The sequence below is a fragment of the Boleophthalmus pectinirostris genome, unplaced genomic scaffold, assembly GCF_026225935.1.
Source record: "Boleophthalmus pectinirostris isolate CB_2022bp ecotype Guang Dong unplaced genomic scaffold, ASM2622593v1 HiC_scaffold_14, whole genome shotgun sequence".
Lineage (NCBI taxonomy): Eukaryota > Metazoa > Chordata > Actinopteri > Gobiiformes > Gobiidae > Boleophthalmus > Boleophthalmus pectinirostris.
In genome coordinates this window covers 28749201-28821289 of record NW_026571047.1, presented here as the reverse complement: position 1 = coordinate 28821289, position 72089 = coordinate 28749201, and the positions used below count along the sequence as shown (strand labels likewise).

General features: G+C 40.2%; 1 protein-coding gene and 1 non-coding gene across 2 annotated transcripts; both read left to right on the top strand.

Moving 5' to 3' along the window:
* Nucleotides 1–36685: 36685 nt before the first annotated feature.
* trnal-aag (transfer RNA leucine (anticodon AAG)) lies at nucleotides 36686–36767 on the top strand. The gene has a single exon. It is a non-coding gene; the product is annotated as a tRNA-Leu (tRNA).
* Nucleotides 36768–36924: 157 nt separating this feature from the next.
* Nucleotides 36925–67986, top strand: polr3e (polymerase (RNA) III (DNA directed) polypeptide E). The gene is made up of 21 exons (XM_020928165.2): nucleotides 36925–37082; nucleotides 37829–37943; nucleotides 40526–40576; nucleotides 41238–41315; nucleotides 42331–42446; nucleotides 43984–44066; nucleotides 44178–44285; nucleotides 44587–44636; nucleotides 44784–44903; nucleotides 45630–45715; nucleotides 45790–45834; nucleotides 46634–46725; nucleotides 49030–49150; nucleotides 50244–50325; nucleotides 52254–52313; nucleotides 52395–52552; nucleotides 54592–54653; nucleotides 54739–55142; nucleotides 65098–65175; nucleotides 65269–65391; nucleotides 66973–67986. The coding sequence occupies exons 2-21, from the start codon at nucleotides 37902–37904 to the stop codon at nucleotides 67027–67029; spliced, it is 2016 nt and encodes a 671-aa protein (XP_020783824.2). The 5' UTR covers nucleotides 36925–37082; nucleotides 37829–37901; the 3' UTR covers nucleotides 67030–67986.
* Nucleotides 67987–72089: the final 4103 nt, after the last annotated feature.

Below are 72089 nucleotides of genomic sequence, written 5' to 3'. Positions count from 1 at the left end.
CTTAACTTAACAAATAGCATAAAACACAATTGTAAATGTCCAATGAGGTTCGTTTGGTCTTCAGATATTTTATGTTATTAGATCTTTTTTCAGACCAAGAGTTTGTTTTCATACCTGACAGTTTCGACTGCTCCCTGCGCTCTTCCTCAGAGTCACGTGATGTTGCTGTGATTGTGATGAGCTGATTGAGGGTCTGTTTACACGAGAACGCTTGTGGGTAAAAACGACAAAATATTTTATCGGAAGTGTCTTTCGTTGAGACGGTGATGGTGTTTTTGGGGCTTAAAAACGCACCCTCCAGAGTGGAAAAGTTTAATACACTCTGTCGCAGCGTTTCCGTCTACACTGCCCAAGACGTAAAACTCTGGTCAGATCTGTTCACGTCGCGTACACGTTTGTCACATACATCACCACCGAGCCGCCTGGCATGCATACACACACTTTTGCATCACCGTATGCACGCAGATTTCCTCCCGAAAACTCTCATCTAAACACGGAATAAAAAGTGAAGACACAACACCATTTTTACATCTTCTATTTCAGACCGTCATCATATAAACGTAGGTTTTGGCACCGTCTTCTTACCGGTGGAGGCAGGACGACAGCTCCATCTGCATTTGTTACTAGGTTCTTTTTTCAGACCATAGGTTTGTTTTTATACCTGACAGTTTCGACTGCTCACTAGCGTCTTCCTCAGAGTCACGTGATGTTGCTGTGACGTGTCCATTCAGCTGATTTAAACAGGTTTTGGTGCTGTCTTCCTACCGGTGGAGGCAGGACGACAGCGCCATCTGCAGTCCGACTTCCTCGGGACAGTATCCCAGGTGTGTGAGAGTAAAAAAGCCCCCTCGTCCCAGTTTATAGTCCCATGGGCACGTTTCCGTATTTCTATTGCCTCTTTAATCCAGCGACGATGACCTGTTTACCAAAACCTATTTAAATCAGCTGACCGGACACATCACAGCAACATCACGTGACTCTGAGGAAGACGCTAGTGAGCAGTCGAAACTGTCAGATATGAAAACAAACCTATGGTCTGAAAAAAGAACCTAATAACATAAGTTATCGGAAGACCAAATGAACCTCATTGGACTAGCTCCATCTGCAGTCCGACTTCCTCAGGACAGTAAACATACATGAGCATTCACACAGACAGCGGCTCCCTCTTTTCTGCCCCGGGTGCTGCCATCCACCGCCAAAACCTCTTTAAATCAACGGGAACGTCACAGCAACATCACGTGACCACTCTGAGGAAGACGAAAACAAACTCTTGGTCTGAAAAAAAGAACGTAATAACATAAGCAACTGTAAATGTTTTTAAACTGGGCTCTGACATCGCTCACGTGTATCCGAGTGGTTTTTATTTGCCAAATTTCCCTTGATTTGTCATGTTCTGTGGTCAAGTCAATGCTAATTTTCCCATTAAAATCACATTAGGTTCCAGCTCACTTTTGCCTCCAGCTGCCTCCATTTCAGACTCCAGAATGTTTTTGTTTGCGATTTTTAAAAAAAGGTCTGTAGCTCGGACAGTTTCACGTTTTGATTAATCTCATCTCTCATCCCTCCATCTCATGTTCCAGTTCAATACAACTCCCATTTTCACCGCTTTCCCCACCGCCCCGCCCCGGATTTAAAACAACAGCGAGCATCCCCACGCTACATTGAGCTTATGTTGCATTGATTTCCGTTACAACTGTGTGAATCACGGAGGTCATTATACACCTTAAATTGAGCCATATCTCCTGCCGCAGTACAGTGTATCTCTATGGGGCAAAACCGCTTTAAAAAACCCAGTGAAGACATATGGGTTCATTTACGGCTCAAACGCCACGCATCGATTCACGGCGGGGAAAAGAGGTGACAACATATTTCAGCAAGAGAGGTTTAAATAATTCAGGAGACGTCTAAGGCCAATAAATACAACCATAAGTGGATCTGGAAGATTAATGACGAGAACAGGCTCTGAATAAATAAGAGGAAGTGAAATGTGCGGTTTGAAGGAAATAAAGTAATGCCACGAACTGCTTCCTTCTTCAGCGGGTTATACAGCGTTTTTATCAATATGACCTAAAGGGCCACTGTGGAACTTTTTGATTGGAGGTCCGACACCTGCTTGTTTCTATGGAGATGTCATTGCTCTGCCTGAATGACACTAAACACCTCTACCTTACATTCATTCACTTACAGGTGGTTTTACAGCTCAGAAATACCTAGAAAAACAGACATTCTGACTGTGAGCAGGGTCGCCTCTCCACAGATCTGACCTGTAACTTGGTCTTTTTTGGTCTCCATGGAGATAGAAAGGTTTAACATTCCAGAGAAGGCAGTAGCTGGTCCTAGAATGGGACCAAAGTATGAGAACAAAATCTATGTACCGTAATTTTCAGACTATATCCTCTGGAGTATAAGTCGCACCAGCCAAAAAATCAGTAATGAAGATGAAAAAAACATACAAGTTGCACTTTTTGGGGGAAATTTATTTTACAAAATCAGAGACCAGGAACCGACATTTCACCTTGAAAGGTAAGTTCTAGTAATAACAATAGAACAGAGAACAACAGACTGTTAACGTCACATATGAACAGTTCTTCAGATAAACTATAACATAAACAACAGAACAGAACAAGTTTAACAAACTCTCCATCTCACTCCAAATCACTAAATCCATTCAATTCTTCATCCTCGGTGTCACTTCTGAGCAACTCCACGACCTCCGGAGGTAAACAGAGCGCCGCTTCCTCTTCTGTGTCGCTGTCGTCAGACTCAGCATCAGTTCCAGTTAGAATTATTCTGGTCTTTCTGAATCCCGACAGGATGGTTTCGGTGTCACTGAAGTCCAGGCTTTGTCCATCCATCCACTTCAGGAAAGTTTCATGGTGCATCCTCCCAGTGTCACAAGTTTCTCGTTCACTCCAAACTTTCTTTCTGCTGCTCGATTACCGTTTTCAGCTGCAGATTTCGCTACTCGCAGCTTGTAATTTGCAAAATGTGATTTTCTTTTTGGGGGCATTTTTGTTCAGTTTTCTCAGTCGTCTTCATAAGTTTGTTTAAATTTAAAAAATTTCAGTGGTGCAGAAGTAATGTTGTGATCGACTGACATGATACAGACAGGACAGAGGCTCTTTCTGCAGGAGACATGCGCAGTAGAGCCAAGTGACAGTGGTACAGGAGGAACAGGAGCAGCAGATACTCACACACAAGACTAGAACCTCTCAACGCTTCAGTGTGAACATTTTAATACATAAGTCACACTGGACTATAAGTCACAGGAAACACCCAAACCATGGCAAAAAGTGTGTCTTATAGTCCGAAAATATGCTATATCTCATGAAGTCAAGCAGGTGTTGCCTTGCTTGTCCAGTTAGTCCCTTCATGAAACATCTGTCCAAACTTGAGACAGCTGAGGAGGAGAAGGGAGGAAGAAGACAAACTGAGTCAACGGCTGTTCTACCTCAGCACACTCCTGCATCCTGCTCACAAATCCAAAGAGCAGTGGATGAAAGTCCGAAGCGAGAACTGGTGGAGTCAGATCGTCCGTCACGTCAGAAGGGCGACACAACGAGCATGAACGACCGAGAAAGAAATTAATTCGGCTTTAAAATCAGAATAAACCACCCACTTACTTCAGAATTAAGTTTAATTCTGAATAATCAATTTCACTAGGATTTACATGATCTTTTTAAAGCGGACTACATTTTTATTCAGAGTAAAATTATATCTCCTAATCAAAAACATACCTAGACTTGTAGTTTGGATCATTTATTCTTGTTTAATTAGTCCTGTTTTTGAGTTTTTTTTGCTCTGAGCCTCAGAAATGTTTCATTTTTTCTGAATTGTGGTGTCACAGGTTAAAAAAAAAAACAACAAAAAAAACAACTGTAAATCTCCAGCATCATTTTCAGTCCATAAATCGCAAGAAATTTTGAGCATTCATCACAACTGTGCTTATTTTAGCAAGCTGGTCTCATTGATTGAATTGCTTTTTGGGTCATTTCTAGTGCTGAAAATGTAAAAATCAAGCAGAGAAGCGTAACTGAGGCAAAACAATTCAGCATTTTCGATATGTAAGCAATATTTAAAGTTCTCTAACATGAAATACCAAAGCAAAATGCACTCGGAGTATGTTTAAAAAGCCAATAACAATACAAAAATGCTTAATATATTACTTTAACCTCTTAAATCTTTGACTCCTTCTGTGTTGTGCTCGCGATTTGAACATAAACCTTCGTCGTGGGATCCTCTTTGTTGCTCACTGTTTTCCTCCGCCTCTGATTTAACACGCCCTCCCTCTCCTCTACTGCCCCCTGGAGACGACTTGATTTTCATGTTTGCCAATCTCTCCTTTTACCTGTCTGCCCGCCCCATAAATACACTTTTATGCCTCCCGCAGAAATGCTTAAAGGGGCGGTTTGTCCCAGTGCTGAGCCGACTCTGCGGTAATATTTGTGATTGATGACGGCTGCAGAGTTCAGAGTGGGCCCAAGAGACGGTTTCTTCTCATTTGTTTGTGACTTTTACATTTAAACATAACTCCACCAGGAAGTATTAATGTCAGCGCTTTAAAGGCCTTTGTCTCCAGGTCTATTGTTGGAGCAGTTCACTGTTCAAGAGCTCGTAGTTGAATAATAGAAGTATATACAAGAGTTACAGCTACTAGTGAATCAGGCGGATCTTAAGTCCTGGTTTAGACCTGATTAATCCGTTCATTTGTTTTTCCAAATAAAATCCCCCCCAAAAAAAAAAAAATCAGCTATTTTCTGAACCAAAATGAAAAAAAAGGATAACGGTCATTTCCCATTTCCGTAACTTAAACTGCAATGTCGGAGTTTAGGACTGAACCAGGACTAAAACAGGTCTAAAGCAGGACTAAACCATGACTAAACTGGTCTCAGTCCTGGTCTGGTCCCGGTCTCAGTCCCGTTCTGGTCCAGATCTCGGTCATGATCACCCGACAGTCTACGCGGGCGCACCTCCGGGCCCGTCCCGACACTCAGTCCTGGTTTAGTCCTGTTTTAGTACTGTTTTAGTCCTGGATCAGTCCTGGTTCAGTCCCGGTTTAGACCTGGTTCAGTCCTGGTTCAGTTCTGGTTTAGTCCTGGTTCAGTCCTGGTTTAGTCCTGTTTTAGGCCTGGGATGAGTCCTGGATCAGTCCTGGTTCAGACCTGGTTTAGTTCTGGTTTAGTCCTGGTTCAGTCCTGGTTTAGTCCTGTTTTAGTCCTGTTTTAGTCCTGGTTTAGACCTTGTGCAGTCCCGGTTTAGACCTGGTTCAGTCCTGGTTCAGTTCTGGTTTAGTCCTGGTTCAGTCCTGGTTTAGTCCTGTTTTAGTCCTGGTTTAGTCCTGGTGCAGTCCTGTTTTAGTCCTGGTTTAGTCCTGGTTCAGTCCTGGTTCAATCCATATGCGGCGCAAAAGTCCAGCATCACAGTTTAAGTCATGGAAACCGTTATCCGTTTTTTCCGTTATTCATTTAAACACAAAATCGAAAACTGATTTTTTCATTTTGGATTTGGAAACAAATAATGAATAAAATAGTTTTTCGTTTTCAACGCCTTGGACGGCTCATCTTGAGCGCTCTGGTGTCAACAGCAGATTCGCGCCGCACTGACACCCAAAGACGCACCACAAAAACTCAGGACGCCACAGATGCGCGTCCACATAGACTTTACATATAAACTGGGTGCTTTGACGCTCTGGTCTGAACGGGTCTAAGTCTGGACACTGTGCTGGACACGCCATGTTTTCAAGCTTTACCATCCTGTTCTTTTTTCCTGAGGTAGTTTTGGCAGAGCTTAGACTTGTGTTTTGTATCTTTTAACTTTTTTTTTTAACCTTTGTCTGTTCAGATCTTACTTTTGTACCATTTCAAGATCTTCATTGGACTTAAACGACTTGAATTGCATTAAATAACTGGAAAAATTAGGGTGTTGTAAAGCTTTTGACCGGTAGTGTATGATCGTGCACTCATCGAGCGTCAGACCTCGAGTTTGAGACAAGACCACAACCAAGCACCATCAAAACCGAGACAAGACTGTTCACTTCCCTCTGGTCAGAGGCTTTTAGTCCCAAGATCTAGAACGAATCATTTTTAAAGGAGCTTTGTTCCGGCTGCTATCATACTCATGAATAAATCTATTTATCTAAAAATTGTGTGTTTTAATATGTTTGATATTTGTTGTGATTTTAGCCAGGCGTGAAGGATGAATTTAACTGTTTGTGGAGCAGGTCATTCTGCACTGGAGAACTGTGGCACTTTATTATTTCATGGTTGTGTTTTTTGTACGTGTTTGTTGTGCATAGTGTGGATGGGTGTGGGACCTGTCCTCAAATCTGCAAAACAAATTTACCTACGGGTAGTGTTGGGGAGTAACAGATTACATGTATCGGAGTTATGTAATCAGAGTACAAATTATGAGTAACTGTATTCAGTTATACTTACTGTTTCAGTGAGTGGTAATTGGATTACAGTTACTTTGTTGAACTAAATGGATTACACAGCGGTATGTTCCTATTTTCACATTTTGGGCTAAACCAGATCTAAACCAGGACTAAACCAGGACTAAAATCAGGAATAAACCAGGACTAAACTAGGACTAAAACCAGGTTTAAACTAGGACTAAAACCAGGTCTAAACCAGGACTGAACCAGGACTAAACCAGGTCTAAACAACATGACACTAACAGTAGGTGGACATAATTTAAGGCAGCAGTGATCTCATATAGAAATAATTTTTGGGCTTTTTATTGTCTTTTAGCACATAAAACATCTGATGTTCAGATATTCTAGTCTGTGCTTCTCTACAGCAAACAAAAGTCGGTTCATGGAGACTTGGGCTCAACAGACAATTTGAGGAGAACAAACAAGAATTTTCAGGATGTGGTTGTTACATTCATGTAGTTTTAAAAAGCAATGACAATATCAAGTACTGCAAAGTATTCAGATTACGTTACAAACTACATTTTGGGGTGTGTAATCTGTAATCTATAGGGGAGTACATTTTAAAAGTAACCTTCCAAACACTGCCTACGAGTACGAATAAAGTGACCTATCCTAACCTAAAACCGAGTCTAAATACACTCGAGTCCGAAACGAGACCAAGACCGTTCCAAGTACTACGACGTTACTGTGACGTCATGAAGCAGTAGTTTTCAAGTTATCAGCTACGTTTTATCTTTAGTTCAGTGGAGATTGTCAATTCCAGAGCTGAAATGATCCAAATTATTCAAGTGAAGACGTCTGGAATTTTTTTCAGTTTTAGACAAGAACCTAAATATGCAGGATTTGTGCGTTAAACATGTGTGAATGAAACAAAACACAACTCCAGGAAACATTATAACAGATCAGAGTAGAGTAACATGATGTATGCTTGTCCTTTCGCTGAACTTTTCACCTCTGTATTACATATTTCTATCCAGCTCAATGCTTGAGTGTGTAAAAACTGCTTACAGGCTCCAACAGGGTCAGAATCGCAGAGTCAGGGAGAGGTCATCTGCCTTATGTTCAGTGTTTGTATATTTTCTAAGTGAACGGGCTGATCTCAATAGGAGTCATTGTTAGTTGTTTTAGAGACCATAACCCCATGACTAAAGCTACAGGAAGAGATCCATTTGTAACACTAATTGGTATTTATATAAACCCCAGCAGATAATGGGCCTTGTAGCTGTTACCAGTATTATTCTGGACTTATTTTTTCCTTTTCAATGAATAATTTTAAACAAAGCTGGGTTTGGTTACGCAGCTCATTGCCGGAGTTGTATATTTGTAATGACAGAATGGGAGAGTGCACGACCTCAAAAGCAAAGAAGAAAAACTACGCTTAAAGATGCACTGTGTGAGGGTCCGTCACCTGCTTGTTGCTATGGATATGTCATTTCTCGGCCCGGAATGTTCCGCAGTATGACTTTAAACAGCTCTACCTTACATTTATTCAATTACAGGTGGAAAAAAACAGGTGTTCTGACTGTGAGCGGGGTCGCCTCTCACAGATCTGACCTGTAACTTGGTCTGGTTTGGTCTCCGTGAAGATAGAAAGGTTTAATGCCGTACTGCGAAACATTCCAGACAAAACAATAGCATCTCCATGGAGAAACTTTTACACAATTTTATTTATTCGTGTCAAGGTAAATAGGAGAAAAACGCAATAATGTTACGTCCAGGGCAGCAGTCATTTTGGTAGGTAAAAAGCGTCCGTATCAACAGTCAACATCGACATCGTCAACAGTTATTGACGAGTTTTAACTTTTCAAAGTGACGTTTTTGATCCTCAACATTCAGTGACTTAGGCTACGTTCAGACTGCAGAGCTTAACACTCAATTCGGATTTTTTTGTGAAATCCGATGTTTTTGCAACGTCGTTCACATTTCCAATTAAATGCGACTTGTATGTGACTCCAGTGTGAACATTAAATGGCCCGAAAGTGTCCCACATGTGACACTGGAGACACGACGACGTCAACCGCAGCGAGCGTCTCTGTGTTTACAGAAGTTGTCCAAACATGAACGCGAGCATCGAGCACCTGGAGATTTTAAAGTTCCTCTCGTACCGGAGCCAGAACATGAACAACTTACTTGTTTTAAGGAGGAGATTGAGAAGGAGAAGGACGAGGTTTTTGGCCGTGGTGTTTTGTAGGACAGTGGCCGCGACGTCCGTTTAAAGGAACGTGTGGATGTGGAGATGGAGCCAAGAGTGGTGAGTGGTGATGTGCTTCGCTTCACTGACACGAGGTTCATTAACAATTTTCGCCTACTTCAGCGCAGAATAGTGACGTTTGTGTCTTGTTGATAACGTGTAGGTCGGATGAATGCGCTTTGGCCATTCAGATTGAAGTTGCATGTCAAAAGATCGGATATGTATCGGTTTTAGGACCACATATCGAAGTGTCCTGGTTGCATTTGAAAAAATCGGATCTGTGTCGTTCAGACTGTCATTAAAAGATCAGATACAGGTCACGTAGGGGCCAAAAAATTGGATTTGGGTCACTTCAGGCTGCAGTCTGAACGCAGCCTTAGAGTAAGATGATGAAGTCATGTCAAAACAATTAAATGCAAAACCTACTTCAAAATAAGACGAGTTATCTCATGACAGACATAAGCAACGCAATTGTCAACACAAACGAGCGACCTCAATGACTTTTTGCCTTCCAGCCACTGCGCTCATGCGGAAAAGCGGATGTAAACAAAAACACAATTTTCTCGTACGCTCTTTATATCATGCATCATATGATAAAAGCTGCTAAATAAGAAAAACATAAGGCTATACAATAAAATCTATTTGTTTTACATAGCATCTTCTCAGGTATTAACTAATGCAGACTCTTTCTCAACTCTATCCATCCAATTAGAGACTCTTAAAGCGTCGAGATGGATGTAGACGAAGCCAGACATTCTGTGTTGGCAACGATTCCCAAGATCAAGGATTTAAAGCTGAAACAAAGAGAATGTTTAGTGAATTTTACCAAGGGGAAAGACGTTATTGCCCTTCTGCCTACGGGATTTGGGAAAAGCTTAATATACATTATATACGCCACGACCAAATTACCCACCTACTGTCGAGCGAATGAATCCAAATGCTACGGCACAGGTGTCAAACATACGGCCCGGGGGCCAGATCCGGACCTCCAAGACCTTTAATCTGGCCCTCGGCTGATTTTCTACTAAAATATTTTAATTATATTTTCTATTAAAATATTGTTAATTTTCTGTGGTGTTTATCACAGCAGCGTCTCCAGCGTCTCTGTACGTGGCCCCTCCCACCAGAGCAGCACAAATGAAGACTTGTCTCTTTCCAAACGCTCTTAAAGGACGATCGTTTTGACTGTTGACCGTGACACCCTCATCAACAAAATGTAAAAAATGAGAAAAGTGGAGCCGAGTGCAGGATTTTACAACAAAAATTGACTTATTCCTATTTACATACAAGTTAATGTTAAAACATTGTGTTGAAATTGTATTTTTCTTAAAGTTTCAGGTTGTTCATAATATTATAATATTTTGTAAAAGGAAGAGTTCATCAATTAAAAAAGATTTCTGTAATAGATTTGTGTTTCTCTGCACAAATATTTGAACTTATTGATATTTTTGGGGTTTATATGTCATGAGTTTTCTGATCCGGCCCCTTTGGGATCAAAATAGGTTGGATACGGCCCCCGGACCAAAGTTTGACACCCCTGTGCTACGGGGTCAGACGGTTTCCACCAAGGCCGATGAATCAAGCTATGGAATGAAGTGCCTTTGTGCAGTAAACAGGTTTCTTCTGTACCTGTTTATTTTTTTTTTATTTTATTTTTTTTAATATAATTTGTCAAGTTTGAGGGATTGGATACCCAGCACAGCCACAACAAGACAGACTTAACTAAATATAAAACTAACACGCATACAAAAAAATAAATAAATTAAATAATAATAATAATAATAACAATAATAATAATAAATTCAATTCAATAAAAATAATATATATATTTTTAACTGTAGCTGTTTTTAAATCTCTTCTTAAAACACACTTGTTGACTTTGACTTTTGACACAATTTGAGATGTTGACATTTTATTACTTCTTGTTTTCTTGTTTTCTTGTTGTTATTAGATTCTGTTTTTATTCATATGTTGTTTTATTGCTTTTATTTAATTATGTTTTGTAACACTTTGGTCAACCTGTGTTGTTTTCAAAGTGCAGTACAAATAAAGTTGCAGTTGCAGTTACTAAGAATCATGGAAAACCAACTTCCAGACATTATCCCAAACACTTCTCTGTAATGGTGCATTTTCAAGAGTGACAACAGAGTAAATAAAAGGCAGAGAATGAAAACCTGTAAGGAAACATCTGCATGACACTATCCCCGACAGTTTATTCTGTCATAGGACAAAGTGGGCGAGGCGACAGTTCACGCAAAAATATGTTCCTGACTCATTGTTTGAAATCAGGTTCAGGCCTTTAAATATTTTACAGCTTCCTGTTTATAGGCGACATTTTGAGGACATTTCACCACTCAGAAGATATATTTTGTTTTGAATTGCAACTGCAGCCAACTCCATGTCCCCTAATGACTGTAACATGAGTCCTGAATGTAAAAGAGTCAATACTATAGTGGAAATATCCATCAGGAGACACACTGTAAGTAAAGACGCCCATACTACGATCATCGAGACAGGTCTGGGTTCATTTTGACCAAAAAAATGTAATATATTTCATTCTATTGTATAGAAAAGAAGACTAATGCAGTATTTCTCAAAAATGTCATACCTAGATCATTCGAAAAAGTACAAGGACCAGATCTAGAATTATACACGGACTTTATCTGGTCTAAATTAGGACAGTTCTAGGTCTAAAATGAGACTAAACTGGGTCTGAAATGAGACTGAAATACTCAAAATGCAGAGGGCCCCTTGTACCATCAGAGGCAGCCTTCATACCACTGTTTGAGAATCCTTGGACTATTTTTACCTGGACCAGTTGTTGTCCAAGGCCCAGAATTTGACCCTCTTCTTATTAATTTAAATGAGAGTGGGGCCCATGTGAGGTTTCCTGCCCCGAGTCCCCATATTTCCTTCGACGGGCCTGACTTGGACATTATGTTTGTGAATGGTACGGACGGGCCGCTTGATAATAGAATATTTAATTCACTAAAAACTTGGATCTTGTTCTCGCTCTTCGCTTTTGTTTCAGGAGTCATCAACTTTGACTTTTATGGACTTTGAATCATGTTCCAACAACTCCATTAGATGAATGAGAGTTGCATTTTTAAGTAATACTTCATTGTTTTGCTTGAGCGCTCACAAAACACCACCGCCTAGTGATTCTCTGGAAAGTTCATACTCCAAAATTTACAAGAATAAAGCAATAAAAAATATCATTAGCCTAATAGCATAATTGCCTACATAAATTTTTGCCAAATTATGATATCAACTAACTTAATGTGCTTGCTATAAAATGTGTTTTTTCTTGTTTCCCGAAAACATTAAACTATGACTTAGGCAACTAGGCTATTAGGCGACCGAGATGTAAATGTAATTCTGGTTGTTGCTACACATAAAATTACAGAAAAAACACATGTTCAATATATGAATAAATGAATCTATTTACTGTTATTTCACCAAAGACTATTTTACCATTTTATTGTTCTTTAATAATGGTTTTCTGTTGGTCAAATCAACAAGTTTCACGTAGCCCAGTGAGGTGATTACTGTTGTGATATTGGACTGAAGATCAGCTCCCCCAAATCTGAGGCCATGGTTCTTCGACTGGAAACAGTTTTTTCCGGTGGGTGGAGAGTCCCTGCCTCAAGTGGAGGAGTTCAAGTATCTCAGGGTCTTGTTTTCGAGTGAGGGGAGCGTGAGATTGACAGGTGGATCGGTGCAGCGTCGGCAGTGATGTGGTCACTGTATCGGACCTTTGTGGTGAAAAGGCTTTCGATTCCTCAGTCTACATTCCTTCCCTCACCTATGGTCATGAGCTCTGGGTAATGACCAAAAGGACGAAATTGCAGATACAAGACGAAATGAGTTTCCTCCGCAAGGTGGCAGGGCGCTCACTTAGGCTGCGTTCAGACTGCAGCCTGAAGTGACCCAAATCCGATTTTTTGGCTTCTATGTGACCTGTATCCGATCTTTTAATGACAGTCTGAACGGCACAGATCCGAATTTTTCAAATGCGACCCAGGCCACTTGGATATGTGGTCCTGAATCCGATACATATCCGATCTTTTGACATGCGACTTCAGTCTGAACGGCCAAAGCGCATCCATCCAACCTACACGTCATTAACAAGCGACAAACGTCACTATTCTGCGCTGAAGCAGGCGGAAACCGGAACTGTAAAATCGCCAGGTGCTCAATGCTCGCGACCATATTTGGACAACTTTTTCCATGGGGTTGACGTCATCATGTCCTCCAGTGCACATGCGGGACACTTTCGGGCCGTTTACCGTTCACACTGAAGTCACAGACAAGTCACATTTAATTGGAAATGTGAACAACCTCGCAAAAACATCGGATTTCACAAGAAAATCGGAATTGAGCATAAAGCCCTGCAGTCTGAACGTAGCCTTAGAGATAAGGGTGAGGAGTTCAGTCACACGGGAGGAGCTCGGAGTAGAGTCGCTGCCCCACGTATAGGAGCAGCTCAGGTGGCTCGGGCATCTGTTCCGGATGCCTCCTGGACGCCTTCCTCGGGAGGTGTTCTGGACATGTCCCACTGGAAGGAAGCCCCAGGGAAGACCCAGGACATGCTGCAGGGACTATGTCTCTTGGCTGGCCTGGGAACGCCTTAGAGGAAGTGCCCAGGGTGAGGGAAGTCTGGGAGTCCCTGCTTAGACTGTTGCCCCTATGACCTGGCCACGGATAAGCAGAAGAAAATGGATGGATGGATATTCGACATTAAAGGAGACATAATGCACTTGTATCTGTTTATATAATGACAAAGTATGACGCTTGTGGATCACTGTTATAATTTGAACATTTTAAATCGCAATATTGACCTAAAACTACTCAGTAAACGAAACAAGTCTGCTGACATCCATGTTAGAAAACTGTGGTGTCTAATGGGAGCTGACATTGACGTAAACATCATAGCAACAAAGAGCCGAGAAGTTGATGGTACCAACGATGGATAGTTGCACATAATGGATATTTTTACCTCCGCCAAGGAGGTTATGTTTTTGCCGGCGTTTGTCTGTTTGTTTTTTGTTTGTTTGTTTGTTTGTTTGTTTGTTTGTTTGTTTGTTTGTTTGTTTGTCTGTTAGCAACATAACTCAAAAAGTTATGGACTGATTTTGATGAAATTTTCAGGATTTGTTGGAAATGTGAAAAGGAAGAACTGATTTCATTTTGGGGGTGATCCGGAACAAAATCCTGGATTCTGGATCACTTTGAAATTTTAGTTAACATTGTGGTAAATGGGGCCAAAAATGTTGTTTCTCAATATCTCGGTTAATTATTGACCAAACCCCATGAAATTTGACTCAGAGATGGACAATCGGATCCTCTTTCATATTCCAAATTGAAAGAAACGAGACAAATATTTATGGAAAACACAATTAATATGAGGGGGACTGTAGTCCTTGGCGGAGGTCTGCGCTCTCTGAGTGCTTTTCTAGTTTTGTTTTGTTTTCATTTGTATCGAAAAGACTGGTGCTACCAAGAAAAAAGGACAATGAAGTAAGTACAGAGCAGTGGATGTGCGATGGTGAAGTTGAAAACAGGAACAGGTCTTGAAAATAAGAGATTACAGATTGCTCAAAAATGCACAAATCATTACAAACTAGAAAAGCACTCAGAGAGCGCAGACCTCCACCAAGGACTACCCCCATTTTTTATATAAATTGCGATAAAATCAGTCTTCTGGATCAGATCCGGATCAGCCTTTGGAATATGAAAGAGGATCCCATTGTCCATCCCTGAGTCAAATTTCATGAGGTTTGGTCAATAATTAACTGAGATATTGAGAAACAAATTTACCCCATTTACCATTTACCACAATGTTAACTAAAATTTCAAAGTGATACAGAATCCAGGATTTCTTCCGGATCACCCCCAAAATGAAATCAGTTCTTCCTTTTCATATTTCCAACAAATCCTGAAAATTTCATCAAAATCGGTCCATAACTTTTTGAGTTATGTTGCTAACAGACAAACAAACAAACAAACAAACAAACAAACAGACAAACGCCGGCAAAAACATAACCTCCTTGGCGGAGGTAATAAAACTTCAAGAGAGTAAATGAGAAATTTAAGCAACTGTAACATGGTTAAAAGCTCTGAAAAGTCGATTTTCCCTTATAATATGCCAGCTTTTAAAAATAAATGTAATCGGATACATATATATAAAACCCACAATAGCACATTCAAAAAGACGATTCTGCCTCCCAAAAATATTTCAGTCTTGTGCAAAACCTTAAATCAAAACTGTGAATAGCTCTTTGTGTGTGTTTTTGACTGTGGGTCTGATCACATGACAGCCATTTTCTCTGCTTCATTACTCATTCTAAGCTTTTGCCTTCAACTATAAATGAGACAGCTACTTATCTGACAAATTTATGACTCCCTGTCCCATAAACCACTATTTCCTCTCCAAAACAAATAACTATAAAACATGGCGCTGGCTTCCCGGGTTCACAAAATCAATAGGCACTCATAGCCACCGCTTTATCTGTACGTGATGTATGGCTCGGTTTCAGATTACAACACAACATTCTATAGGACAATGATATTTAAAGGAGCTGAACATGATTTTTACTTTTTAAAAACTAAAAAAAAAAACAGAATTAAATCGTTTTAAACCGTTTACAGTCGTCCAAAGTTATTCCCCACTTATCTTACGCACTCACAGTTTTCTAATGATTCACCGTGATGAATTTATAAGCACTTTTCAGAACTCCCAGAGCGGAGTATTGGCGTCGCGGTAAAGCAACTAGCATGCTAACACACACTTCCTGATTATCGGACAATAAAATGTTTTACAGTATAAGATACAAAAGGGAGACAAGCGGCTGACATATTTTGACCGCAAGAGCTGCTTATACAATATATATTTGAACTCTGAGTTTCTGTCACGGTAAAACTAACAACAACTAGCATGCTAACACGCACTTCCTGATTATCGGACAGTAAAAAAGCTTTAGAATTAAATGCAGAGAGTACATAGCAGAGTTCTTTTGACCTCAAGACTTGTTTATACAGTATATTTCTGATGGAGTTTCCATCAGGGTAAAACTAACAATAACTAGCATGCAAACACACACTTCCTGATTATATGACAATAAAACATTTTACAATTAGATGCCGACAGTACACAGAAGACTTCTTTTGACCTCAAGACGTGTTTACACAATATACAGAACTGGAGTTTCCGTTACAGTAAAACTAATAACAACTAGCATGCTAACACACATTTCCTGATTATTGGACAATAAAGCTCTTTATAATAAGACGCAAACAGCAGACAAGCAGCAAACTTATTTTGACCACAAGAGCTGGTTAAACAATACAATATATCTGTATCGGAGTTTCCGTCACGGTAAAACTAACAACTAGCAAGCTAACACACACTTCCTGATTATCAAACAATAAATCAAACAATAAAACTCTTTATAAATAGATGCCGACAGTACACAGGAGACTTCTTTTGACCTCAAGACCTGTTTACACAATAAATCTAAACTGTGATTTCTGTCACGGTAAGACTAACAACAACTAGCATGCTAACACACACTTCCTGATTATCAAAAAATAAAGTGCTTTATAATTACATGCGAACAGCTGACAAGCAGCAGACTTATATTGACCAGAAGAGCTGCTTAAACAAACTTGTATATCTGTAGTGGAGTTTCCGTCACAATAAAACTAACAACAACTAGCATGCTAACACACACTTCCTGGTTATCAAACAATAAAACGCTTTATGACTAGACGCAAACAGCAGACATGCAGCAGACTTATTTTGACCCCAAGAGCTGCTTATACAATATATCGGTGCTGGAGTTTGTGTCACGGTAAACACTAACAACAACTAGCATGCTAACACACACTTCCTGATTATCGGACAATAAAACGCTTTACAATTAGATGTAAACAGCTGACAAGCAGCAGACTTATTTTGACAACAAGAGGAGGTTATACAGTATATCTGGACTGGAGTTTCCGTCACAGTAAAACTAACAACAACTAGCATGCTAACACACACTTCCTGGTTCTCAAACAATAAAACGCTTTATGACTAGACACAAACAGCAGACATGCAGCAGACTTATTTTGACCTCAAGACCTGTTTATACAATATATCTGGACTGGAGTTTCCGTCACGGTAAAGCTAACAATAACTAGCATGCAAACACGCACTTCCTGATTATTGGACAATAAAAAAGCTTCAGAATTAGATGCAGACAGTACACAGCAGAGTTCTTTTGACCTCAAGACCTGTTCATACAATATACTGCATCTGTACTGGAGTTTCCATCACGGTAAAAGTAACAGCAACTAGCATGCTAACACACACTTCCTGATTATCTGACAATAAAACGCTTTACAATTAGATGTAAACAGCTGACAAGCAGCAGACTTACTTTGACCTCAAGACCTGTTTATACAATATATCTGTACTGGAGTTTCCGTCACGGTAAAACTAACAACAACAACTAGCATGCTAACACACGCAGACCTGTAACTCAGCCAGGTTTGGTCTCCATGAAGATAGAAATGTTTAATGCCATACTGTGAAACATTCCAGATAAAGCAACAACATCTCCACAGAGGAAAGCATCAGAAACGTCACACATTGCACCTTTAAATAAGTGTAAAATCTTAGCTGTGATTTTATTGGGTCTGTGGCACTTCCTGTAGCAGTTTTTTAAGACAGGAAGCACTTAGTTTTCGCCACAGAAAGATTCATAGTCGTATTATTGTTTGTTGAAAAGGGATGGGGCAATGTGTAATTGAACGGAGGCGATACAGAGGAGGAAATATGGAATTACGGGCAGAGTGGAGACCAGAGATTTATGGGTTTATGGGGCCATTTTGAAAGGGAGTTGGTGTGAAGACAAAGATTCAATTTTCTGATTCATCTGAAAAGAGACAAGGGGATTTAGTGAGATGATTTTGTCGGTGAAGTGCTGTCATATCTCGTGGTGTGGGGCGGTTCATCAAAAGACAAGATTTAAGTACAAATACCGAGGAGAAATTTCAACAAAAGGCGCATTGTGTACATTTTCTGGTGGAGATGTTATTGCTTTGTCTGGAATGTTCCACAGTACGGCATTAAACCTTTATATCTTCATGGAGACCAAACCAGACCAAGTTACAGGTCAGATCTATGGAGGGGTGACCCCACTCACAGTCAGAATGCTGTTTTTCTAGGTATTTTTGAGCTATAAAACCACCTGTAATTGACTTAATGTAAGGGAGAGCCGTCATATTGTGGAACATTTTAAGCAGAGCATTGACATCTCCATAGAAACAAGCAGGTGACGGAGCACCAATCGAAAAATTACACAGTGCACCTTTAAAGCTGCACGGTGTAACTTCTCTTGTGGAGAGTACGCCAACTGTTTGTCATCATGGAGCTGTTATTGTTTTGCCTGAAATTTTCCACAGTAAAGCATTAAACTGATTTTGTCTCCATGAAGATGAGTAGAAATGAAACTAGGACAAGACACAGGTCAGATCTATGGAGAGGCGTCTCAGGTGGTGTCCACATGACAACGTTTGTTAGTCGAAATGAAGTTTTTATAAGTTTTAGCCTTTCGTCATTGACGAAAACGGTTCCAGAATGGAGAAATCTGAGAACATGTTGTGTTGTTGTGTGGATGAGCAAACTGCAGCTTTTGGAAAACGATGGCGTCACAAACCCGTCATCGCCACATGACCAGAAGATGACCAGACTGGCTTGTCAAAGACTGATCCTGTCAGATCTCAGAAGCAAAGCAGGGCCAGGCCTGGGTAGTGCTTGGATGGGAGACCACTGGGTTTTCCAGGTGCCACAGGGGGGCGCCAGTGGCAAAAACTGTCATTGTGTCCTTAGGCAAGACACTTCACCCACATTGCCTTGTATGGAAGTGGCGTGTGTGAGTGATGGTGATAGTTGGCAGCCTCGCTTCTGTCAGTCTGCCCCAGGGCAGCTTTGGCTACAGTAGAAGCTCACCACCATTGAGTGAATGAATAATGAAATGTGAAGTGCTTTTACCTTGAAAGGTGCTGTATAAATACAATGATTAATTAAGAAAACTCTATAACCGGTAACAACCATAACAACCATGACGGACAATGGATGTGAGTTTGTGCTGCAGACGCTTCTAAGTTTATTTGTACTGTTCAAAACCTCTTAATTTTCTCTATAGTACAACACCAACAGAGACACATACACAATTACACACATCGGATTCTTTTAAACCCACCACCGTGTAGAACTAGAAGGGCAATCAGAAGAAGATTTTGTATCCTGTTTACAGCGCCACATACAGGTGTGACAGATGTATTCCATCGTTTTTCACTCATGGACGTGAATTTTTGATACACAGTGCTAAACCAAAAAATACAAGAACTTTGTCGTGTGGACGTAGCCACGGTGTAACTGTAACTGGTTTAAGAATGCCTGTTTGTCACAGTATTTGTAAGCAACAATAAACACCAATAACTGCAAAAGTAAAGTTTAATACCATATTGTGGAACATTGCAGGGAAACTTTCTCCTGTTGAAACAAGCATTTGGTGAACCCTTTACCAGAAAACAAAGTGAGAAACACATGCACATTGTAAACTGGATTGATAAAACAATTTCAGTTTCAACAAACAACTCCAGGCAGGTTTTTTACTTAAAAGCTGAAAGTCGGTTTTGCACACGTCTTTAAAGGTGCACTGTGTAGCTCTTGTTTTAATCTTGGTTTAGTCCTGGTCCAGTCTAGTTCTGTGTTTACTGTGTGTGCAACTAAAGCAGGAAGGTTCCACCATATGAAATTCAACATGATTATCACCATGGAGACAATCATGTGAGTTATTCAAGGTATTTTTCAAGATATATGTGTCATTTTTTTCTGTGTATATGATGTTTTAATAGCACTATCTACTGTCCTTAGTCCCTACTTATCAACTCAGGCCACTCAGACTCTTCAACATGACATCCCGGGGTATTTCTTTTTTTTCTCCCATCCCTTTTTATTAAGATCTCCATCACATATTTCCCATTGTCCCATATGTTTATTCCTTTCTTCCCCCTCTCCCTCCTCTCCCTCCCCTCCCCTCCTCCTCCTCATCCCTCCCTCTCCTCCTCCCTCCCTCCTCCCTCCCTCTCTTCCTCACCTCCCTCCTCTCTTCTCCTCTCCCATCCCTCCTCCTCCCTCCCTCTCCATCCCTCCCTCTCTTCCTCTCCCTCCCTCCTCTCTCCCATCCCTCCCTCTCCTCTTCTCCCATCCCTCCCTCCCTCCCCTCCTCCCTCTCTCCCTCCCTCTCCTCCTCTCCCATCCCTCCCTCTCCTCCTCCCATCCCTCCCTCTCCTCCTCTCCTCCCTCCTCTCTTCCTCTCATCCTCCCTCCCTTTCCTCCCCCCCTCCCTCTCCTCTCCTCCCTTCTCATCCCTCCCTCTCTTCCTCTCCCATCCCTCCCTCTCCTCTTCTCCCATCCCTCCCTCTCCTCCCTCATCCTCCTCTCTCCTCCCTCCTCCTCTCCTCCTCTCCCATCCCTCCCTCTCCTCTTCTCCCATCCCTCATCCCTCCTCTCCTCTCCCATCCCTCCCTCTCCTCTTCTCCTCCCTCTCCATCCCTCTCCTCTCCCATCCCTCCCTCTCTCTCCTCTCCCATCCTCTCCTCTCCCCTCTCCTCCCTCTCTTCCTCTCCCATCCCTCCTCTCTTCCTCTCCCGCCCTCCCTCTCCTCTCCTCCCTCCTCATCCTCCTCTCCCATCCCTCCCTCTCCTCTTCTCCCATCCCTCCCTCCTCCTCCTCTCCCATCCCTCCCCTCTCCCTTCCCTCTCTCTCTCTCCCTCTCCATCCCTCCCTCTCCTCTCTCCTCCCTCTCCCTCTCTCCCTCTCTCCCTCCTCTCTTCCTCCCTCCCTCCTCCTCCCATCCCTCCTCTCCTCTCCCATCCCTCCCTCTCCTCTTCTCCCATCCCTCCCTCTCTCCTCTCTCCCATCCCTCCTCTCCTCCTCTCCCATCCCTCCCTCTCCTCTTCCTCTCCCATCCCTCCCTCTCCTCTCCTCTCCCATCCTCTCCCTCATCCTCTTCTCCCTCCCTCCCATCCCTCCCTCCCTCCCTCCTCCCTCCCTCCCCTCCCTCCTCCCTCTCCTCCCTCCCTCCTCTCCTCCTCTCCCATCCCTCCTCCTCTCCTCTCCCGTCCTCCTTCTCCCTCCCTCCCTCTCTTCCTCTCCCGTCCCTCCCTCCTCCCTTCCTCTCCATACTCCCTCTCTTCCTCACCCATCCCTCCCTCTCTTCCTCTCCCATCCCTCCCTCTCCTCCTCTCCCATCCCTCCCTCTCCTCCCTCTCTCCCTCCCTCCCTCCTCTCCCTCATCCCTCCCCTCCTCCCTCTCCCTCCTCCTCCCTCCCTCCTCTCCCTCTCCTCCCATCTCCTCCTCTCCATCCCTCCCTCCTCTTCCTCTCCCATCCCTCCCTCTCCCTCTCCTCTCCCACTCCCTCCCTCTCCTCTCCTCTCTCCTCCTCTCCCTCCCTCCCTCTCCTCCTCCTCCTCTCCCTCCCTCTCTTCCTCTTCCCTCCCTCCCTCTCTCCTCCTCACCCATTCCTCCCTCTCTTCCTCCACCCATCCCTCCTCTTCTTCCTCCCCTCCCTCCCTCTCCCTCCCTCCCTCTCCTCCCTCTCCTCCTCTCCCATCCCTCCCTCTCCTCTCTCCCATTCCCTCCCTCTCCTCCCTCTCCCATCCCTCCCTCTCCTCCTCTCCCATCCCTCCCTCTCCTCTTCTCCCATCCCCTCCCTTCCCTCTCCTCTCTCCCATCCTCCTCTCCTCTTCTCCCATCCCATCCCCCCTCCCTCTCCTCTCCCATCCCTCCTCTCTCCTCTCCCATCCCTCCCTCTCCTCTCCTCTCCCATCCCTCCCTCTCCTCTCCTCTCCCATCTCCCTCCCTCTCTTCCCTCTCCCATCCCTCCCATCTCCTCCTCTCCCATCCTCTCCCTCTCCCTCCCTCTCCCTCCCTCTCCCTCTCCTCCTCCCTCTCCCTCCTCTCCCATCCCTCCCTCTCTCCTCTCCCATCCCTCCCTCTCCTCCTCTCCATCCCTCCCTCTCCTCCTCTCCCGCCCTCATCCCTCCCTCTCTCCTCTCCCATTCCCTCCCTCTCCTTTTCTCCATCCCTCCCTTTCCTCCTTCTCCCATCCCCCCTCTCTTCCTCTCCTCCCCCTCCCTCCCTCCCTCTCTTCCTCTCCCATCCCTCCCTCTCTTCCCTCCGCCCCTCCGAGTCCCTCCCTCTCCTCCCTCCTCCCTCATCCCTCCTCTCCTTCCTCTCCCACCCATCCCTCCCTCCTCTCCCTCCCTCCTCTCCTCCCCTCCCCTCCCTCTCCCCCCTCCCTCCCTCCCTCCTCCCCTCCTCCTCCCCTCCTTCCATCCTCCCCTCCCTCCCTCCCTCCCTCTCCTCCTCCCACTCCCCCCTCTCCCACTCCTCCCCTCCCTCCCCCTCCTCCTCCCTTCCCCTTCTTCAGCCGGGTGTTTCTGATACAAACACGGCGGAGTTTGCCGGGGCAGAGTTTAGTCGTCCAGGTACTGCCCAGTTTAGCAGCTCTGTTTAAATTTAAAAGTTTAGGTGTTTAGTCTCACTTTATTCTTAATTACATTTTTTTTTTTGCGTAAGCTCTTTTAAAGTCTTCAGAAACGGCCATAACATCACTTCGTACTGCAGCCCGTATCTTCCCTTTAAAAAGCATCTGTCCCATTTAAAGCACGGAGGTCACCAAAAGGACTGGAGTCATGAGTTTTCTGATTTAACTGTTTCTCTGTCTCACATTTTAGTCCCTTTCGACAAAGACCTCATTGTGTCCGCTGATAAGGCTTCACTGTGAGGGCCGATGGGAGCCGGGCGGGGGCATAAGTCATGGTTACCGCGGAGACGACAGCAGATCAGTGGACGCGCTTGGGGCCCGCGGCGGTGAAGTCAGAAGACCTCTTTGTTTGTCCATAGATGAAGACGAGATCCAAAACAGGGATTTAAGCTGGACAAATCCGTGGAAAGTTCATCGCTAACATGTGTCTGAGGGTCAACAAGAGGCTAAAGACGTTTAAAGTCTTTAAAGTCCTTCAGACGCTCAAGAGATCAAGTTTAAACGTAACCTGGTTTAGTCCTGGTTTAGTCCTGATTTAAACCTGGTTTAGACCTGGTTTAGTCTTGGTTTGGTCCTGATTTAGACCTGGTTTAGACCTGGTTTAGTCTTGGTTTGGTCCTGATTTAGACCTGGTTTAGACCTGGTTTAGTCTTGGTTTAGTCTTGGTTTAGACCTAGTTTAGTTCTGGTTTAGATCTGGTTTAGTCTTGGTTTAGTCCTGGTTTAGTCTTGGTTTGGTCCTGATTTAGACCTGGTTTAGACCTGGTTTAGTCTTGGTTTAGTCTTGGTTTAGACCTAGTTTAGTTCTGGTTTAGATCTGGTTTAGTCTTGGTTTAGTCCTGGTTTAGTCTTGGTTTAGTCCTGGTTTAGACCTGGTTTAGTTATAGTTTAGTTCTGGTTTAGATCTGGTTTAGTCTTGGTTTAGTCCTGGTTTAGTTTTGGTTTAGTCCTGGTTTAGTCTTGGTTTAGTCCTGGTTTTAGTCTGGTTTAGTCCTGGTTTAGTCTTGGTTTGGTCCTGATTTAGACCTGGTTTAGACCTGGTTTAGTCTTGGTTTAGTCCTGGTTTAGACCTGGTTTAGTTATGGTTTAGTTCTGGTTTAGACCTGGTTTAGTCTTGGTTTAGTCCTGGTTTAGAGCTGGTTTAGACCTGGTTTAGTCTTGGTTTAGACTTGGTTCAAGTGTGGTTCAGATCTGGTTTAATCCTAGTTTAATCTTGGTTTAGACCTAGTTTAGTCCTAGTTTAGTCCTGGTTTAGTCCTTGGTTCAGTCCTGGTTTAGACCTAGTTTAGTCCTGGTTTAGTCCTGGTTTATTCCTGGTTCAGTCCGGGTTCAGCTATGGTTCAGTTTTGGTTTAGTCTTGGTTTAGTCCTTGGTTAGTCCTTTAGTTTAGTCCTGGTTTAGTCCTGGTATATTCCTGGTTCAGTCCGGGTTCAGCTATGGTTCAGTCCTGGTTTAGTCTTGGTTTAGTCCTGGTTTAGTCCTGGTTTAGTCCTGGTTTATTCCTGGTTCAGTCCGGGTTCAGCTATGGTTCAGTTTTGGTTTAGTCTTGGTTTAGTCCTCGGTTCAGTCCTGGTTTAGACCTAGTTTAGTCCTGGTTTAGTCTAAAGACGTTTAAAGTCTTTAAAGTCCTTCAGATGCTCAAGAGATAAAGTTTAAAGGTAACAGGACAAACCTGGCTCAGACTGGACCAGGTTCAGTTTGGACTCCTGTGTCAGAGCGGTGATGTTGTGCTGTCAGGGGTTTATGTGATCACTATTTATTTTCAGTGTTGGGAGTAACGCATTATAAAAGTAACGAATTACTGTAATGCGTTGCTTTTTGCTGTAACGCAGTAATGTGGCGTTACAGGGGGGAAAATTTAATATTTTACTCGGTACAAATGTCAGTGACGATGCTTTTTAAACCTGGATTGAAGTGGTGGGTTTTTCGTTTTTCTTCATACAAATTCGCTAAAATCACAGCGATATCAGCAACTGGTTTAGAACTAGTTTAGACCTGGTTTAGTCCTGGTTTAGTCCTGATTTAAACCTGGTTTAGACCTGGTTTAGTCTTGTTTTGGTCCTGATTTAGACCTGGTTTAGACCTGGTTTAGACCTGGTTTAGATCTGGTTTAGTCTTGGTTTAGTCCTGGTTTAGACCTGGTTTAGTTATAGTTTAGTTCTGGTTTAGATCTGGTTTAGTCTTGGTTTCGTCCTGGTTTAGTCCTGGTTTAGTCTTGGTTTAGTCCTGGGTTAGTCTTGGTTTAGTCCTGGTTTAGACCTGGTTTAGTTATGGTTTAGTTCTGGTTTAGTCTTGGTTTAGTCCTGGTTTAGACCTGGTTTAGTCTTGGTTTGGTCCTGATTTAGACCTGGTTTAGACCTGGTTTAGTCTTGGTTTAGTCTTGGTTTAGACCTGGTTTAGTTCTGGTTTAGTTCTGGTTTAGACCTGGTTTAGTCCTGGTTTAGTCTTGGTTTAGTCCTGGTTTAGACCTGGTTTAGTTATGGTTTAGTTCTGGTTTAGACCTGGTTTAGTCATGGTTTAGTCCTGGTTTAGAGCTGGTTTAGACCTGGTTTAGTCTTGGTTTAGACTTGGTTCAAGTGTGGTTCAGATCTGGTTTAATCCTAGTTTAATCTTGGTTTAGACCTAGTTTAGTCCTAGTTTAGTCCTGGTTTAGTCCTTGGTTCAGTCCTGGTTTAGACCTAGTTTAGTCCTGGTTTAGTCCTGGTTTAGTCCTGGTTTAGTCCTGGTTTATTCCTGGTTCAGTCCGGGTTCAGCTATGGTTCAGTTTTGGTTTAGTCTTGGTTTAGTCCTCGGTTCAGTCCTGGTTTAGACCTAGTTTAGTCCTGGTTTAGTCCTTGGTTCAGTCCTGGTTTAGACCTGGTTTATCCTGGTTTAGTCCTTGGTTTAGTCCTGGTTTATTCCTGGTTAGTCCGGGTTTCATTATGGTTTCTGGTTTAGTCTTGGTTTAGTCTCGGTTCAGTCCTGGTTTAGCTAGTTTAGTCCTGGTTTAGTCCTTGGTTTAGTCCTGGTTTAGACCTAGTTTAGTCCTGTTTAGTCTTGGAGTTTCCTGGTTTAGTCTTGGTTTAGACTTGGTTCAAGTGTGGTTCAGATCTGGTTTAATTCCTAGTTTAATCTGGTTTAGACCTAGTTTAGTCCTAGTTTAGTCCTGGTTTAGTCCTTGGTTCAGTCCTGGTTTAGACCTAGTTTAGTCCTGGTTTAGTCCTGGTTTATTCCTGGTTCAGTCCGGGTTCAGCTATGGTTCAGTTTTGGTTTAGTCTTGGTTTAGTCCTCGGTTCAGTCCTGGTTTAGACCTAGTTTAGTCCTGGTTTAGTCTAAAGACGTTTAAAGTCTTTAAAGTCCTTCAGATGCTCAAGAGATAAAGTTTAAAGGTAACAGGACAAACCTGGCTCAGACTGGACCAGGTTCAGTTTGGACTCCTGTGTCAGAGCGGTGATGTTGTGCTGTCAGGGGTTTATGTGATCACTATTTATTTTCAGTGTTGGGAGTAACGCATTATAAAAGTAACGAATTACTGTAATGCGTTGCTTTTTGCTGTAACGCAGTAATGTGGCGTTACAGGGGGAAAATTTAATATTTTACTCGGTACAAATGTCAGTGACGATGCTTTTTAAACCTGGATTGAAGTGGTGGGTTTTTCGTTTTTCTTCATACAAATTCGCTAAAATCACAGCGATATCAGCAACTGGTTTAGAACTAGTTTAGACCTGGTTTAGTCCTGGTTTAGTCCTGATTTAAACCTGGTTTAGACCTGGTTTAGTCTTGGTTTGGTCCTGATTTAGACCTGGTTTAGTCCTGGTTTAGATCTGGTGTAGTCTTGGTTTAGTCCTGGTTTAGTCTTGGTTTAGTCCTGGTTTAGTCCTGGTTTAAACCTGGTTTAGACCTGGTTTAGTTTGGTTTGGTCCTGATTTAGACCTGGTTTAGACCTGGTTTAGTCTTGGTTTAGTCTTGGTTTAGACCTGGTTTAGTTCTGGTTTAGATCTGGTTGTAGTCTTGGTTTAGTCCTGGTTTAGACCTGGTTTAGTTATAGTTTAGTTCTGGTTTAGATCTGGTTTAGTCTTGGTTTAGTCCTGGTTTAGATCTGGTTTAGTCCTGGTTTAGTCTTGGTTTAGTCCTGGTTTAGTCTTGGTTTGGTCCTGATTTAGACCTGGTTTAGACCTGGTTTAGTCTTGGTTTAGTCCTGGTTTAGACCTGGTTTAGTTATGGTTTAGTCTTGGTTTAGTCCTGGTTTAGACCTGGTTTAGTTATGGTTTAGTTCTGGTTTAGACCTGGTTTAGTCTTGGTTTAGTCCTGGTTTAGATATGGTTTAGACCTGGTTTAGTCTTGGTTTAGTCCTGGTTCAATTGTGGTTCAGATCTGGTTTAATCCTAGTTTAATCTTGGTTTAGACCTAGTTTAGTCCTGGTTTAGTCCTCGGTTTAGTCCTGGTTTATTCCTGGTTCAGTCCGGATTCATCTATGGTTCAGTCCTAGTTTAGTCCTGGTTTAGTCCTCGGTTCAGTCCTGGTTTAGACCTAGTTTAGTCCTGGTTTAGTCCTGGTTTATTCCTGGTTCAGTCCGGGTTCAGCTATGGTTCAGTTTTGGTTTAGTCTTGGTTTAGTCCTCGGTTCAGTCCTGGTTTAGACCTAGTTTAGTCCTGGTTTAGTCCTGGTTTATTCCTGGTTCAGTCCGGGTTCAGCTATGGTTCAGTCCTGGTTTAGTCTTGGTTTAGTCCTGGTTCAGTCCATATACAGCACAAAAGTTCGGCATCTTCGAACTTATTTTGGTGAGAGTCTCTTAAAGTGCTGCAATAGTCGTGTCATGTTTTACATTTTAAACACAGTAATATTGTAATGTAACTAATTACTACATAAATAACACATTACAGTTTTGAAGTTACTTGCCCAACAGTGTTTATTATTTAGGGAAAAGGCTGTGGTGGCTCCAGGTTCTGAGCTACTCTCACTACGAATACCGGCTCGAATGTCCCCCCGGCTTGAAAGTCCCAGCTCGAGCATCCCATTCTCTCAGTGGGAAAGTCCCCCTCCCACTTCTGTTGGGCGGCACACGGGTCACTGCTGTGCCTGCGAGAGAGGGGATGTTCTCGTCGGCCTTTAGTCTGTGATTTATTGAGTTAGAAAATCAGCTTCTTTATCAAAATAAAATGAAATGTGAATGCAACGAGGCCAAATGTCGGCCCTTGTTTATGTCATTTTACTGATCTTCACAAGTGGCACACATTTTTTTCAGTTTGTCATATCAATATAATCCTCATTTGCTTGCTGAAATTTCCTTTTTTTTTTCTTTATTGTATCATTTTCAGTATTACAAAACAAAAACAAAACATAGACCACAACTACATGGATCATGACAGAAAGAAAGGGTCCAAGCTGAAGCAACAAGTTTGCATTTACAGCTTCACTCACTGTACATATGACAAAATATAAATTAAAACAAGCAAAATTCTATTAATTCCAGAGCTGCATATCTTTCAAAACACAATACTTTATACTTTATAAAGGCTTCTACAGTGTTGGACTTTTTAAAATCATCACTCGTTCCACAAACTAACCCCTCTACCAGAAACACAATCACTTTCTTCCTAGTTCTTATCTTCATTTTTTTAGTTTAGATTTGTTTGTTTTTTTGTTTGTTTGTTTTTTTCATTTGTAGTCGTACAAACTAATAATAATGTTAACAAAGGCACAACAGTTCATCATTTATGATTGTACAAAATACAAGGTAATGTTAAAGAAAATGTTAGAGAAAAGCATGTGTTTAGTACTGAATAGTTTTGCAGAAGTTTCCAATGAAAATGTATTTTATTTTTTATTTTTTTCTTGTTCCCCATGTCCTAGAGCACAGGTGTCAAACATAAGGCCCGGGGGCCAGATCCGGCCCCCCAAGACCTTTAATGTGGCCCTTGGGTGATTTTCTACTAAAATATTTTATTTATATTTTCTATTAAAATATTGTTAATTTTCTGCGGTGTTTATCATAGCAGCGTCTCCAGCGTCTCTGTACGTGGCCCCTCCCACCAGAGCAGCACAAATGAAGACTTGTCTCTTTCCAAACGCTCTTAAAGGACGATCGTTTTGACTGTTGACCGTGACACCCTCATCAGAAAAATGTCCAACATGAGAAAAGTGGAGCCGAGTGCAGGATTTTCCAAGAAAAAATTGACTTATTCCTATTTGCAGACAAGTTAATGTTAAAACATTGTGTTGAAATTGAATTTTTCTTAAAGTTTCAGGTTGTTCATAATATTATAATATTTTAATAAGAAAGAGTTCATCAATTAAAAAAGATTTCTGTAATAGATTTGCGTTTCTCTGCACAAATATTTGAACTTATTGTTATTTTTGGGGTTTATATGACATGAGTTTTCTGATCCGGCCCCTTTGGGATCAAAGTAGGTTGGATACGGCCCCCGGACCAAAATGAGTTTGACACCCCATGTCCTAGAGCATCTGTAACTGTTGATTATTTCCTTACCTGCTGCCCTGAACAGAATTTGTAAGAAGCACAACACAAGAAACACAAGAAGCTACAGAATTTGTTCAAAAATCATTCAGAATCACTTTTAGGAAACTAAACTACTTACTTACTTAACTATGTTTTTTTTTTTTTTTTTTTTTATTAATTAATGTATGTGTATATATATTAACTAACTCAACAACTAACATAAATGGTACAATTCAGGGGGACTTTCCAGCTTGGGGACCTTCTAACTAGGGGGACTTTCCAGCTGATTCCCCTAACTACTGTGAATTATACAGAACACTACCGGCCACTTCACTGTATTTACACGGACTGCAGAGTGGATCCGGCGTGAACTTTGAGCAGGTTATTTTCAGATTGTTTGTTACGGTCTGACTCCACATCACGCAGCACAGAGTACAGACCTCATCATGTGGAATCAGTACGTTACACCTCGATATCACGTGATACACAAATATAATAACATGAAAACATCTCCAGACCGCTTGTGTTTAGTTTTAGTTGGTCCTCAAGTATTTAAACACCCTGTTCCTTTGTCTGGTTGGGTTAGTTTTGTTTTGTTCAGTTTGATTTAACTCTTTCCCCCCTGGACGCCGACTAGGAACAACCCATACATATGTCACTAGGGCTACACCCATAGAGCATAATTGCATAAAAGAAAACAGACTTCCACGAGTGATTATAAATGATTTTTACACTCATGAACTTAATTGTAACACAGACATATTTGTATCTCTGGAAACCTTAGACTCTGAACTCTTCATTTATGGATGTTTAAATGTGATTTCAACTCATTTATAGGTTGTATAACAGCTCACTGAAAATGAGAGTTTACCTGGTCAGGTGCAAACTCGAAAACAAAAAACTGCATTCAGCATCTGATATCTGCATGTTCTGAGTACTATATTCATAAAAAAATAAAAAATATACTTTGTCAAAGTATTTAAACAGATTTCATATCACCAGATACAGTACAGCCAAGTGTGCACCTGTTTTTACCTGTTGTACACCTGTGTGCACCCAATAATTTTTTTTCCATTTAATTTATTCAACTCATTTAGCTTATTCAACTAATTTAGCTTATTATAATATAATAATATAATAATAAAACTCTTCCCCGTCAGTGTGTGTCCAGTATTTGTCATCTTGGTTATTTTCTCGTGTGCAGAGCTCCACATAAGCGTTTTTTCTGTAGCGATTCTGTTATACATCGCATCTTGGAAAAAAAGACTGAAATATTTTAAAGGACTCGCCTGGGCAACATCCAGATTTCAGGGCAATTTTGGTTCATAATCGAGTATAAAGCTCAGATAGTTTGTTGGGACATCGCAGGACTCCACACAGACACATCAGCGGCATTCTCACCTTCTCCCCGAAAGTCCGTCGCTATCGCTGTTTTCCACTTTATAATCAACTTCAACATCATCACTTTGAAATCTATAAAAGTCACTTTCTCTAAACTTATCCATAAAATACGTCCGCTCCTCATTATTTTTAAACCTGTGCGCCGCAGCGCCGCGATCTTTCCATTGCACGTGTTTCGTGTTGTGTTTTTTCCAGAAGCTACCATCGTCACTATTTCGATTAACTTCGGAAAAAATTGGCGAAAACATATCCTTGAATCCTATTGGTCAGTCTAGTGTGGGTTGTAGTGGCCCCGACCTATCGCAGTCTCTGTTTAAATGTGAAAAACCGAGCCATTTCTAAAGGTCGTCAAATCACGTCTTTAGTGATACAGCGGAGGAGTCAAAAGTCGTCATTAAGGGTTCAGGGGGGTCGTCAAATGTCGTCTTCATGGGGGAAAGAGTTAAGTTACCCCAGTTGCGCCTGGCTTTTTTTTTTGTTAATAATTTACCTAATTTGAGCCTTTGTTAAATTATATCTTTTTTTTTTTTTGGCTTTATTAAATTTAAACTTATTTTTATACCTTGTCTGTGCCTTTTGGAAACTCGTTTATGCGACACATTTGACATTTTCACTGTTTTTGACGATTAAAATGTTTGCGTTTTAATATGAACTGTGCACAAGAAGTGGTTTAACAAAGACTTTTAGTGTCACAGCCATGATTTAGCCTTTATTTTTTACTGAACCGTATCGAATCAATTTAAAATATATCGTATAACAAATCGAAAGTGTGCTGTATCGAGGTTTGTATCGTATCGGCAACTTCTTAAACATTTCCTTAGTTGTACAGGTTGGCTGAGGCTAGTGGTGTTTTCATGTTTGTAAAAGTTTGTTATCTAAAAATCCCTCTCGTTTATTGGGTATAAATAAATAAATATGAACACATTTAACTTCATTGGCTGTTAAAAATCATAGTAATTTCCCACGTACAGCAGTACCTCATACTTGCCCTTACACTTTTGCATTGCGTTAAAGTGTCTCCCATCTCACAAATCAGGTCTGAAGGCTTTGGACCACGTTTGTTTAATTTATAACACACAACGTTGTTCCATACAGTTAATGTACACTTTAAATGTCCGAACCTCTGGGTAAACTCAGCCGCTAATCGCCATTAAACTCCATGCTACGTTCAATTATTCACAAGCACAAGAGGAGGCACCACCATTAGAAACGTCGTATGGCGTTACGGAGCGTGAACGGACAAAGACAGGTATTTAGCACTCGCGCCTCACAGCAAGAAGGTCCTGGGTTCAGTTCCTGGGACTGTTGTAACTCAAGTTTATACGATTTCTGCTGCTTCTATTAATATAACAAATCATAAGTAGAAGTAATGTAAAGAAAGGTATGTAAAGTTTATATTGTCACACTATTCCACAAAAGAATATATAACAACTGTTCATAAACTTTGTTACTTCCCACCACTGGTCATGGTGAATAATGTACAAAAGTAAAAGCATGTACTTAAGTATAATTTTGAAGTATTTATTAGGGGTGTAATGGTTCATTTATTCATGCAAAACCGTTTCATTAGGGCAGTGCTTCTCAATTATTTTCTGTCATGCCCCCCCTAGGACGAATAAAACATCTCGCGCCCCCCCGCGTGACTATAGATATAACAATTTTATAGACAAATGATACGAAGTACACCTGTGCGTAACACTGCCACCTTATATGACGCCAACAACGCTCGCTGGTTTACTGAAGTAGCAGTCACAAAGCGGGATGATTGTCGGCAATATTCGGCACGTTTTTCGCTGAAAAATCTCAAGCGGCTTATCAGAGTGATTGGGGTGTAATGTATTTAAGTGACGCCTTAATTTATTGGGCTTCATGCTGTCGGCTGCTGTCGGCTGCACTTTCTATGTAAAGTCTATGTGGACGCGCGACTAGAGCGTCCTGCGTTTTTGCGGCGCGTTTTCGGCGTCAGCGCGGCGCGAATCTGGCGTCAGCGCGGCGCGTCTTCAGCGTTTTGGCGTCAGCGGCCAAGACGCGCGTCCAAGGCGTCAGCGTCAAGAAGTTGAAAATGCTGAACTTTTCGCGTCAGACGCGCCGCGTCAACCAATCAGGGAGGAGTATCCAGAGAAGCGACGTTATTATCAGGAAGAAAGACCCGAGAACCAGAACGAGAACCACAAACATGAGCGGAGAATAAATATATACGCCATAATCACCGAGCCGATCGCGAGGAATACACCAGGCCGGACCAGGACCAAACCAGGACTAGACCGAGACTAGACCGAGACTAAACAAGGACTAGACGGGACTAGACCGTGATTAGACCAGGACTAGACCGGGACTAGACCGTGATAGACCAGGACCAGACCGGTATTAGACCAGGACTAGACCGGGACTGTCCAGTGTCATTAGCGGAGTAGAAATATATATACGCCCCATCGTCGACCCGATCTCCTCCTTTGATTTTTATGTCATAAAAAACTCTCTCAGTCTGGTCTGACATTGTTTTCGGGAAAAGAGCGGAACCGGGCTCTTGTTTCCAGGGCAACGGACGCGCGTCAAGTATTTTTGTCCCGTTCGTCCACGGCGTCAAAGATGCGCGTCGGGGGCGTCTAAACTCAAATGCAAAGGCGTCCAAATAGAGGCGTCAAGGCGTTTTTTTGACGCTTTTTTTATTCAAAAAGCAAAACGCGCCCCCCAAACGCGTTTCATTAGGGGATGTTTGGTTCGGTGCAGGGCTGCGCACGAGTGAGTTCGCTCAATTTGTGTGCGTTTACATTCCACCACTACATGTGCAGCTACACAGAGGCTCGGCTCTTTAATGTTCACAAAGGAACTCGTCTGTAATTGGGATGTCAGTGTTTCCAGCAGCGCTTTATAGTTAGGGCAGCCGCCTTGACAACAATTGCCCCTCGCCTTGACTATGTCCCTCCGAACCACGTGAATCTTCACAAAACTACGGTCGTCGCGCTTTTCCGATTTTCAGTCACTGGGGGCATTGTACCTGCAGCAGATCTGCACTTACTACAGACAGTGTGGACAAGATGTTTTTTCTGGTCAAAAACATGAAGACTGAGTAAAACTTCATGCTGGAACTGTTAGTGCTGCACTTTACTTTTTGAAAAGTTTTGTTTACTGTTTAAAAGGGATTTATTTTTTTTATAATATTTCATACATTTGTGGCTTATTTGAAAAAAAAATATGTATTTAACTCATTAGTATTACCAAGCAGCACTTAGCATTTATTTTATTTTCCCATTTGTTTAATGTTAAAACTAATTGTTGGTTTAATAAACACATAAATAAGAACAGTTGACAGGTAAGGTCAATTAAATACAATCAATCAATGAACCTGTCCAGGGACAACAGGTGGAAATCAGCACTGGTGCTACAACCTGGTACAATGCAGCTCTCCTGTTGAGGTTAATGTAAATGGTGCACTGTCCCTGTCTCATTAAAAAATAAATAAATAAATAAACAACAAATAGTTCTGCATTTTGTTCCCATACTTTATCAAAAATTGAACCAAACTGTGACCTCAAAACCGATGTAAATACTGAACCGTGATTTTTGTGTGCCGTTACTCCCCTAGTATTTATACATTGCTTAAAGCTACCATTCATAAGTTTATTAATTTTTTTCTTCCAGTAGATGGCGTCTCTCCTGGCATTGTTCAGTCTCACTTTTACTCTCTGTTCTTCTTCCGTCAGGCCAAAGCCGACACACCATCAAACTGCAGTAACGTCAACAAGATCTAGTGGTGGTGTGTGAGAATACAACAGGGACGGGTCAGCCATTCTTATTACAGATGGTAGCTTTAAGTATTTGTTTAGGTGATACTTTTACTTGAATATTTTTTTGCTCCTGTGTCTGTACTTTTACTTATTAAAAACAAGGACAGTGCACAGAAAAGACAAAAGCTGCTCTGCTCCGGATTTAGCTCCAAGATACTTTCCATCTGCATGACAAAGATTCATAGAGGAACTTTTATTTTTTTTAATTTGAGAACAATTCCCTCGTTTTATTTGACTTGTATTAATGTCATGTCAATAGCTTTCAGAATGTCAATGTAATTAAATAAAACATGGTTGATAAAACACATCTCGTATCTATTTTTAAGAATTCAAATAACACAGAATATAACTTTATAACATGGTTTCTTTGCCAGTCCAATAGTTACAGTGGGTCTTTTGTGCCGAGCCTGTAAACTGTGATAGAAAAGACCCACAGAATTCAAAACCATTTATCAAATTACATGTGACGTTATGAAGCTCTCAGACATTTGACTCTCGGGGCTACAAAAACGTCATCTCAACACTGGCCTGCATTGTTGCGAAAATAAAGAGCCAAATTTGCCCAGTTAATAAATTATGTCACTTTTAAAATATTTTATTATGCTTTTTTATTTCTGTTCTTACGAGTGGAATATAGTCTGCATGTTGTGTATAGAGACAGATTTGTACTCGCTGATGAACAATACAGACATTTGAAACTGTGGTTGAAATGAGGGCAGAGCTGGTGTTGCAGTCGAGACCGCAGATCTACTTTTATTATTCTGTTTATAGTTTTTAATTGTTTATTCATTTATCACAAGAATAGACCATATATATGATTTTTAATACATATTTTTTATTTTTTTATATACAGTTTATGGCAGAGGTTGGGATTGAAAGTCGTGATTTGGACTCGAGTCAAACTTGAGTCACTATTTTTAGGACTTGAGACTTGACTTGATAAAATGGACATAGACTTGGGACTCAACTTGGACTTGAAGGTCAGTGACTTGGGACTTGACTCCGACTTGAGGCTTGTGACTTGAGAAGACTTAAGAGGCACTTTTAAATCTGAATTCTTTCTATTCTGACCGTAATGATTCACACTAAGATCTTATTAAGACATTTATAAAGGAAACATGAACTACCGTAAATTAAATTCTACAACTCTTACATACTCTAAAAATACTCATATACAAATATACTATGATATTTTAAGTGCAATTTAATTTAAAATTCATATAAATTGCAAAAATCTAAGCTTTGGTTTAAAGACTTGAAATGACTTGAAATGACTTGAAGCTCAAAGCAGACGACTTGGACTTGACATGGACTTATGGGCTACTGACTCGAGCCTCGACTTGGACTTGCCTGTATTTGACTTGGGACTTGACTCGAACTTGAGGTTAAAGACTTGAGACTTACTTTGCAAAACAAAGACTTGTTCCCATCTCTGGTCTATGGTCACGAGGCCTCACCACAGACCAGAGTTGGGCATTGTCCAGCTCCTGGTCACATACGGCCCTTTGGTTGACTCTGACCGGCCCGTTTAAGCGCTTTTGGAATTACAAAATAAACATATTTTATCATTTTACCTCGTGCATGGACTAAAGCTGTATTGCTTTTATTTTAGAAGTGTTTTTTAATCACATTTTTTCTAAGGCAACCTCACTTTTTCATTGCTTAGTCACAACATAAACTCATTACCAGCGTTACAAGCTCGTCAAAACAATGACATTTACTGCTTTTTTTATAAAGAAATGCAATTATTATTATGCAGAAATTAGTTAAGCATTTTGGCCCGGCCCTTCACAATATTTTCTGTTTCTCATGTGGCCCCATGGAAAAAATAATTGCCCAATAATTGCCTATCACAGACGGTCTATGGCACAGGTGTCAAACATAAGGCCCGGGGCTGGATCCGGCCCTCCAAGACCTTTAATCTGGCCCTCGGCTGATTTTCTACTAAAATATTTTCATTATATTTTCTATTAAAATATTGGTAATTTTCTGCGTTGCTTAGCACAGCAGTGTCTCCAGTGCCTCTGTGCGTGGCCCCTCCCACCAAGAGCAGCACAAATGAATACTTGTCTCTTTCCAAATGCTCTTAAAGGACGATCATTTTGACCTCATCAGCAAAATGTCAAAAATGAGAAAAGTGGACGCCAAGTGCAGGATTTTCCAAGTAAAATGGACTTATTCCTATTTGCATACAAGTTAATGTTAAAACATTGTGTTGAAATTGCATTTTTCTTAAAGTTTCAGGTTGTTCATAAAATTCTAATATTTTGTAAAAAAAAAAAAAAAAAAAAAAAAAAACGTCATCAATTAAAAAAGATTTCTGCAATAGATTTGCGTTTCTCTGCACAAATATTTGAACTTATTGCTATTTTGGGGGTTTATATGCCATGAGTTTTCTGATCCGGCCCCTTTGAGATCAAAGTAGGCCGGATACGGCCCCGGGACCAAAATGAGTTTGACCCCCTGGTCTATGGGCTTCACACAGAGTCAATCCCACTTGTGTCCAGCAGAGGGCAGAGACGCCGCACACGCAAACGAATCTGACTCATTTGTGTGACAACTACGCCATCTGGTGGTTCAACTGCAAAACTACACTTCTAATTATCTCACTGCTTCTTTGTACCATCATTGTAACTTTTGTACTATTTTATTCACATCAAAATTTTCTGTAAAACTGCAGCTTGTTGCCAGGTTTGATCAAATTCCGCATGTGAGTTTTTAGTTGTTGCGCGCATTTGCTGCTAGTTTGCACCCAAGAACGTAAACAACATATTTTAAAGCTCGTATTTTTTTGCGTAAACAAATTTGCATATTTTAATTAGAACGTAAGGTAGCGTGGCCGAGCGGTCTAAGGCGCTGGATTAAGGCTCCAGTCATTTCGATGGCGTGGGTTCGAATCCCACCGCTGCCAGGAAAACATTTTGGGGCTGAAAACACAAAATAACAAAGCCAATACTGGGATACTGACTCTCCCAGCGGGTTGTGGCTTGTTCTTGAAAAAACTGACTCACAAAAATGTAAAGTTGACCCCTAAAAAAAAAAAAAAAAAATCTGTTCAGCGCTTTGAATTGTGGGCACGAGCTCCTCCCCACGTGTTTTGAAGCAGTCAACACTTCACAGAAACTCAGATGTGCTAGTCCCCGCGGGCACAGACACCGACCAGAAGCCGCCGTGACACCGACCCGACGCGGATGAGATAGCCACCGGTGTCCCGCGAAGTGTGCAGGTGCAAAAACAACCCAAAAACCTCCTTTATTTCACGCTATTGTGTCTTTCTTGCTCATTTAGCCTGGCATGTGTTTCTTAGCATCCGGAGCTAATGCTAACGCTAGGTGCTGACTATTCCCATCTTTTTCGCTTGACAGTCACGTTTTTGCTTAATCGTAGCACGCATTTAGTTGTAGATCTAATAGCAGCGCGATTAAACACTTTATATTTGCCTTTTAAATGAGTCAAAAACCGTACATTGACTAAAGAAGGCCTAGTCAATGTGAACCGGTGTGATGCTAGTGGCCAAAGTAACACACTTTCACATAAAATCAGCTGTTTCCGCGCTTAAATCGTGCTCTAATGTTAGTCCAAATTGTTAATCTATTGTTTTGGGTGTGTTATAACGTGTTACATTAAGTTTAACACGTGAGCAGTCCTTTAAATTGCATCATGCCTTTTACCTGGTTAATTAGCTCCACCACTTTAGCATCAGCTGATAGATTTGCATTATCTTATCAGAAACTCACTAGTTTGCAAGTCCAGGGTACAGATCACATCAAAAAGCATTTATTTTTTTGCCTTTAAACCCTCAGCTTTCTTCAGAGTAGGCCTGGAGTATCTGCTGAATCACTACAATGCAAATGGTGATGTCATGGTGCAGGTTTTTTTTTTTTTTTTTTATCTATCCAAACTTGCTCAGAAACATGGGAATTATCCAAAAGTTTGTCACTAATTCTGTGTTTTTTCCTTCCGTGTTTCCAGGTTAGGTCCCTGAGATCTGCTGCCGGCCACTTCTCCTCCTTCCCGTGGTTTGGTTTGTGAGTCCACGGTTGTCATGATGGCCAGTGGAGATGATGACGACCCCATTATAGAAGAGGTGTGTAATTTAATGTAATTATAAATACAATTACCTGTGTGAAGTCACGTGTAAATGTCGACAGTGTTGTAGTGTGTGTAGTAATTTTTAAAGGTAAAAGGTTAATGCCAGAGTGTTGAATAGGGTTGGGCAAATAATTGATTAATTCAGGGTTTCAGTCATTCATGAAAAAGTATTATTAAAGGTGCACTGTGTAACTTTTCTAGTGGATGGTCTGTCACCTGCTTTTTTTCTTTGGATATGTCATTGCTCTGCCTGTAGTGTTCAACATGATGAATTGATGATTAAACAGCTCTTACATGTATTTAAATATCGCTCAAAAATACCAAGAAAAACTGGTATTCTGACTGTGAGTGGGGTCACCTCTCCACAGAATTGACCTGTAACTTGGCCTGGTTTGGTCTCCATGAAGATAGAAAGGTTTAATATCAGACTGTGAAACATTCCAGACAAAGCAATAACATCTTGGAGTTAGAGTTAAACAAACTTTCTTGATCCACAAGGGAAATTACTTGGACACAGTAACTCAGGCTTCACAATATAATATAATAACAAAGAGTAAAAAGTATAAATGGTAATAATAAATTCTAAATAAGTAGCAAGAAATTGGTGTCAATAAGGCATAATTATATAAATGTTTATGTACAAGTCAAAGCTTTTGAAGTACCGTTCACCAGAAAAGTTACACAATGCACCTTTTAAACAAGTTTACTCCTGATTTTCTTACTTGCACTGCAGAGTTATTGTGCAGTTACAATTAGATATCTATACAAAATGTAAGGTTTAAGTTTACAACGTCTTAAATAATAGGATGTGATTAGAATGAAAAAAGGAAATGTGGAGAGCTTCTTCCATTTGAAAGTACAGTCTCTGCTCTGACTTCAGTTAAAATCGTAATTGTCCAGTGTGTGCAAAAAAAGAGATTTTATTTTTTGTCCATATTGCCGAGCTCTAATTCAAAATGATGAAATTATGAAGAGGGGTATTTTATTTTTTATTTTTTTAGAAAACTGTTTTGGTTAAGGTTAGGGTTAGGGTTACACTGCAAAAAGCTATATCTAGGTAAGTTACAAAGACCTAAATTAAAAGCATTTTACTTTATTTGGGCAGATTCAACTTGAAATAGTAAAATCATCTACCAATGGAATAAGTGTGTTTTTCTTAATTCAAGCAACATTTGATTGCGATTATTATTTTAAGCGCAAAGAGTTGTATATTTCAGTTGTGTGTTTTGTGTTGCATTTTTAAATGAAGAGCACTCTATAAATATAATTTGATTTGATGTATTTTCATATTTTTAGTACAAAAAGTCGTATTCTATTCGCAGATCATTTTTCTTGCTTACTCAAATCATGACAAAACTTTCTTAATTCAAGTCATCTTAACTTGGCTAGATTTTAGTTTTGGCAGTGTATGTTCAGGTGAGGGAAATGGTTAAGGTTAGGGTTAGTGCAAAAGAAGAAAGAAATCCACACTGCAGTTCTTAGAAGCTCCCAAATTTTTTATTTTAATGTAATTTCTGTCTTTGGACCCAGCATACAATCACAACGTTTATTGGATGTGCATGTCTCTATCTACCAGTAAGGTTAGGGTTTGTAAAATGTTATGGTTTAGTTTACATGTTAGGAGAAGTATCTTTTAAAAAAAAAAGTACTTATCACCCACTAGCCTTATATCGACCATAAAATAAAACTCATAATTTAGGCTTGTCCATAGCAACAGAAGCAAACACAACAAGAACTACACGGTCACTTCCGTCTCTCCGGACCAGACAGTCGAGCTCTAACCAAATTAACCTCGTAATCGCAGTTCGTGGTCGGACAAAGAGATACCATGAAAATTACTGTTACTTTTGTCTTTGTTTGTGAACAAAATACAGCGTAACAAAGTAAGTCTAGGCCGTTTATCTGTCTCAGCAAGCAGTTATGTAGAAACGGGTTTTGTTAAATATTTCAGTAGGTTAGGATTACGAAAACTTTTGGACACAGTAAAAGACAAACTAGGAAGGAATGCATTTTGTTTTGTAATTTGTTAGTTTTACAATTTTACCATTATTACAAGGGTTGGTATCATTAAGTAATAAGTTGCTGATACGATACATACCTCAATACAGTGAACTTTCGATTCAACACGATTATTATATATTTCAAAATATATAGTTTAAAAAAAAAATAAATTGCTAATCATGGCTGTGATACTGAAAGTCTTTGTTAACCACTTCTTCTGCAAAGTTCATAAGAAACACAAACAGTATAATCATCAAAACTGTCAAATGTGTCACACAAATGAGTTTTCTTCCTCTAAACAAGCAACAAAACTGTAGCTGTAACAAAATAATTTAGTAAAATATACCCAAAAATCCTCTTGGTGATATATTGATACAGCAGCTCGCGATATCGATACTGTATCATCACATTAAACGATACGATATACCGATATTTTGATATTTTTGCACACCCCTAATTGTTGTGCATTTACTTATCCAGCTTTCACAGTTACTCCATTACCTTAAATAGATGTTGTAGCCTTTCACTAGAATATTACAAGTCATTTTTAAACTTTTTTTGTTTTTATTTATTTAGATCGATGTTTATCTCGCCAAAAGTCTGGCCGAAAACCTCTATCTTCTTCAGGTACGTATTTATTTTATTCAATCTCTATGACATTATCTTGCTTGTGTAGTAGACTAATGGCCCCTTTATTGTCCAATATTCTCCCCCACACTCAAATTAGGCAGAAAATTTGTATGAAAAACAACACTTTTTGCTTTTTAATTGTGTATTTTTGTATTGTGCTTTTAAAAACTATAAAGACTGAGGAGAAAATTGAATAATTAAGACTAATAATTGTTGAAATATATGACCAGATAATGTAATAATTGACTAGTATTTTTATTTGGATTATACAGGCTCAACTGCAGTGGCATTATAAAATCAAAATGTCAAAAAAAAGAATAAACGATTTCAGATTTTCAATCAATAATGCTCTTTAATCATAAATATTCTCTATCTAGAAGCCTTCAGTCACCATATTTTAATCCTGATTTGGTTAAAACTGTATTTTTAAAATGTCAGTGTAGAAAAAATATTGCAAACTTTTGACTTCTAAAATAATTACTAGTCCTACTTTACAGTTACATTTGGTCTTTAGCTGACATTTCTGCTCTCAGATGCTTTTAATATGAATTACCGGTGCCCTCAGTGCCACCTTAGTCACAGAAAAAACGTCAGTCCTTCTGTGTCTTTGGCTTTTGTCCTGAGATTAAACCAGATCCGTTGTGTTTGTTTCACACAGTACCCGGTCAGGCCCTCCTCCATGAACTATGATGACGTCAATCACCTTGGTGCCAAAATCAAACCGAAACAGCAACGGGTAAGAAGTCACGAAGAAGAAACATACAGTACATACATTCATGCATTCATATACTTTTTCAGTTTTGTTCTTTCTTTATTTTCTTCACTATTTACACTGTAGATTTACACTGAAGGCGTCACAGCTATGAATGAACTCATATGGAATGTAGTAAACAAAAATAAGCTAAAAATAACTCGGGAGGTTTTTTTTTTAATTGTGTTTAAATCCACCCTTTGCTTTGATCACTGCTTTGCACTTTTGGTATTTCTCATTCCTGACAAGGCACAGCTGTGAAGTCAAAACCATTTCATGTGAATTCATCATGAAGCTCATTGAGAGAAGACCAAAGGTTTGCAGCACTGTAGACAAAGCAAAGGGTAGCTACCATATTTTTTGGAGTATAAGTCGCACCAACCAAAAAATGCACAATGAAGAAGAAAAAAAACATATATAAGTCACACTTTTCGGGCAAAATATATTTAATAAAATCAGAGACCAGGAACCGACATTTTATTTTGAAAGTCAAGTTCTAGTAAAAACAACAGAACAGAGAACAACAGACTGTTAACGTCACATATGAACAGTTCTTCAGATAAACTATAACATAAACAACAGAACAGAACAAGTTTAACAAACTCTCCATCTCTCTCCAAATCACTAAATCCATTAATTCTTCATCCTCGGTGTCACTTCTGAGCAACTCCATGACTCCACGACTAGAGCCTCTCGAGGCTTCAGTGTGAAAATTTTAATATATAAGTCGCAGGAAACACCCAAACCATGAAAAAAAGAGCGGCTTATAGTCCAAAAAATATGGTACTTTATTTTATTGAGTTACTTCATTTTTTTTATTGACTACAAACCACATTCTTTCCACGTATTTAACGTCATGTAGTCATGAAATGTAGAAAAGTAGTAAATATAAAGAGGAAAAAAACATTGAATTAGAGGGTGTGTCCAAACTTTTGGTAGTTTTGGTAGTGCATATACACTACAGGTAAGCATGAAATTAAAAGTTGTAATTTGTTTTCAGTTGGAGCTGGAGATGGCCATGGACACGATGAGCCCAAACTACTGCCGCAGTAAAGGAGAACAGATCGCTCTGAATGTGGACGGAACCTCATACGACGAAAGCAACACATACTCGGTGTACGTTTAATATTTCACATTTATTTGAAATTAAATGAGTTTATAAGTTGTTGCAGAAAACTGAGGCCTTTATTCACTGGTTGGTTTACATTAATCTTTTTATCTTAAAATGGTACAAGCAAAAAGGCAATTAATATATCATGTGTCTTTGGGTGTGACACTCATGAACACCTTTTAATTATTCATTAATTTAGTGTGGTTGTACCTGGGGTGTTTTGTTTTTTTTTACATTATTCAAGAAAACCTCTTTTAACATTTTGGTTGCAGTAACAGGTAAAAGTTATGAGATTACCCCTACATACGTCTTATCTGCTGCCCGTGTCCAACCAGGAAGGCAAATTATAAAGTTAACACCAAAATTAACTAGGGGAAGCTAGTAAAATTATGTTCGACTACACATTTCACTAAAATGTAGTTAACTCGTTATATGAACATGGTTCCCACGGTCATAGAATTGTGGAAAAGTCGTGGAAATTGAAAATATAATTTTCCAGGACCTGGTTTAGACCTGGTTTGGTATTGAGTTCTGATTTATTCCTAATTTAGACCCTGGTTCAGTCCTGGTTCCTGGAAAAGTCATGGAATTTTAGTATCTCTTTCAAGCAACTACAGCGTTCTGTTAAGTTCTCATGAGGCTTTTCTGATTATTTCTGAACGTCTGTGCCTTTTGTTTAAAAGGGACGACAATAAATGCACTGACAGTATTTTAAATGTTAAAAAACTATAATACCAAACCATAAGGAGAGTGGAAAAGTTAACATTTCATGTTTAGCCCTAAAAGTCTGATCAATTCTACACATGTAGGTGCCGTAAAGTCATGGAAAATTCACTTTAGGTCATGAAAAAGTCATGAAAAAGTTTTGAAATTTTAAAGCGTGGGAATGCTTTATGAACTTTAATGTATTTGTGTTTTTGGTTGTGGGGCAGAAGTCATTTCAGGCAGGGTTTTTAAAGTCTTAAAAAGTCTTTAAATTATGTTGGCCAAGTCTTATTTTTTCACAAATTTTCTTAAATTTCATTATCCTGTTTTTTGGTAAACTTAACTGGGCTGCAGTGCAATGTTAAGGAGAGGGAGGAAAAAAAAAACAATAACGTGAATGAACGTCTAATTTGGAGTCTGCGCAAACAATACTTTGGTTTCTGGCGGCGGCGGCAATGAGTAAACGATCAGCAGAGTGGAGGGAGACGTTGGATGGATCATGGGGAAGTGTAGGTTTAATCCACAGTGGGTCTTAGATTCTAGACATAGTATTTGATTGGTCATTATTAGAATTGGATCTGGTGTTTTTTGCCCGCATAATGGGTGTGATGTTGGTCTTAATTTTCATTTAAGTGATCTTAAAAAGGTCTTAAATTTGAGGTATTCAAACCTGGGGACACCCTGTATTTGTTCAGAATGGCAGCCACATCTAAATTAGTTTGTCCCCGTGCATCTGATTTGCTAGATTAGGCCATAAATCAATACACACATTTGTAAATATAACAACTCTGCATACAGTTGTGGCCATTTGCATTTATTTGTTGTTTGTTTTTTCAGGAAAATGATGGACAAACAGACCTTTTCCTCCATCCAGGCCACCACCAACACGTCTCGATACGCAGCAGCCGTGTTTAGAAAAGGTTCATTCATTTCAAACACTTTATTTTCCTACAAATTTAATATTACACAAGTCACGTTTTCACCTTTTTGTTGCCTCTATAAATCTGAATATTTTTTTGTATCTTTCCCAGGTGAACTTCACGTCACTCCTTTAACTGGAATCCTTCAGATGAGGCCCAGTTTTTCTTACCTGGACAAAGCCGACAACAAAACCAGGGAGAGGGAGGCGGAGAAGGAGGGTGGGTTCTGTTCAAAATGGTTTTAATGTAGATCGGTGATTCTCAGTCGTGTCCCTCTACTCCCAACGTATTTGCAGAAAACATCAGTGAACGCTATACACATACAAAAATGGATAGTAGATTTATATATTATGGATTATATTTTCATGCACATAACTTAAAACAATTTTTGATTACTGTGGGACATTTAAATAACAAAAAATCTTACAAAATATACACAAAACACTCCATAGGTGTTTCTACATACACCTGAGGAGATCTGTACCACAGTTAATAGTTTTATAAATATGTTGTTTTGTAGGTGGAGATTCTTCCCAAGACGAGGCAGAGGAAGAGGCCAAGGCCATAACGGTAAAACACAAAGATTTATTATAAATAAAATGAAAGCATAAATATTTCTCTGTATATGCACTATTGTAAAAAGGGAACAAATTAACCTTTCTCTGGGCGTCCACCACCTGTTTCTGTTTCATTTATTGAGTCCGTTTTATTTTGCAGGTGAGGTTTGCTCGCCCTGAGTCGGAGCAGGCGCGTCAGAGGAGGATCCAGTCGTACGAGTTTCTCCAAAAGAAACATGCTGAGGAGCCCTGGGTCCACCTGCGGTACCACGGCATCAAGGTCAGACCTCAGAGCAACGCAGCGATCACTGATGAGTAGTCCTGGAGTAGTCCTGGAGTAGTCCTGGAGTAGACCTGGTTTAGACCTGGTTTAGATCCTGGTTTAGACCTGGTTTAGACCTGGTTTAGACCTGGTTTGTTTGGTATTGAGTTCTAGTTTAATCCTAATTTAGACCCTGGTTCAGTCCTGGTTCTCTTTTGGTTTAGACCTGATGTAGACCTGGTTTAGATCTGGATTAAATCTGGTTTGGACCTGGTTTATCCCTAATTTAGACCCTGGTTCAGTCCTGGTTCTATTTTGGTTTGGAACTGGTTTGGACCTGGTTTGTTTGGTACTGAGTTCTGGTTTATCACTAATTTAGACCCTGGTTCAGTCCTGGTTCTCTTTTGGTTTAGTCCTTGTTTAGTCCTTGTTTAGTCCTGGTTTAGACCTGGTTTGGACCCAATTTAGACCCGGTTTAGACCTGGTTTAGACCAAAGTTAGACCTGGTTGAGACCAAATTTACACCTAGTTTAGACCTGGTTTGGAGTGATACTTGGTGTGAAATGTCACTGACCCAGTGTAAACAAAAGGGAGAATGGTTTGAATGTGAATAGTGTTAAATAATTAGACAAAGACTCCATTGATCATTGATTTTAATCATTTTAGTTAGTGGTGTTTAAAGCTTGTGAAAATATATTATAATGTGATTTATCTAATAACTACTGATTTTAATCTTCATTTCAGGATTCTCGTTCAGAGCATGAAAGGCAGTATCTGTATTGTCAGTCTGTGGACTCTTCTCAAAACTCAGAACTGGTCAAAACTCCAAAGTAAGTCCAGTGCAATCTTTGTTAAATTATTACTTCAACTGTCCATGTATGTAAAAATATGTGTTGCTTTTTAGAGAGTACTTGGCCATGCTGATGCCTCCACAAGCAGAGGAGAAAGTGTAAGAATTGTTTGTTTAAATATATCATGTCATCAGTTTTGATGTCTTAAGACAGGGGTGTCAAACTCATTTTGGTCCGGGGGCCGTATCCAACCTACTTTGATCCCAAAGGGGCCGGATCAGAAAACTCATGTCATATAAACCCCAAAAATAACAATAAGTTCAAATATTTGTGCAGAGAAACACAAATCTATTACAGAAATCTTTTTTAATTGATGAACTCTTTCTTTTACAAAATATTATAATATTATGAACAACCTGAAACTTTAAGAAAAATTCAATTTCAACATAGTGTTTTAACATTAAATTGTATGTAAATAGGAATAAGTCAATTTTTGGGGGGGGGGAAAATCCTGCACTCGGCTCCACTTTTCTCATTTTTGACATTTTTCTGATGAGGGTGTCACGGTCAACAGTCAAAACGATCGTCCTTTAAGAGCGTTTGGAAAGAGACAAGTCTTCATTTGTGCTGCTCTGGTGGGAGGGGCCACGTACAGAGACGCTGGAGACACTGCTATGATAAGCACCGCAGAAAATTACAATATTTTAAAGAAAATATAATTAAAAAATATTTTAGTAGAAAATCAGCCGAGGGCCACATTAAAGGTCTTGGAGGGCCGGATCCGGCCCCTGGGCCTTATGTTTGACACCTGTGTCTTAAGATGAAGAATTTTCATTACATCCATTCAAAGTCTGTGTTTTATCATAAGGGAATAAATATTAAAAGGCAATTTCAGTAGTTTATATATATTTTTTTGCTTTTTACTAGACTGTGTAACTTAATATTTTGTTTTTGCAGTGTGCAGCCGACTGGTCCCAGTAACGTCCTCTCGATGGCTCAGCTCCGGACTCTGCCTCTCGCCGAACAGGTCAAGACCCTCATGAAGAATGGTACGACTGATTTATTAAAGCATTTTCTTACAACTAAAACATGATAATAATTGGTCAACAAAAACCCTGGTATAAATGTGTGTGAGGAGCAGTGATCAGCTTTATACATTAAAGAAAAAATGGCAGTGTTTACAAAATTCAGAAAACTGTCCTAATTCCAGATTTATTACTGATAAGGGACGACGAAGACTTAAACTATTAATTGGCTTAATTGTGACTAGTCGAGAGTTGAATTATTTGTACAGGCCAGATAATGACTGTGATTAAAATACAATTACAGAAAAAATATCTTTTAACAAATATGGCCACATTTTTAAACCAAAAAGGAATAAACCATTTCTGATTTTCATTCTTAACACTCTTTATCTGTAAATATTCTCTTTGCATGAAGTCCCGTCACTATTTCAAACTTTTATTTAGTTAAAAATGTTCTGTATTTATAGAAAATGTCAGTATACAATAGAAGTAATCATTTTCTAATATAAGTCGACTAAGAAAATAGAAAAGGTTATACTTAGGGTTGGGCCAGTATCTGATGTTTTCCTACTGCTCTGACTGAAAATCAATATTTGCAGAATATTCTATTACTTTTAAAATCAGTATTGAGTATCGATATTGACTGATATCGAAGACCCAGATGGACACTGACTGATACTGGAACTGATATATTGCCCATCTCTAATAATGCTGCTACTAAAATTATCAATACTGACTAGGGGTATAATGATACCATCACGGTATGAACCTCACAGTACGATATTTATTGCGATATCGTGGTAAAGCTCACGATATGGTGGGGAGGCTCATGATTAGGGATGTAACAATATCCAAATCTTTCGGTACGATAGTTTCATATTTATTGTGATATTTTGTGGAGGCTAAAACTGAATATGCTGCTTTTTTACACTTAAAATGCCTTGACAAGACTTAAAGGTTGTATAGAGGATTTTCCAAGGAACGAGAAATCCAGCGACTGTTTGTCCTTTTTCAAATGTTGCGCATGTGTGAAACCACCCCCCTCCCCTACAGCTCCTACGTAGAAACGCCTCCTCCTCCTTACGCCAGAAACAGGTTTGTTTACAGCCGGTGAGCTGCACATGACTTGTAAACAACTAACTACAGTGTTGGTTAGGCAAGACGGAGAAGTGAGGAGCAGGTGTGCGGACATTTCGTGCGCGGACGAGAAGTGAGGAGGAGGGAGAAGAGCGGAGCAGGGAGAGAGGAGAGGAGAGAGGAGAGGGGAGCGGTGCGCGGAGATTCCGTGCCCAGAGAAGTGAGGAGCAGGGGGAAGAGCGGATCGGGCAGCGGGGACAGGAGCAGGAAAGGGGTGCAGAGAAGGTTGCGCGGAGATTCAGTGCGAATGAACTAGCTACAACACGCAGCAGCAAGCGGACTCTTTCTTTGCCTTGAAAATGACGTTTTCAGACATAGGATATCGCTTTCGTGTCCTGAAAAATGTTTGTCTAGCTCTTGGAAATAAGGTACGTTTTCATAATAAGCAGAAGTTTCCTGTCCAGGAGTAATTTGTGGACCAGTGCGTCAGTCTTTAGACCCTGCGTCTGCTTCAGTTGCGCCATCGCTGGAATGAATCTTCAAGAATCACCTTAGTTTGGCTTCGCTGCTTTTCCCCTTGTCTTCTTCTTTCAGTGACCTCAAAAACGGACTTTCTTTTGCGGCGAACTGCTCCTGGATTCTTGTCGCCATTGCAGCAAACTTTATGCGAACTGCGAGGAAGATATAGGTCAAAAAAAGCCGCTAAGAACTGCTGCGTTGGTGGAGTAAACAGCGTCTGTGCGTCTTGCGTCTGTGGACTGCGTGACAGTCGTACGTAAACCACGTACCGGCGGCGCGCAGGCAAGTCAGTTACACTAGAAACGTAGGGAGATTGATTGACAGCCTGTCAGCTCACAGATAACGAGGCAGTGTCGTTATCTATTGGCAAATGTTTAGCCCCACCACGTCCAGAGTTGATTAATTTTTATTCTCTTTTTTTTTGGTCATCATAATTACAAGGCTACTGCACCTCTATAATCTATCATTGACAATTTGAAACAAAAAAAAATCCTCCATACAACCTTTAATCGAAAGAACTAAGACTTAAAAATGCTTAGAACTGTTATTTCTTCATGTAGTTTACACTGAAACGGAGCAAAGGATCATGGTCTATGTATTTCTCTGTCTTTTGCTGCACCATAACTCTTAATCTAATCAAAGAGACTTGTAATTCAATATATTTTTATTATACGGTTATTGTCACGTCCCTAACTTGCTTTATAATCCCTGTCACTTCTTTTCTCTCTAAAGTGAAGTTGATGCCTTTTGCAAACCTGATGGGGCTCCTGGCCTCGGGCACAGACTCCACTGCAGTGCTGCGGTGCATCCAGCAGGTGGCGCTGCTGGTTCAGGGAAACTGGGTCGTCAAGAGGTGAGCCAAATGGCCAAATGCCGGAGACATGCAAAACCTCTCAGCAATATAATTTGCCTGAAACATTATTCGAACACACCTGTTTTTGCTCTGCGTTTTACTCTAAATGAATTCACCAACAAAGACCACAACCTAGAAAACTGACTGTTGTGAGCTTTGTTAAAACAAAAACAGACCAGGTGTTGTGTTTTGTTTCATTCACACATGTTTGATAATTTTTTGTTATTAGTCTGCTTACCTCCAAAGCTCAAAATGCTCTGTTCCACCTTGTGATGTCATGTAGTCAAGTCTGTGCAGTTAATTGAATTTTGATCGCGATTTCGATTTCCAAACTCACATAATCAAGTTGAAACTATTTATCTTAACTTTTTATATAAATTAGTGTATTTATTATATTTTTTTTAAATATAGAGATCGTAGAACAGCTGGATATATAGTTTATTTTATATACATTTATGTTTTTCTTTGCCTTATTTCATGTTCAAAGTATATTTTATTCATTTTATGTTTTATATATCGCAAAACAGCTCTAAGGTTCATATTTGTAGCCTATATTTATTTTCAATATGAAAGTTTTGTGTAAATTATCAATAATAAAGTGTTTTTATCTGAGAGACAGAGAAATGCTGAATAAATGCATCGTGTAACTAAAAAATAATAGTTTAAATAGTCGGTATTTCAATATTGACCAAAACAATCGTGATAATGATTTTTTTCCATAATCGAGCAGCTCTACCGCAACATTTTACCTTTAGGTCAGTAGAGATTTTCAATTCCAGGGCTGAATCTTCCAAATGATTCTAGTGAAGGTGTGTGGAGTTTAAAAACACAGTGGAGTTTAACTTGTATTACCACATGACATCACAAGGTGTAATAGTGTTTTCAGTTTTCAGTTTGTGTGTGAATGAAACAAAACACAACTCCAGATATGTTTATGATGAGGAAACAACATTATAACATGGAGTAAATCAGAAAATAACGTGATATGGGCCCTTTTAATGAAACAAAGTGAATGTAAAGTAAACGCAAACAGTGGTGGCTGTTTTTGAGCTTCTTATCGTCTTTTAATGTCATTCTCGTTTTGTCTTTTCAGTGACGTGTTGTATCCCAAAAACACCTTCAGCGCTCACAGCGGAGTCCCGGCTGAAGTGCTCTGTCGAGGGAGAGACTTTGTGGTAACCTGCCTTTTCTTTAGTAACACTAGAAAAATGTAAAGAATGATGAAGATGAGTAAAAAAATTGTAATCTTTATTCCTCACAATTCCCTGAGTGCAATATAAACGTTCAGCTTTATTATTATTATTGTCAATCGGGAACATCGGGAACTACATATCCCATGATTCATTTCAGCGCAGACAACATGAAGAAATATGTTTTTTACTTGTATTCTTGGGATTTTGACGGAAATAATTCACACCAAAATCTTGTCAAGGTATTTTAAAAGCGTCTCCAAAATATCGTGAGCTGTATATCGTGATAATATCGTTACGTCCCTAATTTAATAGTGGTAATAATCAGATTTTAGCGCAGTACATATAATTCAGAAAATCTTTGGCGAGCTACTTGGAAGGTGGTGGAGAGCTACCGGCAGCTCCATGCTTTAAAAATGGGCAAAGTAATAAATATTAGGGATGGGCATTCGATGAAATTTTCTTAATCGATCGTTGGAAGAATTATCGATCGATTATCGATTAATCATGAACGTTTTTATATTAAAATGATCATCATTATTATTACTATCTGCACTACTAATCTGCATAAATAAATTCAACTTTACGACATATAAACTGTAACGACTCTAGAGCCACATCAGCCCGTTTGACATTATAATGTGTTTAATTCAGTTTTGTGCAACTCTCACAGAAACGAAACTTAAAACCGCATCGCTAATTTACATAAACTAAGAGAAAATAAAACTACAGCTCTTGTGTCCCTGATACGGTCAATTTCTGTTGGATTAAAAGACATGATTCAGGTGAATACAGGTTAGTGTGAACATATTTGCGTTTGTCAAAACCAGGACAGCGTACGGGGGGAGGGAGGTGGGGACTCGTCATCGACATTGCGCGACTCTCACCTGGTAAAACTTTTTCCCACTGGACACCGAAACGTGCTACTTTGTTCACTGTGCACATGGACTCACACTTGTCCTGAACCCAACAGAAAGCGTGGAATTTCTTGTACAAATCATCGTTAAATACACATTTGTGCTTCGGTACGTCGCAGACTGACCCACTGTTTGTGTTTGTATCTCGCTCCTTCTGAGTGCAGAGAGACACATGTACTGTTTGGTCAGGCTACGCACAGCAACCTACATTCCGTTTGTCGATTAAAATTAACGTAATCGATGAAATTCTTAATGATCAATTATCGATTAATCATTCCCATCCCTAATAAATATCATAACATATTTTGCTTTAAAGGTGCATCATGTAACATTTTTGTTGGGAGTCCATCACCTGCTTGTTTCTATTGATATGTCATTGCTCTGCCTGGAATGTTTTACAGTATGCTCCAGGTCCAAACCAGGTCCAAAGCTCAAAAATACCTAGAAAAACAGGCATTCTGACTGTGAGCGGGGTCGCCTCTCCACAGATCTGACCTGTAGCTTGGTCTGCTTTGGTCTCCATAAAGATAGAAAGAGAAACATTCCAGATAAAGCAATAACATCTCCATTAAGAAAAGCACTTGACAGACTCTCCACCAGAAAAGTTACACAGTTCACCTTGAGCATTCGAGAGAAGACTGAAATACTGACTTCTAAAGTGACACAAAATAAAATCTGTTTTGTCTAAACAGTAGTAAGCAGACTCTCCACAAGCAAAGAGATGAAACAGTTTTAATACAGAGGATTGCTTTCATAATTACAGATTTTTTTTTAATTTGCCAGTTGTTTACATGTCATTGGTGTTTAAAAATCCATTTAAAAATAATTCCATTAGTGAAAACAAAATCGGTAATTAAGTCATGATAACTTTCTAATTGGAAAATAATCACGCACAAATTAACTACTAAAATAATCATTACTTGCAGCTTCACTGACTGTATTATATTGTCATTTTAACAAGTACTCTAATTACTACATTTTAATTTGTTTTTAAAGATGTGGAGATTCACAATGGAGCGCTCCGTCATGAGGAAGGAAGTGACCTCCGTTATAAAAGTGAGTATAAAAGTGAGCCTCACACTACAGCTGCTTCTCAGTCCGTTAGAGTCTGTGTTAAACTCGTCTCCTGCTCTATAGCTCCCCCCGGAGGACGTGAAGGAGTTCCTGGAGCACGTGGCTGTTCCTCGGGTGAATCGCGGATGGGAGTTTTTGCTTCCGACCGACCGAGAGTTTATAAAGAAACACCCGGATATCGCTCACAGGCAGAACATGCTGTGGATGGGCATTCAGAGCAAGTACGTGGAGATGCACCGTGTAACTTTTCTGGTGGAGGGTCTGCTGCCTGCTTTTATCCATGAACGTGAATAGTCTGGAAAGCTTAATTCCATACAGTGGAACATATCTATTGCCACGGAGACGAGCAGGCAATGCCAACAGGCCAATTTACAGGTTACATCTGTGAAGAGGCAAGCTACTGTATATAAATGCACTTTTTTCAAGATATTTTAGCAAGAAAAATCACCTGTAATACCACCACTACTAATAATAAATCTTTGTATATAAAGTACTTTTAAAAACAAGGTTTACAAAGTTCTGTACAAGCAGCAAAGAACAATACAAAGAGCATAAAAATAGCAAACAGAAAGCACACAAAGACAGACAACGATGCAAACAATCCAATAAAAATAAATAAAGAACAAAATCGAGCTAAAACCAGTTAAAGGAAGATCAACTGATTAAAAATGAGTCTTAAGAAGTGATTTAAAAGATGATACTGATGGTGCGAGCTTTATCCTCAGGCAGGTCGTTCCAAAGCCGAGGCGCACGGGCTGAAAAGGCTCTATCACTTTTGTCCGGAGTCTGGACTTTGGAACAGCCACAGGGACCTGCCTGACGATCTAAGACTGCAGGGGTTAAAAGGGTTAAAAGTTCTGAAATGTAACTTGGTGCAAGACCTAAACGAGCTTTAAAAGTGATCAGTAAAATCTTTAAATCGATTCTAAAACACACATGGAGGGGAGGGAGTTGCAATCGTCTAGACGGAAGAAAATGAGCCTGTCTGGTCTTCAGTCTGTAACTGAATAAATGTAAGATAAATACATTTAATGTCATACTGCGGATCATTACAGGAAAAGCAAAGCAAAGCATACCTGTGGAGACAAGCAGGTGGCACACCATACACCTGAAAAGTTACCTGTAATTTTTCTATTTGCGAGTCTGCTTGTGTCTCAACTAAAATATTGCACAGTGTGGATTCAAGTAGAGGATGCACACTACACCAGAAAAGCTACATACCATATTTTTTGGACTATACGTGGCTCTGGAGTATAAGTTGCACCAGCCAATAAATGCATAATGAAGAAGAAAAAACACAAGTTGCACCGGACTACAAGTCGCACTTTTTTGGGTAAATTTATTTTATTAAATCAGAGACCAGGAACAGACATTTCATCTTGAAGTTATATCCCGGTTGTCGCTCACTCCAGACTTTCTTTCTGCTGCTCGATTATCATTTTCGGCTGAATATTTCTCTACTTGCAGCTCGTAATCTGCAAAATATAATTTTCTTTTTGGGAGCATTTGTGTTCAGTTTTCTCTTTCTGCAGAAGTATTTCGATCTGTTGATTGCAGTACTTTGCAACTATTTCTGACAATGAACTTTAATCATTTGCTAACTGCATACATGTGTTGGTTTGTGTGTGTGTGTGGTTTTCTGAAACAATTAAAATCAAATATTATACAGATAAATTAGGCTTTGACTTCTTTGGTTGGAAATTTGCAAGGTCAGTCTACAGTTTTGACATCATGAATATTAATTTGCGGAAACGGATAAATTATTTGTTTCTAATTGATATTCAACATTGTTCATGAAAGGTGAAAAGTTAATTAGCTCGTCAATTGTCAGATTATATTTTTATTGGCTATTCAGGTGTTAATGTTACAAACAGAAATAATGTTAAATTTACATGTCAGCATGGCTTAACATAATGGGCAGAGAGTAATGGTGGCCACTGAACATGGGGACAATGGCAACTACCACAGACAGGACAGAGGCTCTTTCTGCAGGAGACATGCGCAGTAGAGTGAAGTGACAGTGATACAGGAGGAACAGGAGCAGCAGATACTGACACACAAGACTACAGCGCCCTCTTGTGGCTTTAGGGTGAAAATTTTAATAATAAGTCGCAGGAAACACCCAAACCATGAAAAAAGTATGACTTATATGGTAAAAATACAGTAGTAAATCTCTAGCCTCTATACTTTTAACAGTTTTTACTTGTGCTTTTTTTTTAGAAATATAGATGCTAATTCTAATAAATGTATTTCTTTTCAGGTTGGAAAAAGTATTTAATTTTTCAAAAGAAGACTTCATGCCAAAGAACTCTCCCCAACCTGGTAAAGAAGTTAAATTAATCCACAATTTCTTAATAATCTTATACTTTTGTGATTATTAAACGGATTTTTCGTCATATATTTCCAGACCCTGTTCATATTTCCGGAGAACAGCGCTTAAAAATGGCCCAGGATCGCGCTCAGGCCAACCAGTCGACGCTAAAGAAGGAGCTTGCCGCTAAAAAGGTCATTTGCAAAGAGGAGCCCATGGACACTACCCCTTACCTCTCAAACGGCTCCATGAACGGAGACTTTGACCACGCCAACGGTAACGGAGCCGGCCCCCTCGACCCCTCCTCCTCGCCCGAGCTGACGGACTTTGTGAAGAAAATATTTAGGAAGTATTTTGTATTGACACTGTGTGAGTTTAAGAGACTTTTGGGGCTTCACGTGGCTTCGATACCGGCCGGGAAGGTGGTGGTGCCGTCCATGTCCGATCATATGCTTCAGAACACGATCCTGCAAAATAACTGCAGACAGATCCACGTGCCTGTGAGTATAATCCACTTACTTATGTACTCAGTCTCTCTAACAGGTTCATTGGATCAAATTAGTAATGCAAAGTGAGTCAAGTCGATGATGCAAAAGCGAAATCAAATGTTCTTCTTTTTGGACCCAAATATAAGGGAGGGTAAAAGGTCTGGTGTCTTTCCTCCGTGAAGTTGGTCCTTCTTCAAACCCAAACTTAAAATCTTTGTCTATCGTTTTTGTGCTTCGTGCTTCGTTTGAGCTGCAAAAAAGTCGTGTTTGTGCCGTTTTAGTTTTTGAGATCTTAATGATTCTTTTATAGGTCAAAGTGGGTTCAGCCAGCCCCCAGGAAGATTCAAAATGCTTTAAAACGGCCCAAGATGGTGTCAGCCGTTTGAGCTGTTTTGTGCTGCAAAAGGTTTCGTTTGTGTGATTATGGTTCTTAAGATATTAGTAGTTTTATTTTCAGCCGATGACGTCATCTAGTACCCTGATTCATCAGCTGGTTTCACTTCGTAGAAACTGTCTGACCTCTCAGCGTTAGGATTCGTTTGCTCGATGGTAGGCGGGTACTTTTTCATTTAACCAATCGTTGCTATTTGGTCTTGATGTATGTAATGCACCGCTAACGGGGCTAACTGGTATATTAAGCTTTTCCCAAATCCCGTAGGAAGAAGGACAATAACGTCTTTCCCCTTGATAAAATTCACCAAACATTCTCTTTATTTCGGCTTTAAATCGTCGATCTCGGGAATCGTTGCCAACACAGAATGTATGTCTCTTCGCTGATTGGCTGTTGCCCGAACTCGCACTTCCGGGGTTCTTGCAAATCATCTAGTGTATTCAGATTCCTGACCTAGTTCGCTGGAGAGAAATGAAATTGAGCGGAGGCACTAGGTGGCGCCAGCCTTTCTAGTCATCCAGCCCATCAAAATGTTAAATATCCTCAAAACAGGCAGAAAATTGTATGAAACGTTTGTATTTTGTTTGTGCTGTTTTGTGCTGTGACAACTTTGACTTGCGAGTATATTTCTAAAATTATTATTTTTTCGGAAATTATATGACGTCATTTCCGCTCAGCCGACGACAGTGACATTAGCAAAACTCCGTGAAACTAGTGAAAATTAACAATCTCAGGCTGTGGAAAAGTCTGTATAACTATATAAGATATGAATTAAACAAGTTACTGAAGACTGATACAGACTTTGCAAAACCAGTGAAAATAAACAATCTCAGGCTGTGGCAGAGTTTGCGCCGGTCAGTTTAGCGGAAATGACGCAATACAATTTCCACAAAAATAATAATTAATAATTTTAGAAATATTGTCGCAGAAATGAAATGAAATACAAGCGTTTTGTATAAATTTCTTGCTGTTTTTGAGGTTATGTAACAATTTGAGGGCCTGGGTGATGTCATTGGCCAAAAATAAAACAGTATCTTAATAACTATCATAGCACAAACCAAACTTTTTGCAGTTGACACCATTTTGGATTGTTTCAGAGCATTTTTATTCTTCCTGGGGACTGGTTGACCCCAGTTGAACCTATAAAAGAATCGTTTATATCTCAAACTAAAGCAGCACAAACAAAACTTTGTGCTTCGTTGGCTGTTTTGTGCTGCAAAAATGGACAGTTTTGTGCAGGGTTGTGTTTGATGGGGAGTCAACTTGACGCAGGTTGGTTTCTTTCAGTCTTTCAGGCAGGGCATCTGTGTTCCTCTCTTCTCCTTCACTCCTTATCGCTCTGTGCATAATAGGGCTACTTTTTAAGAACCAAATGCATTTCAGCAACAATATTTCTTTTGTTAAACCACCGCTTGTGCGCTGAAACATTGTTCAGCTCGATATTGTAACAGCTGATTTATAACATAATTTTCAGCAATTGAAAAAAGGTACAACTCCATCTAAAAAACAAACACTTTCTCTTTTCATACCCTCTCGTCTGGATTCTCCCTCTTTCTCTCTGTACAATGAGTTTCTGTGTCTCTTCTTTGTCGTATCAGTTTCCTTTTCGGATTAACGGTTTTTAACGGTCGATTCCCTCAGACCTGAGGCGTGTGGACACTGGGGCATTTTAAACCTGCTCTCCAGTTCCCCTCTGGATCAGAGTAACTCAATCTACTGTTTAAGGCTTTTTACTCTGTGCATCGGACTGAAAACAACAACAAAAGAACAAAAGAATAGGAAATATATGGAAACATGGATTATATTTCATTAGAATACTGAATATATCGTCTATAATAAAAAAAAAAAAACATAGATAAATAAAAATAACAATCTGCTGTGAAGATGTTCAAATAATGATGCAAAAATGAACCTCAACCAAGACAACCGAAAATTATGCTGTTTACATTAGGGATTCCTTTTTGCTTAGAAATTCACCATTGAAATTCCAGACATTTTTTGAAAATATGATCCTCTTCACAGGAAACAAAGAAGTGTCGTTTTACACTTTAGAGAATGGGCAAATGGTTAAATTACGACATTCAGACTCTTAAGCCGGGTTTAAGAGTCCTGTCAGTGGAAACAAGGAGAGATGTGAGTTTATTTACAGTGGCAATGCACAGATATTAATACAGTAAAAATACAGTAACTGATATTGTGTATGCTAAAAAAAAAATTATTTAAGTCACACGGAGAAGAAAAAAACATAAGTTGTACTTCTGGGGAGAAATTTATTTTTTTATGAAATAAGAGACCAGGAACAGTCATTTCATCTTGAGAGTCAAGTTCTAGTAAAAACAATAGAACAGAGAACAACAGACTGTTAACGTCACATATGAACAGTTCTTCAGATAAACATAAACTATAACATAAACAACAGAACAGAACAAGTTTTAACAAACTCTCCATCTCACTCCAAATCACTAAATCCATTCAATTCTTCATCCTCGGTGTCACTTCTGAGCAACTCCACGACCTCCGGAGGTAAACAGAGCGCCGCTTCCTCTTCTGTGTCGCTGTCGTCAGATTCAGCATCAGTTCCAGTTAGAATTATTCCGGCCTTTCTGAATCCCGACAGGATGGTTTCGGTGTCACTGAAGTCCAGTCCAGGAAAAGTTGCATGGTGCATCCTCCTGGTTTCTCGCTCACTCCAAACTTTCTTTCTGCTGCTCGATTACTGTTTTCGGCTGAATATTTCACTACTTGCAGTTTGTAACCTGCAAAATATGATTTTGTTTTGGGGACATTTGTGTTCAGTCTTCTAAGTCGTTTTTATAAGTTTGTTTAAATGTTAAATTTTCAGTGGTGCAGAAGTAATGACATGATACATGATACAGACAGGACAGAAGCTCTTTCTGCAGGAGACATGTGCAGTAGAGTCAAGTGACAGTGGTACAGGAGGAACAGGAGCAGCAGATACTCACACACAAGACTAGAACCTCTCGACGCTTCACTTTGAACATTTTGAGTCACACTATAAGTCGCAGAACCACTCAAACCATGAAAAAAGTGCAGAAGCGCAGTTTACAGTAAATGTCCAGTAAATGTCTTCTGGAAAAACAAATCCTTAAGATGTTGATGAATTTTACACCCCAACTTTTTTTGTTTTAATGACACACCATGTTTGACGTGCTGCCGACGTACTGCATCTCCTATAACAACAAAGAGACAAATTCATCGACATGAATCTGCTGGTTTGAAGCATCTTAAAACATGTTAATATCACTTGCAAAAACACATTCATACTCTTAGTAGGGCTGGGCCGTATCATATTGTTTATTACAGGTCATTTGCATCGGGAGTGATGAAATCTGATGCAACTGCGCTCGATCTGCAGCTCATTTTCCTCTTAATGTTCAGGGCAGTGGGACAGAATTTCTATAATGATATTTGTATAATATTTACTAAATGGACTTATCGTTCAATACGTGAGAGATGGAACTATAATTTTTGGCTGTCAGTATTTAATCGTGGGTAGGGCTGCGTATCAGTAAGAAGTTGCCGATACGATACATACCTCAATACAGTGCACTTTGGATTCGATACGCTCAATACGATAAGGCTAAATCATGTGTCCTTGTGCAAAGTTCACATGAAACACACACATTTTATTCATCAAAACAGTGAAAATGTCAAATGTGTCACATAATCGAGTTTTCTTTCACTACAATAAGCAACAAAACTGTAGCACTGTAACAAATAAATGAGTACTGTATTTTCCGGGCTATTAGACGCGCTCTTTAAGCCTCTAACCCCATCAAATAACGGCCGCGCGCCCCATAATCCAGAGCGCCCTATACACGCATCCACTCGGGTGTCCCAGCACGACTTCAGTAAACTACAAACACCAGCAGCGCACGCAAACACACACGGAGCAGACAGCGACCGCACAGCGAAAAACACCCACAGACACACTCATCACTCCACGCCGACGAGGAACGGAACGGAGGAACGAACCGAAAAAGCGAGTGCAATGTGCCACTTCTAGACACGACTGAACAACTGAGTCACTGCGAACACGCCGACAATCCGTTGGTCCCAGACAGCACCTCCCTACACGCCACAACTGAACAAAGCCCAGAGTCACCGTGAACGAACAAACAAACAAAACCACTCACCCATCACACTGTTGTGTTTCCTTTAAAGTCCAGTACGGTTTATTTGTGAAAAAAGTTTGAAAATAGACCATTTAATGACAGTGCGTCTTATAATCCAGAGCGCCTAATAGCCCGTAAAATAAGTAAAATATACCAAAAAATACTCTTGGCGATATATCGATACAGCAATCCATGAAATCAATACAGTATCATCACAGTGAACGATACGATATATCAATATTTTGATATTTTTGCACACCCCTAATCAAATTTTTGGTTATTTTTCTGTAATACGATGAGATTTGAGCTGAAGAAGCCTGAATTATGAACTTGTGTGACTCATTATAGAAACAAACCAACTACTTAAGTGTTGCATTCTGTTTTGTGTTTATTGCAGCTCATGTTTTGGAACAGCATTGTACGTTTAGAATCATTTTTTGGAGATTATTCTACATTATGGTTTGGTTTCAGTATTATCGTTGATCATCTATCTTACCTTCGTAGTTATCGTGACAGGCCTAATCTCCCACTTGAATTCAGACCAAATCCAGAGTTCAAACGCTGTTGTTTTTTTTTTTTTTTTAGGTGCTGAAAACACTAAAAACACAGTGACAGAGAAAATACATGAGGAGGGGATGCAGATATTATTAACTGCAACTTAAAAGCATAAAGGCATCAATTATAACATTATCGCAAATCTTCTATTTCGTATCTTGATGTCAATTTTAGACCATTTGACCCTTCCCCGGTTGTTTGCTTGGACTTTTGCGAAATGTGTTGATCTGTAGCAACGACCAGTCATCTTATTTTGTAAACAAGGTGAAAGGTTAAGTCTCTTCCTGCTTTAGTCGCTCAGATCTGTTGCTTCGTTCAGCCTTGGACCTCTCCCCCCGCGTCTGTGATTTTAGAGGATTTCAGCCGCACAGGGGGCATCTGGACGGACGCCATCTTTGTTACACAATTCCTGATTAGCCTCGAAGCTGATCTCATTAGCCGTCAGCAAACGCTTAATCCGCTGCTGCAGTCTGTGCCGCACGGAGTCAGGGCTCAGATCGAATCACTCACTCCTCTGTCTCAGCTTTTATGACAGAACTGAAGGCACTAAGTCAAAGGTGCACTGTGTAACTTTTCGATCGCCTGCTTGTTTCTACGGAAATGTCGTTGCTTTGCTTGGAATGTTCCACAGTGTGACATTAAAGAGAATCCGTGTATCATTAGTTCATTCATTTTTCAATATAAAACCAAAAATAAGAAAACGAAAAAACAACAGTTTTCTTCGTTATTTGTCTCCAAAACCAAAATGAAAAAACGGATAATGATTTGTTTTTTCAGTTTTCGATTTTGTGTTTAAATGAAGAATGGAAAAAACGGATAACGGCCATTTCCCGTTTATGTGACTTCCGTGACTGTGATGTCAAACTTCTGCACCGCGTACGGACTGAACCAGGACTGATCCAGGTCCGAGACCAGACCGGGATCAGAGCGGAACTGAGACCGAGACCAGTGGTCCGAGCGGTTCCGTGTCATCGTCTCCACACTGGTTCTGTGTGGGGAAAGTGAGAATGCGCTGTGGACTACAGGTCCGGACGGGCTGCTCCGGTCGTCCGCGCTCAAGAACCGCGGCTGGTTCCAAGGTGGTGCAAAGCATCAAACTGACGCTTTCACACCAACGAAAACGAACCGAACTAAGAGCTTTTGGTTCAAATGGACCAGGTCCGGGACCAGACTGGGACCAGAGCGGGCCTGAGACAGAGACAAGACCAAGACCAGATCGGAGGCTCGGACCCCGCGGAGGCTCAGAGTCAAAGCTTGGAGTCCGCCCCAGTCCCGCTCTGGTCCTGGTCTGGTCCTGCTCTAGTCCCGGTCTGGTCTCAGACCTGGATCAGTCCTAGTTTAGTCCATACCCGGTGCAAAAGTTCGGCATCGCAGTCACGGAAGTCACGTAAACGGGAAACGGCCGTTATCAGTTTTTTCCATTCTTCATTTAAACACAAAATCGAAAACTGAAAAAACGAATCGTTATCTGTTTTTTCATTTTGGTTTTGGAGACAAATAATGAAGAAAACTGTTGTTTTTTCGTTTTCTTATTTTTGGTTTTATATTGAAAAACGAATGAACGAATGATACACGGATTAAAGAGCTCTACCTTATATTTATTCAATTACAAGTGGGTTAATAGCTCAAAAAAACTTTAAAAACAGGTAATCTGACTGTGAGCGGTGTCGCCTCTCCACAGATCTGGCCTGTAACTTAGCCTGTTTTGGTCTCCATTAGGGGTGTGCAAAAATATCCATATATCGTATCATTTAATGTGATGATACAGTATCGATATCAGGGACAACTGTATCGATATATATCAAAAAGAGTATTTTTTGGTATATTTTACTAAATTATTTTGTTACAGCTACAGTTTTGTTGCTTGTTCAAAGGAAGGAAACTCTTTTATGCGACACATTTGACATTTTCACTGTTTTGAGGATTAAAATGTTTGTGTTTCATATTAACTTTGCACAAGAAGTGGTTTAACAAAGACTTTTAGTATCACAGCCACGATTTAGCCTTTAATTTTTTATTGAACTATATTGAGTCAATTTGAAATATATCGTATTGAATTGAAACAGCACTGTATCGAGGTATGTATCGTATCGTGGCCTTTGTATCGAGGTATGTATCGTATCGTGGCCTTTGTATCGAGGTATGTATCGTATCGTGGCCTTTGTATCGAGGTATGTATCGTATCGTGGCCTTTGTATCGAGGTATGTATCGTATCGTGGCCTTTGTATCGAGGTATGTATCGTATCGTGGCCTTTGTATCGAGGTATGTATCGTATCGTGGCCTTTGTATCGAGGTATGTATCGTATCGTGGCCTTTGTATCGAGGTATGAATCGTATCGTGGCCTGTGTATCGAGGTATGTATCGTATCGTGGCCTGTGTATCGACATATGTATCATATCGGCAAATTCTTAAGGATACCCAGCCCTAGTCTCCGTGAAGATAAAGGTTTAATGCCATTCCAGACAAAGCAGTAGCATCTTCATGGAGAAAAGCATTTTACAGACCCTCCACCAGAAAAGTTACACAATGCATCTTTTAAAGTAGACATTTTAACTAGGGATGGGCATGATTAATCGATAATTGATCATTAAGAACTTCATCGATTACGTTAATTTTAATCGACAAACCGAATGTAGGTTGCTGTGCGTAGCGTCACCAAACAGGGTCTGTACATGTGTGTCTCTGCATCAGAAGGAGCGAGACACAAACAGTCGGTCAGTCAGTCTGCAGCGTACCGAAGCACAAATGCGTATTTAACGATGATTTGTACAAGAAATTCCACACTTTCTGTTGCGTTCGGGACAAGTGAGAGTCGCGCAATGTCGATGACGAGTCCCCACCTCCCTCCCCCCGTACGGTGTCCTGGTTTTGACAAACGCAAATATGGTCACACTAACCTGTATTCCACTGAGTCATGTCTTTTAATCCAACAGAAGTTGAACCGCATCAGCGACACAAGAGCTGTAGTTTTATCTTCGCTTAGTTTATGCAAATTAGCGATGCGGTTTTAAGTTTCGTTTCTGTGAGAGTTGCGCAAAACTGAATTAAACAGTCGTTACGGTTTATATGTCGTAAAGTTGAATTTATTTATGCAGATTAGTAGTGCAGATAGTAATAATAATGATGATTTAATATAAAAACGTTAATGATTAATCGATAATCCATCGTTAATTCTTCCGAGGATCGATTAAGAAAATTTCATCGAATGCCCATCCCTAATTTTAACTTATTTCACTTCCACCATGGAGACTTTGACTACTTTTTTAAGAACCAATAGATAACAATAAGTTCAGTGTAACTTGTATAAGACAAAAATATTAATCGGTCCATAGTTTAAAAGAAAAACTGAATATAAAAAAACATACAAAGCATCAGTAAAGTTCATTAAAAAGTGGAGTTTCATTGCCCAGTGCTTTTTTCAGAGCAGAGATGTAACGACATGAGCTCATTTGGTCAAGGAGTGGTCACAGTAATTATTTTTTATTCAGGTTTAAACACCTAAACCCACAGATGCAGCCCAAATTAGTTAATCTGGGCAGTGCTTGGAGAAATAAAGAGCAAAAAAATACTAGGGCCAGTAATGAATTCTATTAAAAAGGAATGTTGGCGTTCAGGGATCCTTCTGAATTGGCGCAAATGAGTTAAAATAGTACTTTTATTTTGGAAAATTCAGCGATTGTGATTTAAAAATAAAAACAATCTGATGTGAAACAGACCTAAGATAAAGAAGGGTTGGAACTTGGATAATTTAAGTTATGGAGGCTCAGTCAAACTTGCGTCAAATGCAATATTTTGAGTCTTGTATCTTTGGTCCTTCTGTCCGTTTTTAAGTTTCAATATTCGGCCCTGGGTGAAAATAGTTTCGACTCCCCTGATGTACACTGTTAAAGTTGCATTGCGTAACTTTTCTGGTGACATTAAACCTTTCTATCTTCATGGAAACCGAGCCAGACCAAGTTACACGTCCGATCTGTGGAGAATTCCTGTTTTTCTAGATATTTTTGAGCTATAAAACCACCTGTAATTGAATAAATGTAAGGTAGAGCTGTTTAATGTCACACTGTGGAACATTCTAGACCAGGGGTGTCAAACTCATTTTGGTCCGGGGGCCGTATCCAACCTACTTTGATCCCCAAGGGGCCGGATCAGAAAACTCATGACATATAAACCCCCAAAATAACAATAAGTTCAAATATTTGTGCAGAGAAACACAAATCTATTACAGAAATCTTTTTTAAATTGATGAACTCTTTCTTTTACAAAATATTATAATATTATGAACAATCTGAAACTTTAAGAAAAATGTAATTTCAACACAATGTTTTAACATTAAATTGTATGTAAATAGGAATAAGTCAATTTTTGGGGGGAAAATCCTACACTCGGCTCCACTTTTCTCATGTTGGACATTTTTCTGATGAGGGTGTCACGGTCAACAGTCAAAACGATCGTCCTTTAAGAGCGTTTGGAAAGAGACAAGTCTTCATTTGTGCTGCTCTGGTGGGAGGGGCCACGTACAGAGACGCTGGAGACGCTGCTGTGATAAACACCGCAGAAAATACAATATTTTAAAAGAAAATATAATTAAAATATTTTAGTAGAAAATCAGCAGAGGGCCACATTAAAGGTCTTGGAGGGCCGGATCCGGCCCCCGGGCCTTATGTTTGACACCTGTGTTCTAGACAGAGCAACGACATCTCCAATCAAAAAGTTACGTAGTGCACCTTTTTAAGTAGCAAAAAGTTGATCCGGTCTCAATAAATCTTTGTGAGACCACTTCAGAACAATTAAAGTGTCCAATTTAATGTGAAATCTAACCAGAAAATTTAAAAAATGTCTGACGTTTACTGCATATTTAGTGTTGTTCTTGTATCTTCTCTAGTTTCCTGCTCAGACCACACTCGCGCCCGACGAACAGAAGGTCTTTTGTTTGTGGGATTCAGGAGAGGACTCGGACAAGGTAACCCACGTTTACATCACTTTTTGACTTTATTTTACATTCGTGTTATTCGTCTCTAAACATCGTCTCTCGTCTTGTATCTTTCGTCCGCAGCTTCGTCGCGTCTTGTTCGAGCTCTTTTCTAAAAACTACAGAATCAAAAGGACCATGTTACAGGCCAAACTGAGTCAGGAGATCGGAGAAGTCTCGAAAACAGACATAGACCGAATGCTCAAGGTAAAGAACCACCGAGAGTCTGACTGTGTTGATTTGAATGAACAAAAGGGCAGTAGCCGTGTTTAGTTATTTGTTTATTATTTGGTTAACAAGTTTCGGACTTTGATTCAACGAGTTTTTGTGGGTTTTTTTGGTTTAAATACATTTTCTGCTTTGGTTTAGACTTTGTAGAACAATTTTAAATGTCCTTTATTATTCATTACGGTTATTTTTAATACTTTGGACACTCTTTTACTTCATGTTTTGATAATGTAAAGTAATTCAGCAAATTAAAAGAGCTGCACCCAATTTTTTTTCAGTATTTGTTTTCCCCAGTGCTGATAAATCCGTGTATCATTCGTTTATTCGTTTTTCAATATAAAACCAAAAATAGGGAAATGACAAAAACAACTATTTTCTTATATTATTTGTCTCCAAAACCAAAATGAAAAAACAGATAATTAGTTTTTTTGTTTTTTGATTTTGTGTTTAAATGAATGGAAAAACCGGATAACGGCCGTTTCCCATTTACGTGACTTAAACTGTGAAGTTGGACTTTTGAGCCGTATACGACTGAATCAGGACAGAATCAGGATTAAACCATTTTCAGTCCTGGTCTGGTCCCAGTCTCGGTCCCGGTCTCAGTCCTGGTCTCAGTCCTGCTCTGGTCCCGGTCTCAGTCCCGGTCTCAGTCCCGGTCTCAGTCCCGGTCTCAGTCCTGCTCTGGTCTCTGCCTCAGTCCTGGTCTCAGTCCTGCTCTGGTCTCTGCCTCAGTCCTGGTCTCAGTCCTGCTCTGGTCTCTGCCTCAGTCCTGGTCTAAGGTCCCAGTCTTGGTCTAAGTCTTGGTCTAAGTCTTGGTCTAAGTCTTGGTCTTGGTCTAGGTCTTGGTCTTGGTCTCGGTCCTGGTCTCGGTCCTGGTCTCGGTGCTGGTCTCGGTGCTGGTCTCGGTGCTGGTCTCGGTGCTGGTCTCGGTGCTGGTCTCGGTGCTGGTCCCGGTCTCAGTCCTGCTCTGGTCTCTGCCTCAGTCCTGGTCTGGTCCCAGTCTAAGTCTTGGTCTCAGTCCCAATCCTGTTCCCGGTCCTAATCCTGGTCCTAATCCTGGTCTAATCCTGGTCCTAATCCTGGTCTAATCCTGGTCTAAATCCTGGTCTAAATCTTGGTCTAAATCTTGGTCTAAATCCTTGGTCTAAGTCTTGGTCTAAGTCTTGGTCTAAGTCTTGGTCTAAGTCTTGGTCTAAGTCTTGGTCTAAGTCTTGGTCTAAGTCTTGGTCTAAGTCTTGGTTCAGTTCATATGCGGTGCAAAAGTCCATCATCGCAGTTAAAGTCACGGAAACGGGAAGTTAACAGTTTTTTCCATTATTCATTTACACACAAAATCGAAAAGAAAAAAAAATCATTTTGGTTTTGGAGACAAATAATGAAAAAATTTTTTGTTTTTTTTTTCTTATTTTTGGTTTTATTTTGAAAAACAAATGAACGAATGATACAGAGATTCACCGTTTCATCAGTTTCATCAGTTTTCTTTTGTCACTCGTCTTCGATCTTTTGTTTAGTACATTTTGATGTTTTAACTCCGTGTTGTGTTGTGTTTTGTTGTTTCAGGAGTGCTGCATCAGCGCTTCAGGGCAGTGGTACCTCAGAGGGACCTGCCCATCGTGACACCGAGCCCCCCTCCGGACCACCCTCCCACCCGCAAACCCACATCATCAAACGCACCTCTGAACTGTCCAATCAGAGAGCAGCACGGAGGCCAGACAGCCAATCATGACGCTGCTCCGACCGGGCTCACAAAACGCCCGCGCTGGACGAGGAGTTTCTGTCATTTCAGCTTTCAGGCATTTTGAAATTAAGTGTACGGCAGTGACAGAAGATCAAGACACATGAAGAACTGGAGACAAAATCAGGAGAAAAAACGGTTTACGATTTAAAGTTTCAAAATTCTACTTTTTCATGAAGACAATCTTGACAAACAATAACATCACACGGACTTTAAACTTTAAACTAACTCTCATCTCTCACAACTGAATATAAAAGTGGTTTATTTTCAATCCGTGTTTCATTCGTTCATTTGTTTTTCAATCTAAAACCAAAAATAAGAAACGAAAAAACAACAGTTTTCTTTATTATTTGTCTCCAAAACCAGAATGAAAAACAGATATTTATTTGTTTTTTTCAGTTTTTGATTTTGTGTTTAAATGAAGAATGAAAAAAACGGATAATGGACGTTTCCCGTTTACGTGACTTAAACTGTGACGCCGGACTGAACCAGGACTGAACCAGGACTGAACCAGGACTGAACCAGGACTGAACCAGGACTGAACTGTTTTCAGTCCCGGTCACAATCACGGTCTCAGTCCCGGCCTCAGTCCTGGTCCTGTTCCAGGTCTCAGTTCTGGTCCCGGCCTCGGTCCCGGTCTCAGTTGTGGTCCGGTCTCAGTCCCGGTCTGGTCTCAGTCCCAGTCTCAATCACGGTCTGGTCCCGGCCTCAGTCCCGGTCCTGTTCTGGTCTCAGTTCTGGTCTCGCTCCCGGTCACAGTCTTGGTATGAATTTAAACACAAAATGTAAACTGAAAAAACAAATCATTATCTGTTTTTTCATTTTGGTTTTGGAGACAAATAATGAAAAAATATATATATATATATATATATATATAATTTTTTTTTTTTTCAGTTTTTTTTTTTTTTTTTTTGGTTTTATTTTGAAGAATGAACAAACAAATAATTCACAGATTATTTTCCATATATTTTTAAGTCTTCCCGTTACAAAAATGATATTTATTTAATCTAATTTAGCGAAAAAAATAAGTTTAGGTTTAATTAACTTAAAAAATGGCAAAATTCATGCTTTTTTGAGCGGCATTTAAGACACAAAGCGCTTATTAAAAACTAAGCAAATTGTAGTTTTTTGTGGGGATTCTTAACGCTGCTATCTTGTTTTAAAAGTTTTGAACTGTAAGACCAAAATGTTACAAGATTTGAAAAAATAACGGCGAATGTTTGGTTTATTTAGGATCAGTCTTTGCTTCCCGAGAGTGAATTTTCCAAGATTGTGAAAAACGTACTCAGATTTGGATAGAAAGTTTTGGTATTATGCTGACGTATTTTGCTGCTAACTCGAGTCGATATTAAAAGTGCCTCTGCCTCAAATGGGGACATGTAAAAGAAAAAAAAACAAAACTCAATGATGCATAAGTTCTGAATTCTAAAACTAGCTGTGAGAAATTTCATGACAATTTTTCATTTCTGTACAATATCAATAAAATAAGTTGACACATTTCTCCATTGGTCCATTGGTGATTCCTTTAAAAACTGATTTAAAATGCAGGTTTTTAGAAAAATTTGACCCTATAAAATGAAAATATTTGTTGCCACCATAAAAAAAAAATGCTTAATTTATCTTCACTAGTGTTTACATTTATATTTAAGGGCCCATATTAAACTATTTTCTGGTCTATGTTTTAATGTTTCCTCATCACAAACAGACCTGGACTTGTGTTTTGTTTCATTCACACATGTTTTAACACACAAACCTGCTTCTCCCAAACTGAAAACACACTGTTCCACCTTGTGATGTCACGTGGTAATACAGGATTTGTCACTCCACTGTGTTTTTAAACTCCATACACCTTCACTTGAATCATTTAACGTTTCTGCTGAACTAATTCTAATAGTTACATGTGAAAATGAGGCAGGATTACGCAAACGTGTGTGAAAGAAATACAAAAAACACAACTCCAGGTCTGTTTTTGATGAGAAAATAACATTTTAACATGGACTAAAGTTCACAGGAGTCAATTTTGTGTAGGACCTTTAATGTTTCACAGAAAGGGTTTAAACTCATTTGTGGAAAAGTGGCCCCGCTCACAATAACATGTTTTCTTCAAGCTAGTTTTGAGCAATAAAAACAAGTGTAATTGGGGGGGAGGGGAATGATAAATAATTGGTTTAATGACATCCATTTTCTTAAGCTTTATCTGGGACCAGGTCGGAGGTGCAGCAGTCTAAGCAGGGACTTCTAGACTTCCCTCTCCACAAACACTTCCTCCAGGTCTTCCGGCTGGCATTCCCCGGCCAACCCAGAGACATAGCAGCCAGGCTGGTGCCACCTAGTGCCTCCACTCAGTTTCATTTCTCTCCGGTGACTAGGTCAGGAATCAGAATACACACTAGACCAGGGGTGTCAAACTCATTTTGGTCCGGGGGCCGTATCCAGCCTACTTTGATCCCAAAGGGGCCGGATCAGAAAACTCATGTCATATAAACCCCAAAAATAACAATAAGTTCAAATATTTGTGCAGAGAAACACAAATCTATTACAGAAATCAGTTTTAATTGATGAACTCTTTCTTTTACAAAATATTATAATATTATGAACAACCTGAAACTTTAAGAAAAATGTAATTTCAACATAGTGTTTTAACATTAAATTGTATGTAAATAGGAATAAGTCAATTTTTTGGGGGGAAAATCCTGCACTCGGCTCCACTTTTCTCATTTTTGACATTTTGTTGATGAGGGTGTCACGGTCAACAGTCAAAACGATCGTCCTTTAAGAGCGTTTGGAAAGAGACAAGTCTTCATTTGTGCTGCTCTGGTGGGAGGGGCCACGTACAGAGACACTGGAGACGCTGCTGTGATAAACACCACAGAAAATACAATATTTTAAAAGAAAATATAATTAAAATATTTTAGTAGAAAATCAGCCGAGGGCCACATTAAAGGTCTTGGAGGGCCGGATCCAGCCCCCGGGCCTTATGTTTGACACCTGTGCACTAGACAGTTCGCAAAACCCCTGAAGTGCGAGTTCAGGCACCAGCCAATTAGCAAAGAGCCATGTATTCTGTATTGTCAACAATTCCCGAGATTGAGGATTTAAAGCTGGAACAAAGAGAATGTTCATCAAGGGGAAAGACGTTATTTTCCTTCTTCCTACAGGATTTGGGAAAAGCTTAATAAACCAGTTAGCCCCATTAGCAGCGCATTACATACATCATGACCAAATAGCAGCAAATGATAAAAAGTATCTGCCTACCGTCAAGCGAACGAAATCCAAAGGCTGCGGGGGGTGAAACCGACTGATGAATCAGGCTAGAGACACAGTCCCTCCAACGTGTCCTGGGTCTTTCCTGGGGGTCTCCTCTCCAGGTCGGCGCTCAGGAGGCATCCGGAACAGATCCCCAAGCCTCAGCTGCTCCTCTTGACGTGGAGGAGCAGCGACTCTACTCCGAGCTCCTCTCGTGTGACTGAGCTCCTCACCCTGTCTCTAAGGCAGCGCCCAGACACCCTGCAGAGGAAACTCATTTCGAGCGCTTGTATCCGCGATCTCGTCCTTTCGGTCACTACTCAGAGCTCATGACCATCGGCGAGGGGAGGAACGAAGACTGACTGTAAATCGAGAGCTTCGCCTTTTGACTCAGCTCCTTCACCACAACGGTCCGATAGGCGAGTTTCATTGTTGACAAAAGCGCGCGTTGCATGCTGGGAATTATTTTGGTCGGCGGCAAGAAACACTAATTCAACATGACGGACGGAGCGAGAAAGCACGTAAAGGGTATTGATCCCAGTTATTTATCCAGTCTAACGGCAGAGGACCGAAGACCATTTGACCAGAAATTGGTCATAAGCATCGACTGAGCCAAATCACCCTTTTCAACCCCGACAAAAGGTGGACGACACCAAATTTCTGGTCTGAATCGCCAAATACCTGGACAAATACTCACTTCTTTGATATCCACAATGACTTGGTGGAAACTCCTGGGCCATTCACAGCAGAAAAGATGAAAACCTCCAAGAGTCTCGATGTGTTGTTGAACTTGTTGGAGTCCACGGTTTGTTAGGATCTTCTACGTTTGCTCTGCGAATGTTTGAAAGTCGTTTAATTCACCGTTAGCGGTTCTTTTCACTCAGAATACGAAAAAGACATTTTCCTTCTTCCGTGCTTCTATTTGTGCATCCTGATAATGCAGCAGGAATTTACCATTATCGGGGATAAATACGCGAGGTTACGCACTGTGTTTGACCGCTACAGTGTTTCTTGCCTCCGACCAAATATTTCCCAGCATGCAACGCGGGCTTTTAATAACAATGACGTCAGCTGAAACTCGCCGATACAGTGACCGCATCACTGCCAGTGCTGCACCGATCCACCTGTCAATCTCACGCTCCATCACGAACAAGACCCCGAGATACTTGAGCTCCTCCACTTGGTTTAATGCCATACTGTGGAATATTCCAGGCAGATCAATCAAATCTCTATTTAAACCTCTCACCGCGAAAGTTACACTCTGCACCTTTATATTTTCTGCAATTAGTGTTGATAGAAACTGACCAAACGCGCTCAAATGTTCAACTTTTTACAAATAATCGAAAGAAGTAATATCACAATTTTCAAATAAACAAAGAATAAAAGAGGACTCAAGTTTCATATTATTTTATTGGCTCCAACATTCTCATGTCCAACATTCTCAAACACAGTGTGGGCGACGTACGGTCAATTATTCACTCACTTCGTACGACAGATTATAAAGTGTCATTAATATTATCTGTGCAAGTCTAAAGTGCATTTGAACGCCACATATTTTACATCGAAATCTATACGCAAGGCAGACAGCAGGAGGTCCTCGAACGCAACACAACACACACGGCTTGCGTTCATGTCAGCGTACACGGGAATCATCGGGTCAATAAACGGCACGATGTTACGTAACACCAGATAACGA

What these genes read in the sequence shown, in the direction of transcription:
- polr3e (XM_020928165.2), top strand. Translation starts at nt 37,902, where the DNA reads ATGATGGCCAGTGGAGATGATGACGACCCCATTATAGAAGAG. An exon ending in GAGGGAGGCGGAGAAGGAGG is followed by an intron (nt 44,286 to 44,586) that starts GTGGGTTCTGTT and finishes GTTGTTTTGTAG; the next exon opens with GTGGAGATTCTTCCCAAGAC. An exon ending in GCAGACAGATCCACGTGCCT is followed by an intron (nt 55,143 to 65,097) that starts GTGAGTATAATC and finishes TATCTTCTCTAG; the next exon opens with TTTCCTGCTCAGACCACACT.